Here is a 72089-nt window from a genome sequence, read left to right as displayed (position 1 = left end):
TATTTATATAATATTCGGTTCTCAAAATAATTTTGGTTTTCGCAACTACTAATTTTTTTGGGCTTAAATTAATATATATAAAAAAACTAAAGTTCACACTTAATATCCAAAAAACATTTGGAAGGTTCTAGACATAACTAGAAGCACCCTTAAGATACTTTGACTTTTCGAAAACTTTTTGCAGTCATACACACTATGCAACAGCATAAATGTAACAATCAAAGCCTCTCTAGCTAGGCTTTTATTTTACTAAGTTAATGCCTATATATATAGAAAATAACTCTCCACTATTTAGAAAAAAATAGGAGAACATCGGTAAAGGAGAGGGTAACACTTGAATTTGGTGAATATTAGAAAAGAAATTTTATACCCCCAAATTCAGGGTGTTACAAACCTAACCCACTTAACAGAATCTCACCCTCGAGATTCAAGGAAAGGCTAGCAAGGGAATGAGATTGGTTCAGTGGTTGTTCAAAGTTTAGTCATTTCAACTTTGAGTCTGTCGGTCCACTTGTGGACTAGTTGCTTTGACCTTCAGATGCTCGAGACCAACTGATGCAATTCTTGAGGATCTCCCGGACTTGTGGGTTAGGACTCACACACGCTTTCGCTGCGCCACTTTGATCTTGTTGGTTGATGTTGATCCCATTGTCTTCATTGGGGTTAGCGGCTATCCCCCTTAACAAGAGCATTGATATGCACTTGGTGAAGATGTTGTCGATTCTGATCTTGATTGATTAAGAGGAGCTGGAGGTTGACAACTGCATAGGTGCAAGAGGAAAGAATATAGGTAGAAAAGGGTAAGCATAGATGGATTAAAGAGGGGAAAAGGGAGAGCACCCATCTACCTGACTCTATGGCACTCACCTTGTAAATTGATGTCATTGCGGACAAAGGCTGTACACACCAACACTCATTTCAAAGAAGCAAATCAGTCATAACACAAAGACAACCTTCACGAGCACACATCAACAAACATGTCGTTGCTACACGTTAATGTTAACTAGATGGTGGTCTTTCCTTACAAAGGGGAAACTACTCTAAGGCCATCGAAAGGCAAGGGGAATAATAAGACATGCAGGATAGGGACATGAGCATAATAAAGAATGGAGCTAAAGCAAGGATTGTAACCAACAGGGAGAGAATGAAACCAAGGTCAAGATAGGTAAAACACCATTCTCAAATCGAGATGGGAAAGATGATATTTCAAAAGGTAGGCATAGGAATAACATCATAGAAAGATCTAGATATTAGGAAGGTAAGGGTGATATGGAGCAAAAGCTAAGACTTTCAACGCGACAAAGGAAAATGGAACGAACAAGAGCGGGATGGGTAAGACATCACTCTTGAAATGAAATGGGAGAGGCGACTTTAAAATATGGGTACATGATAAGCATCAAGGTAAAGAAAAAGGGATGACAAGGGTTAAGGTGATAATAGTCAAACACACAACCAAGGATGTATTTTAGACAAAATTTGCAAGGCGTCGAAGAAGGGGGAGCAATCAATGGTGAAGTAGGTGAGGCACTATCCACGAATAGGGATGGAAAAGAGGAGGCTTCAAAGGGTAGGTTCAAAGTAAGCAGGAAGGCAAGGGCATAGATATCACGAGGGTTTTAAAGGTTTTAACGGACAAGGATGTAGGAGAGGAGGTAAACAGGCATAAGACAAAGGATGTAAGTACCATAAAGGATGGAGTTAAGATAGGACCTACAAATGGAAAAGGAGAGGGTACGTCCAAGGGCTAGATAGGTAAATTGCCACTCTCAAATTGAGGTGGAAGAGAGGGGATTTTTTAAAGAGTAGGAATAAATATGAGTATCAAGGCAAGATCGATGGATGACAAGGTGAGTGTGATAGCAAATAAAATAAAAAACCGCAAGCACTACAAGAAATTTGTCCTTTTATGACAAAATACCTATGACAAGGTCAGTTATCGTTATATAATGTTGAAAGTCGCCTAGAGGGGGGGTGAATAGAGCAAATCTGAAATTTACAAACTTAATCACAACTACAAGTCGGGTTAGCGTTAGAAATAGAAACGAGTCCGAGAGAGAGGGCGCAAAACAAATCATGAGCGAATAAGAAGTGAGACACAAGGATTTGTTTTACTGAGGTTCGGTTCTTGCAAACCTACTCCCCGTTGAGGTGGTCACAAAGACCGAGTCTCTTTCAACCCTTTCCCTCTCTCAAACGGTCCCTCGGACCGAGTGAGCTTCTCTTCTCAATCAAACGGGAACCAAACTTCCCCGCAAGGACCACCACACAATTGGTGTCTCTTGCCTTGGTTACAATTGAGTTGAACGCAAGAACGAATGAGAAAAAGAAGCAATCCAAGCGCAAGAGCTCAAATGAACACAACAAATCACTCTCACCAATCACTAAAGCTTTGTGTGGAGTTGGGAGAGGATTTGATCTATTTGGTTGTGTCTAGAATTGAATGCTATAGCTCTTGTAAGTAGTTGGAAGGAGGAAAACTTGGATGCCAATGAATGTGGGGTGGTTGGGGTATTTATAGCCCCAACCACCACAAAGTGGCCATTGGAAGGCTGCAGTCGCATGGCGCACCGGACAGTCCGGTGCGCCACCGGACACTGTCCGGGGCGCCAGCCACGTCAGCAGACTGTTGGGTTCCGACCGTTGGAGCTCTGTCTTGTGGACCCGCCTGGCTGTCCGGTGGCGCACCGGACAGGCCTTGTAGGCTGTCCGGTGTGCCACCCGCGCGTGCTCTGCTCCTCTGCGCGCGCAGGCGCGCATTTAATGCGTTGCAGACGACCGTTGCGCGCGAAGTAGTCGTTGCTCCGCTGTCACACCGGACAGTCCGGTGTGCACCGGACACTGTCCGGTGACTCACCGGACAGTCCGGTGAATTATAGCAGAGCGGATTCCCGAAGCTGGCGAGTTCAGAGTTGCTCTTCCTTGGGGCACCAGACACTGTCCGGTGGTGCACCGGACAGTCCGGTGAATTATAGTGGAGCGCCTCTGAGAATTCCCGAAGGTGTTGAGTTCAGCTTGGAGTTCCCTGGTGCACCGGACACTGTCCGATGGCACACCGGTCAGTCCGGTGCGCCAGACCAGGGTGCACTTCGGTTGTCCCTTGCTCTCTTTGTTTGAACCCTTTTTTTGGTCGTTTTATTGGCTTATTGTGAACCTTTGGCACCTGTATAACTTATAGACTAGAGCAAACTAGTTAGTCCAATTATTTGTGTTAGGTAATTCAACCACCAAAATCAATTAGGATAATAGGTATAAGCCTAATTCCCTTTCAATCTCCCCCTTTTTGGTGATTGATGCCAACACAAACCAAAGCAAATATAGAAGTGCATAATTGAACTAGTTTGCATAATGTAAGTGCAAAGGTTACTTAGAATTGAGCCAATATAAATTCATACGATATGCATGGATTGTTTCTTTATATTTTTAACATTTTGGACCACGCTTGCACCACATGTTTTGTTTTTGCAAATCCTTTTGTAAATTCTTTTCTAAGTCCTTTTTGCAAATAGTCAAAGGTAAATGAATAAGATTTTGAGAAGCATTTTTAAGATTTGAATTTTACTCTCCCTGTTTCAAATGCTTTTCCTTTGACTAAAACAAAACTCCCCCTCAATAAATTCCTCCTCTTAGTGTTCAAGAGGGTTTTAAGATATCAATTTTTTAAGGTGCTACTTTCTCCCCCTTTTGAACACAATAAGATATCAATTTGAAAAACTCATATTTAAAATAAAAACTGATATTTAAAATAAGGTGGTGCGGTCCTTTTGCTTTGGGCTAATACTTTCTCCCCCTTTGGCATGAATCGCCAAAAACGGATACTTTGAGTGAAATATAAGCCCTTTTAACTACTTTCTCCCCTTTGGCAAATAAAACATGAGTGAAGATTATACCAAAGATGGAGAGTTGCTCAAAGCGACGGCGAAGGATGAGTTATGGAGTGGAAGCCTTTGTCTTCGCCGAAGACTCCAATTCCCTTTCAATACACCTATGACTTGGTTCGAAATATACTTGAAAACACATTAGTCATGGCATATAAAAGAGACATGATCAAAGGTATATTAATGAGCTATGTGTGCAAAGCATCAAAAGAAATTCCTAGAATCAAGAATGTTTAGCTCATGCCTAAGTTTGTTCATCTAGTGGCTTGGTAAAGATATCGGCTAATTGTTCCTTAGTGTTAATATATGCAATCTCGATATCTCCCTTTTGTTGGTGATCCCTTAAGAAATGATACTGAATGGCTATGTGTTTAGTGCGGCTATGCTCAATGGGATTATCCGCCATGCGGATTGCACTCTCATTATCACATAGAAGAGGAACTTTGGTTAGTTTGTAACCATAGTCCCTAAGGGTTTGCCTCATCCAAAGTAGTTGCGCGCAACAATGGCCTGCGGCAATGTTCTCGGCTTCGGCGGTAGAAAGAGCTATGGAATTTTGCTTCTTTGAAGCCCAAGACACCAAGGATCTTCCCAAGAACTGGCAAGTCCCCGATGTGCTCTTTCTATTAATCTTACACCCCGCCCAATCGGCATCCGAATAACCAATTAAATCAAATGTGGATCCCCGAGGATACCAAAGCCCAAACTGAGGAGTATGAACTAAATATCTCAAGATTCGTTTTACGGCCGTAAGGTGAGCTTCCTTAGGGTCGGCTTGGAATCTTGCACACATGCATACGGAAAGCATAATATCCGGTCGAGATGCACATAAGTAGAGTAAAGGGCCAATCATCGACCGATATACCTTTTGATCGACGGATTTACCTCCCGTGTCGAGGTCGAGATGCCCATTGGTTCCCATGGGTGTCTTGATGGGTTTGGCATCCTTCATCCCAAACTTGCTTAGAATGTCTTGAGTATACTTTGTTTGGCTAATGAAGGTGCCCTCTCGGAGTTGCTTCACTTGAAATCCCAAGAAGTACTTCAACTCCCCCATCATCGACATCTCGAATTTTTGTGTCATGATCCTACTAAATTCCTCACAAGTAGATTCGTTAGTAGACCCAAATATAATATCATCAACATAAATTTGGCATACGAACAAATCATTGTCAAGAGTTTTAGTAAATAAAGTAGGATCGGCTTTTCCGATTTTGAAGTCATTAGTGATAAGGAAATCTCTTAGGCATTCATACCATGCTCTTGGGGCTTGCTTGAGCCCATAAAGCGCCTTAGAGAGTTTGCATACGTGATTAGGGTACTCACTATCTTCAAAGCCGGGAGGTTGCTCAACATAGACCTCTTCCTTGATCGGTCCATTGAGGAAGGCACTTTTCATGTCCATTTGGTAAAGCTTAAAGCCATGGTAAGTAGCATAGGCAAGTAATATATGAATTGACTCAAGCCTAGCTACGGGTGCATAGGTTTCACCGAAATCCAAACCTTCGACTTTTGAATATCCCTTGGCCACAAGTCAGGATTTGTTCCTTGTCACCACACCATGCTCATCTTGCTTGTTGCGGAACACCCACTTGGTTCCTACAACATTTTGATTAGGACGTGGAACCAAATGCCATACCTCATTCCTAGTGAAGTTGTTGAGCTCCACTTGCATCGCCACCACCCAATCCGAATCTTGTAGTGCTTCCTCTACCCTGTGTGGCTCAATAGAGGAAACAAAAGAGTAATGCTCACAAAAATGTGTAACACGAGATCTAGTGGTTACCCCCTTATGAATGTCGCCGAGGATGGTGTCGACGGGGTGATCTCGTTAGATTGCTTGGTGGACTCTTGGGTGTGGCGGTCTTGGTTCTTCATCCTCCTTGTCTTGATCATTTGCATCTCCCCCTTGATCATTGCCGTCATCTTGAGGCGGCTCATCTTCTTGATCTTCTTCTTCATCAACCCGAGCCTCATCCCCATTTTGAGTTGGTGAAGATGCTTGCGTAGAGGAGGATGGTTGATCTTGTGCATTTGGAGACTCTTCGGATTCCTTAGGACACACATCCCCAATGGACATGTTCCTTAGAGCGATGCATGGAGCCTCTTCATCACCTATCTCATCAAGATCAACTTGCTCTACTTGAGAGTCGTTAGTCTCATCAAACACAACGTCACAAGAAAATTCAACTAGTCCAGACGGCTTGTTAAAGACTCTATATGCCCTTGTGTTTGAATCATATCCTAGTAAAAAGCCTTCGACAATCTTAGGAGCAAATTTAGATTTTCTACCTCTTTTAACAAGAATAAAGCATTTGCTACCAAAGACTCTAAAATATGAAATATTGGGCTTTTTACCGGTTAGGAGTTCGTATGATGTCTTCTTGAGGATTCAGTGTAGATACAACCGGTTGATGGCGTAGCAGGCGGTGTTGACCGCCTCGGCCCAAAACCAATCCGAAGTCTTGTACTCATCAAGCATGGTCCTTGCCATATCCAATAGAGTTATATTCTTCCTCTCCACTACACCATTTTGTTGTGGTGTGTAGGGAGAAGAGAACTCATGCTTGATGCCCTCCTCCTCAAGAAGGCCTTCAATTTGAGAGTTCTTGAACTCCGTCCCGTTGTCGCTTCTTATTTTCTTGATCCTTAAGGCGAACTCGTTTTGAGCTCGTCTCAAGAATCCCTTTAAGGTCTCTTGGGTATGAGATTTTTCCTGCAAAAAGAACACCAAAGTGAAGCGAGAATAATCATCCACAATAACTAGACAGTACTTACTCCCGCTGATGCTTATGTAAGCTATCGGGCCGAATAGGTCCATGTGTAGGAGCTCCAGTGGCCTGTCAGTCATCATGATGTTCTTGTGTGGATGATGAACACCAACTTGCTTTCCTGCCTGACATGCGCTACAAATCCTGTCTTTCTCAAAATGAACATTTGTTAGTCCCAAAATGTGTTCTCCCTTTAGAAGTTTGTGAAGATTCTTCATTCCAACATGTGCTAGTCGGCGATGCTAGAGCCAGCCCATGTTAGTCTTAGCAATTAAGCAAGTGTCAAGTTTAGCTCTATCAAAATCTACTAAGTATAGCTGACCCTCTAACACTCCCTTAAATGCTATTGAATCATCACTTCCTCTAAAGACAGTAACACCTACATCTGTGAAAAGACAGTTGTAGCCCATTTTACATAATTGAGAAACGGAAAGCAAATTGTAATCTAAAGAATCTACAAGAAAAACATTGGAAATGGAATGGTCAGGAGATATGGCAATTTTACCCAACCCTTTGACCAAACCTTGATTTCCATCCCTGAATGTGATAGCTCGTTGAGGATCTTAGTTTTTCTCGTAGGAGGAGAACATCTTCTTCTCCCCTGTCATGTGGTTTGTGCACCCGCTATCGATGATCCAACTTGAGCCCCCGGATGCATAAACCTACAAAACAAGTTTATTTCTTGATTTTAGGTACCCAAATGGTTTTGGGTCCTTTGACATTAGACACAAGAACTTTGGGTACCCAAACACAAGTCTTTGACCCCTTGTGCTTGCCCCCAACATATTTGGCAACTACCTTGCCGGATTTGTTAGTTAAAACATAGGATGCATCAAAAGTTTTAAATGAAATATTATGATCATTTGATGCACTAGGAGTTTTCTTCTTAGGCAATTTAGCATGGGTTGATTGCCTAGAACTAGATGTCTCACCCTTATACATAAAAGCATGATTAGGGCCAGAGTGAGACTTCCTATAGTGAATTCTCCTAATTTTGCTCTCGGGATAACCGGCAGGGTACAAAATGTAACCCTCGTTATCCTGAGGCATGGGAGCCTTGCCCTTAACAAAATTAGATAATCTTTTAGGAGGGGCATTAAGTTTGACATTGTCTCCCTTTTGGAAGCCAATGCCATCCTTGATGCCAGAGCGTCTCCCACTATAGAGCATGCTTCTAGCAAATTTAAATTTTTCGTTTTCTAAGTCATGCTCACTAATCTTAGCATTAAGTTGAGCTATGTGATCATTTTGTTTCTTAATTAAAGCTAAGTGATCATGGATAGCATCAACATTAATGTCTCTACATCTAGTACAAATGGAAGTATGTTCAACGGTATATGTAGAGAGTTTGCAAGATTTTAATTCTACAACCTTAGCATGCAATATATCATTTTTACTTCTAAGGTTGGAAATGGAAGCATTGCAAACATCTAATTCTTTAGCCTTAGCAAGCAATTTTTCATTTTCATTCCTAAGGCTAGCAAGAGAAATGTTCAATTCTTCAATCTTAGCAAGCAAATCAACATTATCATTTCTAGGATTGGGAATTGAAACATTACAAGCATTTGAATCAACCTTAGCAATAAGTTTAGCATTGTCATTTCTAAGGTTGTCAATAGTCTCATGGCAAGTGCTTAACTCACTAGATAGTTTTTCACATTTTTCTACTTCTAGAGCGTAAGCATTTTTAACCTTAACATGCTTCTTATTTTCCTTAATTAGGAAGTCCTCTTGGGAATCCAAAAGGTCATCCTTCTCATCAATAGCACTAATTAATTCATTTAATTTTTCCTTTTGTTGCATGTTGAGGTTGGCAAAGAGGGTACGCAAATTATCTTCCTCATCACTAGCATTATCATCACTAGAGGACTCATATTTAGTGGAGGATTTGGATTTAACCTTCTTCTTTTTGCCGTCTTTTGCCATGAGGCACTTGTGGCCGACGTTGGGGAAGAGGAGTCCCTTGGTGACGGCGATGTTGACGGTGTCCTCGTCGGAGGAGGAGTCGGTGGAGCTCTCGTCGGAGTCCCACTCCCGGCAAACATGGGCATCGCCGCCTTTCTTCTTGTAGTACCTCTTCTTCTCCTTTCTTCTCCCCTTCTTGTCGTCGCCCCTGTCACTATCACTAGATAATGGACATTTTGCAATAAAATGACCGGGCTTACCACATTTGTAGCACACTTTCTTGGAGCGGGATTTGTAGTCCTTCCCCCTCCTTTGCTTGAGGATTTGGCGAAAGCTCTTGATGATGAGCGCCATTTCCTCGTTGTCGAGCTTGGAGGCGTCGATGGGTGTTCTACTAGAAGTAGATTCCTCCTTCTTCTCCTCTGTCGCTTTGAATGCGATCGGTTGTGCTTCGGACGTGGAGGGGCCATCAAGCTCGTTGATCTTCTTTGAGCCTTTGATCATCAATTCAAAGCTCACAAAATTCCCGATTACTTCCTCGGGAGTCATTAGTGTATATCTAGGATTGCCACAAATTAATTGAACTTGAGTAGGGTTAAGGAAAACAAGTGATCTTAGAATAACCTTAACCATTTCGTGGTCATCCCATTTTTTGCTCCCGAGGTTGCGCACTTGGTTCACCAAGGTTTTGAGCCGGTTGTACATGTCTTGTGGCTCCTCCCCTTGACGAAGTCGGAAGCGACCGAGCTCCCCCTCGATCGTCTCCCGCTTGGTGATCTTGGTCACCTCATCTCCTTCGTGCGCAGTTTTTAGCGTGTCCCAAATCTCCTTAGCACTTTTCAACCCTTGCACCTTGTTATACTCCTCTCTACTTAAAGAGGCGAGGAGTATAGTTGTGGCTTCGGAGTTGAAGTGTTGGATTTGGGCCACTTCGTCCTCATCATAATCTTCATCCCCTACGGATGGTACCTGTACATCAAACTCAATAACATCCCATATACTTTTGTGGAGTGAGGTTAGGTGATATCGCATCAAATCACTCCACCTAGCATAATCTTCACCATCAAACGTTGGTGGTTTGCCTAATGGGACGGAAAGTAAAGGCGTATGTTTAGGAATGCGAGGATAGCGTAGGGGGATCTTACTAAACTTCTTGCGCTCATGACGCTTAGAAGTTATGGACGGCGTGTCGGAGCCGGAGGTGGATGGCGACGAGGAGTCGGTCTCGTAGTAGACCACCTTCCTCATCTTCTTCTTCTTATCACCGCTCCGACGCGACTTGTGTGAAGGGGATTCTTTTTCCTTCCCCTTCCCTTTGTTGTAGGACTCTCCCGATGGAGCCTTCCCGTGGCTTGTAGCGGGCTTCTCGCCGGTCACCATCTCCTTCTTGGCGTGATCTCCCGACATCACTTCGAGCGGTTAGGCTCTAATGAAGCACCGGGCTCTGATACCAATTGAAAGTCGCCTAGAGGGGGGTGAATAGGGCGAATCTGAAATTTACAAACTTAATCACAACTACAAGCCGGGTTAGCGTTAGAAATAGAAACGAGTCCGAGAGAGAGGGCGCAAAACAAATCATGAGTGAATAAGAAGTGAGACACAAGGATTTGTTTTACCGAGGTTTGGTTCTTGCAAACCTACTCCCCGTTGAGGTGGTCACAAAGACCGGGTCTCTTTCAACCCTTTCCCTCTCTCAAACGGTCCCTCGGACCGAGTGAGCTTCTCTTCTCAATCAAACGGGAACCAAACTTCCCCGCAAGGACCACCACACAATTGGTGTCTCTTTTCTTGGTTACAATTGAGTTGAACACAAGAACGAATGAGAAAAAGAAGCAATCCAAGCGCAAGAGCTCAAATGAACACAACAAATCACTCTCACCAATCACTAAAGCTTTGTGTGGAGTTGGGAGAGGATTTGATCTATTTGGTTGTGTCTAGAATTGAATGCTAGAGCTCTTGGAAGTAGTTCGAAGGTGGGAAACTTGGATGCCAATGAATGTGGGGTGGTTGGGGTATTTATAGCCCCGACCACCACAAAGTGGTCGTTGGAAGGCTGCAGTCGCATGGCGCACCAGACAGTCCGGTGCGCCACCAGACACTGTCCAGTGCGCCAGCCACGTCAGCAGACCGTTGGGTTCCGACCGTTGAAGCTCTGTCTTGTGGACCCGCCTGGCTGTCCGGTGGCGCACCGGACAGGCCCTGTAGGCTGTCCGGTGTGCCACCCGCGCGTGCTCTGCTCCTCTGTGCGCGCAGGCGCACATTTAATGCGTTGCAGACGACCGTTGCGCGCGAAGCAGTGGTTGCTCCGCTGTCACACCGGATATGCCGGTGTGCACCGGACACTGTCCGGTGACTCACCGGACAGTCCGGTGAGTTATAGCGGAGCGGATTCCCGAAGCTGGCGAGTTCAGAGTTGCTCTTCCTTGGGGCACCGGACAGTCCGGTGAATTATAGCGGAGCGCCTCTGAGAATTCCCGAAGGTGTTGAGTTCAGCTTGGAGTTCCCTGGTTGAAGCGTCCCAATCCTCTGGGACTCAAATGTGATACAATTACTAGTCCCAGGAGGCTAGTAAACACATTTATACATCAGATGATTCCAGATCTGCTTAAACGAGACAAACCTATAAAGGTGGCGAACAACTTTAAGAGTTGGTCCACAACTCGGGACATATCATCAGAGTGGGGCTGAAGCAGCCCGATATACGCAGTGAAGCAATTCAGCGGTCCAACAGCCACAGGCAAGGTTGGGAACAGTCGTAACTCTTACCCGATCTCCTTTTTCTGAAAAACAACAAATAAGCAAGGGTGAGTACAAACGTACTCAGCAGCCCACCTTCACCCGCGGAATGGGGAAATCAGATATAATGCATGGAATATGTGGAGCTCAGGTCATTTTGCAGAAACAACAATATTTTATGCAGAGTTGTTTTGAGAAACATTTTGTATTTTTGCAAAGCGCATCCTCTCCAAAAGGAGCAGGAAGTTTTTCAGTATTATAACAAAATCCCCTGGACTAAACCATCCAGGTATCTCAGTAGTTTCCCACTGGTTTTCCTTTTCAAAAACAGCTACTGGACTTCCCGTCCACCATAGCTCACAGCTCAACCGCCGAACCTTTTAAAAACCACTTTTCTCAAAACCATCTCTTTTTTTGGAAAACAAAACATTAATTGCCATACCATACCAGACTCGTCCATTCCTGTGGACACAGACTATTCGAATAGGTTTTCAAACTCTACGCAGAGGTGTACACTTTACCCACTAGTCCGGCTCTGCGATCTCATGATCAGTGAGATCCGAATCCGACTCTCTTTCTTTCCCCGCACGTCCTAACCTTAACGGTTATCCGGAAGGAGTCAGGCCACCACCATGTCCAAACCGGACAAAACTTTCCCCCTCCTTATCCTCCCGGTGCTCCCCAGCCTTCATAACCCTGGGGTCGGACCGCACGAGTTCAGATTGAGTGACTGCCCACACAGTCTCGAGTGGTTGTACTATTAAAGAGTACAGGTAGTGAAGATGACAAACCGGTCCTTATATGAGGGGACAATCCTTCTGCTCACGCCTAAACCAGCTGAGCCAACACCTTAGGCCCTCCCCTAAACCAGGGAGTCCCTGATTATCCCACTCACAAGGTGATAAGGGTGAAAACCCTTCATCATACACATTTTGAAAAGCATTTTCTTTTGAAAACTCACACCCTTTTCTCAAATCATTTGTAACAAATATATTAAGGATTGATTGCGGCAAGCGGCTTGGGTGGCCATAATAACTTGTCTCGAAATCATATCATGCATAAAATAACAGGCTGAGGGTTGTGGTTGAAAGACATAGGTAATTTATGCATCAAAGGGATCCAGTGAGCTTGCCGTGCTTATTCGGCGAAGGGGGAAGGGGAGCTCGCGGAACTGGCTTCTGGCTCCACCGCCTGGCGTAGACTTGCAGATCTGGCCTCCACGAGACGGCACGAACGATCCGATAACTATGCAACATGAACAAGCAAACATACAAACAAGCAAGTATACCAACAAATATTTAGTATAGTGGTCAGAATGGTGATACATGGATGGGTAGAGTCTTGAGTAGAATATGTGTCATGTGGTGTTGAGATACTACTAGTGGTGGAGCGGAGGTGCTTACCAGGAGGGTGGACTGGAGGCGAAGCGACACTATGCGTGTAGCCGGCAGAGCGGAGTAACTGAGTGGGTGGGGTGTTTGCCTTGGCTGAGGGTGTTGAGTGTGTGTGGAGAGGGAGAGGGTAGCTGGGTGTATTTATAGCTGAGTGTAGGTGGTGTAGCACAGTGAAGTTCACTGTTGGTGAGAATAGTGACGAATGAATCGACTGACTTAGTATGAACAGGAGAGTTATAGGCAGAATATGGGACAAGAGTATTTTGGGAGTTTTCTGGAATATGGACCATGCTTAAGGGATGACATGGTTGGATAGGGAATAGTTTGATAAGAATTTAGAAACGAGGATTATTGGAATATGAGTTTGGAAGCCTGGTTCGAAGGAATCTCAAAGTCAAGCGTGCTCAACTTGGGGAAACCTGGGATGGGTGACCAGATGGGAAGTTCCCACTGGAAGGAAAACCACAGTCACCGGAGTTCGTATGATTGGAACATGGGTCTGGCTGGTCTTAGGTGGACTGGACAACATGATGGATGAGTAGTTGAAATTTGGGATGACTAGATGACCGATGAATAGTAACGATGAATAGTAACAATGAATAGTGGTGATGGAAAAGAAATTATAGATATCATCGATGAATAATAACGATGATGAATAGTAACGACAAATAGTAACGATGATGAATAGTGTATGTGAATAGTAACGATGAATAGTAATGGTGAATAGTGATAGTGAATAGTTCGTATGGACGAACGATGAACGATGAATAGGAACTATGAACGAACGGACGAACGATCGAATGATCGGACGAACGAACGATCGGAATTTCGGCAGCATAACGGCATGAAAAGATTATTTGGACGAACGAACGAACGAACGATCGAATGATCGTACGAACGAACGATCGGAATTTCGGCAGCATAACGGCAGGACAAAGATTATCTGGAAGAACGATGAATAGGGACTATGAACGAACGATGAATAGGGACTGTGAACGAACGATGAACGATCGAATGATCGAACGAACGAACGAACGATCAGAATTTCGGCAGCATAACGGCAGGACAAAGATTATCTGGAAGAACGATGAATAGGGACTATGAACGAACGATGAACGATGAATAGGAACTATGAACGAACGATGAACGATCGAATGAACGAACGATCGGAATTTCGGCAGCATAACGGTAGGAAAAAGATTATTTGGACGAACGAACGGACGAACGATCGAACGATCGGACGAACGGACGAACGAACCATGAACGATCAGACGAACGATCGAACGATCGGACGAACGAACGAACAAACTAAGAACAGGGGACGAACGATCGAAGAACGATCGAACGATCCTTGTGCTAGTGTGTGCTTGTGTGGAACATGGAGTGGGTGTGTGTGGGGGGGGGGAAGAGAGTTGCCATGAAATGGCTTGGGGTGGGATGAGAGGAGGCCCTTGCCCCTCTATTTATAGCCATGGTGGGGGGATTAGGGGGAGGGATGAGAGGATTAGTGGGAGGATGAGAGGATTAGTGGGAGATTAGCATGTATTTGTCTTGTATAAGCGAGATTAGCTTGTAGAGCTCACCGTATGACACTGGAGGCATACGTATACGTATGGGCATGAGGAAAGTTATGAAGAAAATATTTGTAGGGACTTGAAAAATGATTATGAAGGTATTTCTTAGGAAGAAAATACTTGGAGATATATCGGTGGAATATTTGGGCAGTATTTCTAGAAAGAACTTGAAGGGGATCACTAGGGAAATATCTGGGCAGTATTTCTGGAAAGAATTTGAAGGGGATCACTGGGAAAATATTTGTAGGATATTTTGAGGAGGATTTTAGAGAGAATATAGACCACTATACTTTATTTGTTGATATCAACTCGCAAACAAACATTTTGAAATGAAATTTGAAATTCATTTTGAATTTAGAGCAAGTTTGAGAAAATTTCAGGATTTGAATTTTTGGGATGCTACAAATCTACCCCACTTAAAATGAATCTCGTCCTCGAGATTCGGCTTAGAAGGGTTATGGGTATAGCTTTACGTCAGCTACATATCTTCACTTTGCAGACTCTTGAGGAGATGGAACTTCAACAAAATCTGGCCTTGCAGGAGCATCCGGTTGCCGATTGCAACACTGATTCTGGCTACTCAAAGATCATCTTCAGGCTTCTAGCTTTCGCTTGGCAGCTAGCTTATTGAAGAAGCATCGATGCCAACGCGCAAACCTTTCTCTTGCGAACTTATCCATGGGTCCCTTCCTTGATTGCTCTTCTAGTGCTTCATCAACGGAACTTGGGTGACCACTTCTCATCCAGAAACTTATAAGCTTCGGTGATCTGGTCCTCCACAAGCTTGCTACAGGCCTTCTTCTTTTTCTCCATAGCAGGAACCTTACTGGAATACTACCCCACTTAAAATGAATGAGGGTACATCTCTTGAATCTTGGGGATTTGAACTCCTTGAAGTACCTCATAACAAGGGTGTTACGGGGCCTTCTTCTGTTGTTGCTGCTTGAGCAGGCTGCGGAGAAATGACTGACACCAGGTTGATCCTGGGAGAACCTTCTTCTTATCTTCTCTTCGCTTTCTTCTTTTCTATTTTCACTGACCCTTTCTTTCTCTTTGCTCTTCCCACTGGAGGATTCTATCAAAGACTATTACAATCATACAGAGGAGGAAACCAAGGACTATGAACCATGTACAACAGTCTTCAACCCAAGAATCACCAAGCATTGTGATCTTAGGGGCGAGGGAGTGGAAAATGGAGTTGCTTGGGATTTGGCAGAGGGGATTTTATCAGGTGGGTGTGTGCTTTGCTTTGAGCGTGATGGAAGTTGAGGGAGCCGGTGGGGGGTTTTATAGGCGAGTGGTATGCGAGGTGGTGCTCGGGTGTGGAGTGGCAGTGACGGAGCAGATGACACGAGGCAGCAGGTGCGATGGAGGGGGATGGTGTTTCTAGCGGTAATGGTGGTGGGTGCGCTGCAAAAAGGGGGGTGGGGGCGGTGGTAGTGCGCTGCAAAGGGGGCATGGGCGGCGGTGCTAGTGCGCATGGAGGCGGGCACGCATGCGGGGGGGCACGGGTGAGTGGTGGGGTCGATGACCCTGATGTTTGTGGTCTCTGGTTCCAAGAATCTTTGCCTCTCTGTATGGTAATAACTCCTTTTGTCCTCTTTTCCTGTTTACTTTGACTCAGGGGCAGTGCTTTGATTCTCACAGTCGGTCCTTTTGACTGAGCGGCTGGACTGGTTTCTTCCGTAGCTTGTTCCAGGCTTCAAGGGTAAGCTTCCCGGTATCTTCTTGGGTAAGGCACTTTTCTCTTGAGATGGGTTAAGATGAGAATGGAAGCATAAGGTGAGGATTAGATCTAATTTGTGATCTATGTTTTTAGAGAAAACCTTTCTTAAAAAAAAGAAAACACACAAGCTCAGCAATGATAAGCACAAACAAATCGAATGTTTTGAATAAGGGAAGGATAGAGTTTTTCCAAAGCACAGACTACTCAGATTCGGGGGCTAAGAATAACTACTATTGCTCAGCTCCTGCATTGAGAACTATGCTAAATGCAACTTATGAGCACTAACGTTAAAGCATCACATATGCACTCAAAAGGGAGGAAAACATCAAGCAAAATTCATTTTGAAATGCCCTAGGGGGCAACACAATTAGAGTTTTTCAAAACACGAGTCTACACGATTACCTCTCATACATGCAGGGCTCTAGCCAAAGTGAAGAAAAACTTCACTACCCAATGCATGCAGAGGACTGGGCATAACTAACTCAGATCTGGCAGCTTCTCTTCTGGCAAGGCTTGCACACAACTTCAATCTGAGACATCTCCTGGATGGGTCAAGAGGGAGCTGATGTTGATGACTTCTTCTGGTGGCAACTGAGATGGCAAGACGAGATCAGACTCTTCTTCAAGCGGGACTGGCTCTTGTAGCTCCTCAGAGGGCGGCGGTGCTGGCGGGGTGCTTGCAGCTTCTTCCTTGACCTCAAGGGACGGTGCTAGAATCTTCTTCGTGGTGAGGGGCTCAAACAACTCTGGCGGGGAATCTTGGGAGGACTCGAGGTGCTCTTGCTTATCCATAGCCTTAGGGGAGACTGGGATTCCTTCCAAGACTATGGCTCCTTCCTGTAGTTCCCAAGCCTTCTTCTCTCCTCTGATAGAGACCGGGCGACCTTCAAGAATCTGGGGGTCTTCAGCTCTGATGGGTTGGACAAGGTTGGATGAAGCGGGCTCTTGGATCCGCAGGGCTCTACGTTGGTTATGGGTTACCGAGTAGGCCTCCATCAACTTCTGGACGTGCTCATCCTTGGCTTGCTTTAGGGCTTCAACAGCAATGACTTCACGACTCTCCAAGGCAGTTGCACGGGCTTGAGCTGTGGTGAGATCCACATGCAGCTGACGGTTGCGCTTCTCTGCATCTTCTGCTCGGGCAATCATCTGACGGTGGTGCCGAGCCAAGAAATCATACTGTGCATCAAGGGTGAGCAGGTATGCAGTGAGGTACACGACTGTGGGGTCATCCTCAAGCAGCTGCTACTCTTCCAATGCACGCATCCTGGCCATCCAAACTGGACGGTCTCTCTGAAAGGGCGGAAAGAATCTGAGCGGGGTGTCGGCCACTTCTTCTTCATAGATCTGACACAGGGCCCTCAATGCCTTGCGAGCGACGACTTGGCAGGTGTCTTTGAATCTGTGCCCAGCAGCAGTGACACTCCATTCCACATGGTGTGGACTGGATCCAATGTATACAGTCACGACACACTTCTCTGTGCCATGCTCGACGAATTCATGACCATCATACTCTGGCTGGCTCCTGATTCCGAGGCGGACTGTGCATGCTCTCAGCAACTTGGGGGAAACCATCTTTATTCTGGCAAAAGCTGGTTTGGCAGCGAACCTCCATCTGACTTCTGAGAGAAGGAAAGGGGAAAGCATTTTTGAAATGAAGGGATGAGAGCAAGATTTTTTTTAAAAAAAATAGTTTGGACTCAAAAACTTTTGATCAGGCTAAGGGTTACGTCCTGCGGCCAACCTAACAGCTCCGATACCACCTGAAGCGTCCCAATCCTCTGGGACTCAAATGTGATACAATTACTAGTCCCAGGAGGCTAGTAAACACATTTATACATCAGATGATTCCAGATCTGCTTAAACGAGACAAACCTATAAAGGTGGCGAACAACTTTAAGAGTTGGTCCACAACTCGGGACATATCATCAGAGTGGGGCTGAAGCAGCCCGATATACGCAGTGAAGCAATTCAGCGGTCCAACAGCCACAGGCAAGGTTGGGAACAGTCGTAACTCTTACCCGATCTCCTTTTTCTGAAAAACAACAAATAAGCAAGGGTGAGTACAAACGTACTCAGCAGCCCACCTTCACCCGCGAAATGGGGAAATCAGATATAATGCATGGAATATGTGGAGCTCAGGTCATTTTGCAGAAACAGCAATATTTTATGCAGAGTTGTTTTGAGAAACATTTTGTATTTTTGCAAAGCGCATCCTCTCCAAAAGGAGCAGGAAGTTTTTCAGTATTATAACAAAATCCCCTGGACTAAACCATCCAGGTATCTCAGCAGTTTCCCACTGGTTTTCCTTTTCAAAAACAGCTACTGGACTTCCCGTCCACCATAGCTCACGGCTCAACCGCCGAACCTTTTAAAAACCACTTTTCTCAAAACCATCTCTTTTTTTTGGAAAACAAAACATTAATTGCCATACCATACCAGACTCGTCCATTCCTGTGGACACAGACTATTCGAATAGGTTTTCAAACTCTGCGCAGAGGTGTACACTTTACCCACTAGTCCGGCTCTGCGATCTCATGATCAGTGAGATCCGAATCCGACTCTCTTTCTTTCCCCGCACGTCCTAACCTTAACGGTTATCCGGAAGGAGTCAGGCCACCACCATGTCCAAACCGGACAAAACTTTCCCCCTCCTTATCCTCCCGGTGCTCCCCAGCCTTCATAACCCTGGGGTCGGACCGCACGAGTTCAGATTGAGTGACTGCCCACACAGTCTCGAGTGGTTGTACTATTAAAGAGTACAGGTAGTGAAGATGACAAACCGGTCCTTATATGAGGGGACAATCCTTCTGCTCACGCCTAAACAAGCTGAGCCAACACCTTAGGCCCTCCCCTAAACCAGGGAGTCCCTGATTATCCCACTCACAAGGTGATAAGGGTGAAAACCCTTCATCATACACATTTTGAAAAGCATTTTCTTTTGAAAACTCACACCCTTTTCTCAAATCATTTGTAACAAATATATTAAGGATTGATTGCGGCAAGCGGCTTGGGTGGCCATAATAACTTGTCTCAAAATCATATCATGCATAAAATAACAGGCTGAGGGTTGTGGTTGAAAGACATAGGTAATTTATGCATCAAAGGGATCCAGTGAGCTTGCCATGCTTATTCGGCGAAGGGGGAAGGGGAGCTCGCGGAACTGGCTTCTGGCTCCACCGCCTGGCGTAGACTTGCAGATCTGGCCTCCACGAGACGGCACGAACGCTCCGATAACTATGCAACATGAACAAGCAAACATACAAACAAGCAAGTATACCAACAAATATTTAGTATAGTGGTCAGAATGGTGATACATGGATGGGTAGAGTCTTGAGTAGAATATGTGTCATGTGGTGTTGAGATACTACTAGTGGTGGAGCGGAGGTGCTTACCAGGAGGGTGGACTGGAGGCGAAGCGACACTATGCGTGTAGCCGGCAGAGCGGAGTAACTGAGTGGGTGGGGTGTTTGCCTTGGCTGAGGGTGTTGAGTGTGTGTGGAGAGGGAGAGGGTAGCTAGGTGTATTTATAGCTGAGTGTAGGTGGTGTAGCACAGTGAAGTTCACTGTTGGTGAGAATAGTGACGAATGAATCGACTGACTTAGTATGAACAGGAGAGTTATAGGCAGAATATGGGACAAGAGTATTTTGGGAGTTTTCTGGAATATGGACCATGCTTAAGGGATGACATGGTTGGATAGGGAATAGTTTGATAAGAATTTAGAAACGAGGATTATTGGAATATGAGTTTGGAAGCCTGGTTCGAAGGAATCTCAAAGTCAAGCGTGCTCAACTTGGGGAAACCTGGGATGGGTGACCAGATGGGAAGTTCCCACTGGAAGGAAAACCACAGTCACCGGAGTTCGTATGATTGGAACATGGGTCTGGCTGGTCTTAGGTGGACTGGACAGCATGATGGATGAGTAGTTGAAATTTGGGATGACTAGATGACCGATGAATAGTAACGATGAATAGTAACAATGAATAGTGGTGATGGAAAAGAAATTATAGATATCATCGATGAATAGTAACGATGATGAATAGTGTATGTGAATAGTAACGATGACAAATAGTAACGATGATGAATAGTGTATGTGAATAGTAACGATGAATAGTAATGGTGAATAGTGATAGTGAATAGTCGTATGGACGAACGATGAATAGGAACTATGAACGAACGGACGAACGATCGAATGATCGGACGAACGAACGATCGGAATTTCGGCAGCATAACGGCATGAAAAGATTATTTGGACGAACGAACGAACGAACGATCGAATGATCGTTCGAACGAACGATCGGAATTTCGGCACATAACGGCAGGACAAAGATTATCTGGAAGAACGATGAATAGGGACTATGAACGAACGATGAATAGGGACTATGAACGAACGATGAACGATCGAATGATCGAACGAACGAACGAACGATCAGAATTTCGGCAGCATAACGGCAGGACAAAGATTATCTGGAAGAACGATGAATAGGGACTATGAACGAACGATGAACGATGAATAGGAACTATGAACGAACGATGAACGATCGAATGAACGAACGATCGGAATTTCGGCAGCATAACGGTAGGAAAAAGATTATTTGGACGAACGAACGGACGAACGATCGAACGATCGGACGAACGGACGAACGAACCATGAACGATCAGACGAACGATCGAACGATCGGACGAACGAACGAACAAACTAAGAACAGGGGACGAACGATCGAAGAACGATCGAACGATCCTTGTGCTAGTGTGTGCTTGTGTGGAACATGGAGTGGGTGTGTGTGGGGGGGGGGGGAAGAGAGTTGCCATGAAATGGCTTGGGGTGGGATGAGAGGAGGCCCTTGCCCCTCTATTTATAGCCATGGTGGGGGGATTAGGGGGAGGGATGAGAGGATTAGTGGGAGGATGAGAGGATTAGTGGGAGATTGGCATGTATTTGTCTTGTATAAGCGAGATTAGCTTGTAGAGCTCACCGTATGACACTGGAGGCATACGTATACGTATGGGCATGAGGAAAGTTATGAAGAAAATATTTGTAGGGACTTGAAAAATGATTATGAAGGTATTTCTTAGGAAGAAAATACTTGGAGATATATCGGTGGAATATTTGGGCAGTATTTCTAGAAAGAACTTGAAGGGGATCACTAGGGAAATATCTGGGCAGTATTTCTGGAAAGAATTTGAAGGGGATCACTGGGAAAATATTTGTAGGATATTTTGAGGAGGATTTTAGAGAGAATATAGACCACTATACTTTATTTGTTGATATCAACTCGCAAACAAACATTTTGAAATGAAATTTGAAATTCATTTTGAATTTAGAGCAAGTTTGAGAAAATTTCAGGATTTGAATTTTTGGGATGCTACACTGGTGCACCGGACACTGTCCGGTGGCACACCGGTCAGTCCGGTGCGCCAGACCAGGGTGCACTTCGGTTGTCCCTTGCTCTCTTTGTTTGAACCCTTTTCTTGGTCTTTTTATTGGCTTATTGTGAGCCTTTGACACCTGTATAACTTATAGACTAGAGCAAACTAGTTAGTCCAATTATTTGTGTTGGGCAATTCAACCACCAAAATCAATTAGGATAATTGGTGTAAGCCTAATTCCCTTTCAAATGTCACATAATATGATGGAATTTTTTGAGTCATCATAATTTCATGAGGCCATGAAGATTTTATGACGATAGTGTTTTTGTTGTCACATAAGGGTACGAAGATTCGTCATATATTGTCAGGCGCCAGGAGCCGGTAGACGGTTTTACTTTTATGACGCTTAGATGTGCCTTTATGTGATGATTTGGCGGCGTCACTTTATGTTTTTTTCCAAAAAGGATCGTACCCCTTTCTGTTGACCGCATTCACTTTCCCATCTCCCCCACACCACCGAAGACGGAAGCGAGCGGAGGGCGGCTGTGACACCCCAGGTGTCAGTTTCGTGTTACGTCGCGAGATTTATCCTAATCTCGGATGCTCAGTAAAAATTTCTATTTCTCGCTCGCGTATGTCTCTGATTATCCAGGTTATTCATCCACATTTCACCGAATTCATAGTTATTCAGTCTCACATAAGGCCGAATTTGGAGCCTGTTAAAATTTTTGTTTCTCGGCACGAATGCGAACTCGATAATCATTCTCAATTTATCAAACTCGTCGAAAGCTCATTTAATCAAACGCTCGACAGTTGCTAGTCGAGCTGTGTCCGAATCCAATTCCTCGAACCTCGACCGATGTCCGACTATTTTATCCGAGTCCGTACTCTCAAACGGAATACTCAATATGTTGTCCTCTAATCAATTTTATCCGACTCGGCCAAATAGCTTATGTCTGAACCGAATTGAAACCCCACTTTGGCCGCGATTGTAAAATGTCACGATTCACCTTCTCCGACTAAGAATCCAAAGCCGATCAAATCTCAGGACGATTTATTTTCGAATCACGCGTAGGGAATTATTTCCGAGCAAATTCAAATCAAACTCTCGGTTGAATTAATCGCTCAATCGTCCGTTCGCCGAAACTCTAATTCGCTCTGTTCTCTGTAGAAACTAATTTCGCGGGAGCATTTTTATTCGGAAAAATAATTTAGCGCAACCCGAGTACGTGTTTTGGGCCAAGCCCATTCTAGCCCGGCCCATTTGGCCCACTAAGTAAACCCTAACCCTAGGGCTCATCTATAAATACGGACCCCTTGCCTTGCTTTTGGTCATTTTCCACTCCCACCCCTATTCTTTTTCAGCCGCCACTTCCTTTCTCTCTTCTCCCAGCCGTCTCTTTCATGGAGTCTTCTTCCCCAGCGCGCAGGGAACTCCCATGACGCCATTCATCCCTGCTCCCCGTCCATGGAGGCTCGACTCCACCTTCCTCGGCGCTCCCTTCCTGCTCCCAGCCGCTGGTCTAGGCACAAGGGGCTTCCCCCTCGGCAGCCCCACCTGGCCGCCATTTTCTCCAAGTGCAGGCGCCCAGGACAAGCTGCGAGCCCCTCTGCTCCTACTCGTCCATGGCGCCTCCCACGGCGCGGGCGCTCCTCTGGTCCAGCGCGCGCGAGGAGTCCCCCACGGCCGGCGCGCACCCCTACGGTGTTTCTCCCGGCGAGTTCTCTGCTCGGCCAGCAGCCATGGCCGGACTTATGCCCCTTGTGCTCGGCACCCCAATGGTTGGAATCCGACCCCCCTGTTTCCCCTCAAATCCGAACTCTCCTGGTGTTTTGTTTTGTCCTGCAGAAACTCCCGTGGGCGCCGGAGATGCCCAGCTCACGCCTGAGCTCTGGGCCGCACCTCCGTCTCCATGGCCGTCGCAGCCACCACACACCCTTGCTACCCCTTGACTGCGCGCGAGTGCTCTCACATGTCGAGCCCCCTCCATCTGGTTTCGGGCTGCAGTAGCCGCCTCGTCATCGTCGCTCAGCGAGCTCCACCGCCAATCTACGCAGTCCCGACGCGATGTTGTCAAACTCCGGTAAAACCCCATCGCCCTCGCTGCAACTTGTTCTTTTTAGCGCTCCATGAAATGACCAAAACCATGCACTGTCATATTCTTGCAGCCCCTTGTCTTCGTCACGCCTCGCGCATCGCTCGTCGGCAAAGAGCCCAAACTAATGGCATGCATGCGCGACACGAGTCGGCCAGGTTGTTCGCCTTGAGTGATTCACGATTTGTTTTATTTACATATTTGGTCGATGATGTGCATGTGGTTCTTTGTATGTGAAAGTATAATTGTATGAATGGACGCGTGTAGGGAAGAAAATGAAATAGAAAAGAACTCGGGTATTTTTATTTTGATAGGAAAATATGCGATGCGTTGTTTGATGCGAAAACTAAGTTACAAAATGTGGATTTTGTTTTGGGCTTAAGTAGAGTGGTGTTGGCGAGGGATATTTGATTGAGGTGTGCGGGTATATACCGCATTATGGTTATACTCGCGGCGAGGAAAGATGTATGTATTGTGTAACACGACGTTTAGGTCGCTATTATATAATCGTGTGAAGGATGCTTGTGATGATTGTGTGATTAAGGAGTGATGTAGTGGCAAGCGAGAAGTAAGTTTAATTTTTCAAACGATTAGTGGATAGTATCTATCGGTGTTGTCATGATTTTTGTTGTATGGCAATGTGATGCTTCGCTTTGTCAATCATCACATTCCATGCCCCTTTGGATAAATAAATGTCTTGTTGATCGGTTAGAGGTCTTATACGAGTGTTATCGCAGTCCAATAATTATTGGAGGCAAGTAGTGTTCATGAGTCAGTCCTTGTTAAAATTGAAGAACAATCCGATAACATATGCACATAAGTGCTTTAGGTCCTTCAGTAGCCAGTGTAAGTCTTATGGAGTTTATGCCATGTTTTCATGTCTCTATGTTAGACCCCAAAGATGTGCTATTTTAGGTGACTTGTGTGTTAACTAGTTTAAGTTGAGAAAAGGTTAAGAAACATTAAGTAACCTGCTCCCACCCATGTTTTGAGTTGCAATGTCTAAATGGTTTGCTAAGTCTTATGTTGTGATTAGCCAACTCATGTTAAGTAGGAGTCAATTGCGTTAAGTGCTTGTTATATACATGATTGTGTCTCGGATTTCGATAATAATAGGCTAGTCGACAAGTATGTTGTATAGCGGCCCAGGTTGTTGATTTGGTTAACCAATTTGTTAGATGGCTTTAGTTAAGCTCATAGTCCCGATGAATTGCTTGTTGTAGTCTAGATGCGCATGGTTATGATCGCGAGTAAAAATCTGTAGTGCTCATGTGGTGTCTAAACTAAAATGCGAACTAGTGGGTGAAAAGCGCTTTGATATACATATATGCCGAAATTGATGATTGTGGTGAATGCGTTGATTAAATGTGTATGTTAGTTCTAGCGCGCGAAATAACTTGGATGAAAATTAGTGAGTCTACTTGTTAGTCCTCATTTGATTATTTTAACTCTAACAAATGGTAAAGTGTTAGAATAATTCAAGTCTCTAGAGCAAGGCAATTTTTGAATTGTATAGGAGCTGAAATTTATTAATTGCTGTTTTGGGCTGCACGCACTGTTTTAGTTGTGTTGTTTGTTTGATGAACTAAATCATGTTTTCTGTAGAAAAGTCATATAGAAGAGTTGTAGATAACCTTATTATCTTGCTTGTACTAAAATTTGACAGCCATAAACCTGATCGTTTAGGAGTTGTTCTTTTCACAAGCCCAGCACCTGAATCTGTCGAAATTCAGAGCAGATTTCAGAAACTGTATTGTTTGCTTAAGTTAATGTTAGAATCAGTCATTGTCGATTATAATAAAGTTGTAGATGCTTTTCTTATCTTGCTTGTGTTAAAATTTCATAACCATAGGCCTGACAGTTTAGGAGTTATGAATTTTACAAACTGGTTGTTGTATTCTGTCCACTGACAGAACAGATTTCAAAAACTGAATTGTTTGATTCAGTTCAACCTAGAATCAATTCTTGGTGATTATAAAAATTATATAGTACTTTTGCCAAGCTTTCCAAAAGTCTTGGATCACTCTCTTTGGTGATCTGAAGATTAAGTTATGGATGTTTAAAGTCGGAAGACTGAATCTGTCCAATTCTGGACAGCAAAGCCTTCAAATGACTTTTATCCTAAATTGCATATTAAATCACCTTGGAATGTTTATAAATGATTTGTAGACAATTTCATTACCGTTCCAGAAAGTCTAAGATCACTTTGTTTGGATGTCGGAATCTTTAGTTATGAATTTTTAAAGTCACAAGTCTGAATCTGTCCAAATCTGGACAGATCTGTTGTGTTAGCACTTTTAACCTTGCTAAGTGTTGAATCTTGTTGAGGTGAAAATACCAAAGTTGTAGTTCACGTTTTAAGCTTTCCAGAAAGTCCTAGTTTGCTATTTTTGGATTAATAATTGAAGAGATATGGTTAAAACAAGTAACTGCTGTATTGCTGTCCAAAAATCTGCAAGTGTCCATTTGATGGTTTAGTTCACCCAGTTTGCTAAAAATGTTTGGTTAACACTTAAGTAATGTAGACTTGCCATGACTAAGCTTAATAATGCACGTGTGTCATATTTTGTATGTTTCTTGCTCTAGTTGATTGTGATATAGGAGTTCCGTAGTTAGTGATGCCTATGTCGTATTCAAGCTTACGTTGTCTTGGTTGGACTTGTGTGGTCGGTGATGCTTTTGCGCGATCAATAGGAGAACTAATGAAAAGCCGTATCCAAATAAATAAAGTCCGCGTACTTGTGATGTCGTAGTTGTGCCGCGTAAATAAATGAAATGTTGTTGTGTTTTCAATGGTGTTAATGTTGAAAGCCTGATGAAGTATAGATAGCTAATACTAGCATGTGGTTGTTTACGGTGTCTTATAATTTAGTGCTTATTTCGCTACCGTGTATTTGTATATCTTGTGATATTTTTCATTATATTCATACATATGCACCTTGCATCTCATTTAGGACCGAGAGATGACGATTGTGCAAGTGCTGTGGTGCCACCCACAAGATGCAGTCGGTGGACGACCCAAGGAAGGATGGACATAACCAGTGGATGCTCGCCAAGCGAGTACCTCCCCAAGCAAACACTATCTAAGTGTCAAATTAAAGGCAAGCCCCGGTTTTATGCATAACCGTATATTTATGCTATTTTACTACACTTAATGTTTGTAGGCTTGTAATGTGCACTTAAGTGTAGGAGTTGACTGAAACTCTAGTTGCATGAACTCAGGATTCCTTTTTGAGATGGATACTAGTATGCTAGGTCGAGTAGCTACTTTACTAATTAGGGATCTCGGTAGAAGTCGAGTGATTTTTCTAGCACTCGCGCGAGGTCCAGAATAGGTTGTATCCATTTTGATATCGTAATGATGATAGTCTGTGGACAACGGTCCATGGGGATGCGTTGTCTACAAGACGGAAATTGGAATAAGGATTAAGGTGTGGTACCGTGAGTCAAGCGTTTGAACGTACTAAACATATGCCGAGAAATATGGTAAATCGGTAAGCCTAGTACCTGAGTGAACCTGGCAGTGGACATATCCCCTCACGCGACCTGAGACGTGGTCTCCCATTCCGGTTATGGTGGGTACAAGTGCGGTCACTGCACGACGACAGTCGGAGTCAGTGAGGCATTGTACGCCAAGGCGGTGAGCCCTGATCTGCTGACGGGGAATCGATGGGGACGGTTGATGTGTGTGGGGACGGAGTGCCTCGCCACGTCGTATGTTTAGGTTTACCTTGCAAGGTTTAAAAACTCGATTCGAATCGTCTGCTTCTCGCAGCTAATGAGACTGCTTGATCCATGCTGCTACATTGAGTAATAAGTGGAAATGAGGTGACTGACAAAAGATGTCGATTGGTAAAAATGTTTGATACCATGTATGATTAGCTAGGTACACATCTAGTCTAAAGGATTCTACTAAAACTTGAAAAGCTAAAACTTGTTTTGAGACTCAGCTAGTGCTTTTGGCAAACCAAACCCCTCAGCCAAACAGCTGCATGTCTAGAGGTAGAGGAGTAGACTCCTGACACCGGGTAAGTCTAGCTGAGTATTAGTATACTCAGCCTTGCTTGTGGCACAATTTTTGCAGCTACTCCTTAGGATGATTGGTTGCTGGTGTGACTTGGCCTTCATCCCTGCCAGCGGGATAGATGGTCGAGAGGGTTATTGCTTCCGTAGGAGAGGACCAGGAGGAGTAGCGTGGCCAGGCTTCGCCATGTTACACGGTTTTCTCCGTTAGTTATTTTCGCTGCATTAAAATTTATGGTTATTATTTCTGAAACTCCGATAATGTAATTACTAATGATACTTATTAAATTTGTGGTATTATGTTTTATTGTATTTCTCTGTGCCTCACCTTCGTGTGAGCTAGTGGTATTTGATCCTGGTAAGTGGCTTTATCGGACTAGATCCGAGGGACTGACGGGTTATTCTTGTTTAAGTGTGTTGCTGCCCTTAAGGGTGCGATTTGGGCACTTAAGCTGGAATAATTCGGGCGGTTCCGCCACAGCGGCCTCTAGCAGTGCGGAGGACGGCGAGCGGTGGGCGAGCGTCGTGCGGTTGGTGGCATCTGGGCTGTGCACGGCCGGCGTTGGGCAGGCTCCGGGCATAGCTGGCTCCCCATCTCCCTAGGTGACGGCGCGGTAGCCTAGGCGGAGGCAACGTGAGCTCCGCTGCCAGGCCGCCCGGAGGAGCGCGGATCTCCAGTGACCGCCGTGACTAAATCAGGTTGGTAGGTGGTGTGCTCCTACTCCCCACTTGCTCGTGGTGGGCACTGGTGCCGTCAATCCCCTCCTTGTCCCCTTGGATTTGGTTGGCAGCGGCGCCCCCATCCCCTCCCTGTTCATCTTTCAATTGGAATCACAGTTGCTAATCATTACCATGTGCATCAATCAGGGGTCATGTCGCAGACCTGGTCATCAATTGCGCGCTCTCGGTGGCGAAGCACAACTAGGGATGTCGTAGAACCCAGACCCCTTGCTGTTGTTGCTGCAGGAACTCGCCCATTGGCGTCGATCTGGAGGCGCCGATCGATGATGTGACTGGGTTGCCATTGATAATGTGCCCAGATTGCAAGGATGTGAGGGTGTTTGCTGCTAATACCACGTACTCCAATAACATTGGAAAGAGATTTTTCAAGTGTCCTAGGAAGAATCGTAGAAATGTCAGTGAAGTGGTTGAATAATTTGCATTGCCCAAATTTCATTCTTGTTTGCAGTGGTTGACTTTGCTGAAATTTGGATGCAGGGGACATGTGATAGGTTTTGGTTCGAGGAAGAATATTTGGTGGTCCTTCAGGATAATGGATATCTACCGTCAGCATCCTCCACCATTGCAGCAGGTTCGACAACCAAGGTTCCTGAGCTCGTGGGAAAAATTGACAGCTTAGAGCAAAATCTGAACAAGGTGACGGAAATGGTTAGCAAGAACAGAGATGGCATGGGAAGCTTGATTTGTCTCGTGTGTGGATGTGTGAATGTAACAGTACTCCTGGTGTTTGCCATCTTCTTGGTTGTAGCTTTTGTGTTGAAGTAGGCAATGTTGATGAAGTATTGGCTTTTGTGTTGAAGTTGTAGTACTATTGAAGAACAAGTTGTATTGAACCTGTTGCGGTGGATGTATGTGTACTTCGTAGGAAATATGGGCCTTCGTGCTCTTGGACATCTCTTGTGTAATCTGTGTCTTTGTGATGTATGCTGGAAATAAAGATATCTATTGCTTATGATGATTTACTTGTGTGCGATGAAATTTTTGTGGCCTGCATGTTTCTTCCAGCCTATACATTTTGTGACAGATTCTATACATTCCATGACAGAAGCTGGGCATTCCATGACGATGAAATTTTGGACTATATGTATATACAACATCATGTGAATCAATTCTAGGAACCGTAACTTGCATCATACATCTAGTATGCACTGAAAACAGAGTCATTGCATATAAGGTCTTACAAATTCAGAATTCAGATACAAATGTAGTAGCATAATTGAAATACACAACAGAATCACTAATAGAAAAAGTTCATCGTTCACAAGTCTCTACAAATGCAAAGGTTAGTCATCATCACCGTCTTCTCCTGAAGTATTGCCTTCTTCTGGACTATGGTACTGAAGGTAGGTGTCATCTTCATATTCTTCATCGCCGTGTGTGTTATCACCTTGAGTTGTATGTTTCTGTCGACAGATCTTTTCGACGAGGTTTCTACTAATAGGGCTGCCTGGTTCATTATCCATGTGTAACAAATCCAAATCAGGATGAATGTCTCCCACTGCACCATCTCTCAATGAAGTATGCTCCTCTTGGTATGCCTCCTGACATCTCATATGTACTTGTTCATGGATCGGTTCGTTTGTGTCGGTCTCTTCAACAACAAATATATGTCGGTGGCCAAATTCTTGTACCACTTGCCAACATGCACCTAACTTTGTATCTTCCAAGAAAAATACTTGTGAAGCATCTGTGGCTATAATGAAAGGATCATTTTTATACCATCGACCTTGGTTGTTTATGCTCTTGAAATAACCATCATCTTTCATTTGGTATGTCCTTCTCTCTAGATTGTACCATTCACACCGTAATAAGATAACAGTTCTACGCCCTTTGTTGTTCTTACTGTAACTCAACTCAATAATGTCTGTGATTGTCCCATAGAAGTCAATTGTGTCATCACCGTGAGTACCAGCACTTTTGATGGTGGAGTTTTGTGTATTCCTGTGTTCGTCACGAGCCAGAGTGTGGAACCGTACCCCATTGATTATACAGGCTGTGTATGAACGCACTCTCCGATCCGGCCAGCATGCTAGTGAGTACAAGTCTTCATCAACATGTGTTGTGCCTTCATATTTCAATCTAGTAATCTGCAGGATGAAAACATATAGAATTAATTAGTTTCAGAATGTAGTGTATCATAAATTATTTAGTCATGTTGTAGAAGTTGCACACACATGATTCTCGAACCATGCAGCGAATTGTGTTGACATCATTTTTTCAACATCATTGACCTCTTGTCGTTCTAATTGTGCCCTGTACATGCTATAAAGGATGAAGATAATTAGGTTTTTGTGACACAAGTATTGGATAAAGTTGGCTGCAATTGCATTAGAGCAATTACTTACTCTTTGTATTCATCAACCTCTTCACAGTTATGTAGTACAAACCAAACCATAGAGTCATAGTCTTTATCTTTTTGAAGCACCCAAGAGGTTAATACCATGACCAAAAATAGAGTAACCATTGGGTGAGATGTCTCCATCCAAGTTTCTTTCTGGCCTAGTGAACCTATTAATGATGTCACTGAAGTATGTTGAGCACTAGGTCATACACTCATTGGCAGTGTATGCCTCTGAAATAGATCCTTCAGGTCTTGCTTTATTGCGGATGAAACGCTTAAAGGTGCCCAATCTTCTCTCAACGGGATACATCCATCCATACTGCACCTGTTCTCTAAGGAGTGCCTCATCAGGTAAGTGTAATGCTAGGTGAACCATAACATCGAAGAATGCAGGAGGATAAATTTTCTCTAGCTTGCAAAGGATAAGCACAATATCTTCCTTCATCTGTTATAGTGCATCAACCTTTAGAGTTTTTGAGCAAAGTTGTCTAAAAAACCTACCCAATTCAGCAATTACTTCATATACATCTTTTCTCACCAAACCACGAAGGCCAGCTGGTAAAATACGTTGCAGTAGTATATGACAATCATGTGTTTTTAGCCCATGCATTGATCCTCCTCCCTCCATATTAACACATCTTGATATATTGGAGGCATAGCCATCTGGAAACTTAACATTGCTCACAAATTGCAAGAACTTCTTCTTTGCTTCTGGTATTAGAACGTAACAAGCTTTCGGCTTTGAGGATGCATTACCACTGTCATCTAGCAAATGAAGCTCTTTTCTTATACCTCTTTCTTCCAAATCTACTCTAGCAGCAATTGTGTCATTTGTCTTGTTTGGAATATTGAGTAGAGTTGACAAAATATTTTCACATATGTTTTTCTCTATATGCATAACATCAAGGTTGTATTGTAGCTTCAATTTTGACCAATATGGCAAATCATACAAGCTAACCTTCAGATGCCATACTGGTTCTCCATCTTGGCGTCGTTTTCTTGATCTCGGCTTATCTGGATTCTTGCCAGGAACATAGCAAACTTCATCCAATATTGCCATAACCTCATCTGCACTAAATTTCCTTGGTGGTTCTCTATTTTCATGGTGGCCATTGAAAGATCAATTTTTCCTCCAAGCATGGTCGCTTGGGAGGAACCGTCTATGTCCTATGAATCCAATTTTGTTTGTCAGACATTCAGAGCATGGATTCTCATCACAGTGCACACATGCGAAGTAACCCTTAGTGGTTCTGCCTGACATGATACCTAATGCAGGATAGTCATTGATTCCGATTGTACACTTTTATATGCAGTAGTTTAATAATGAAACTTAGCCTAGACTCCTCGGTGCAACCTGGATAAAGTTCACGCTTTGCCTCTTCCATGATTTGCTGATATAAGTTGCCACTGACACCATGGCTTGCTACGGTGTACAGATCTTGAATCAAACCTTGAACTCCCCGTTCACTATCATCTAAAATGACATCTTTAGCTTGTCCTTCATCATCAAGTGGAGCCTGGTCATTTCCATCCCATGACATATATTCATAACCAACAACGAGTGTGCCATCATAATCTTCTTGAACATCAATATCTCCCTCTCCATGGTAAACCCACCTTGTATAGCACCTAGAAATACCATTGATTTTGATATCCTCCTATACCTCATCTTGACTTTTTTCTATATGGTTCAGGCATTTTCTACATGGACACTTGATTTTCTCATGTGCACTAAATCTACTTTTGACATGTCCTATGAATTGTTCAACACCAAGCATATATGGTTCACTAAATGGCACACTGTTGTATACCCAGCTTCTATCCATCTCATCTTGGAGAAACATACGTGACAAAATTTAAGAAATCGAGATGGATAGAAATTGACAAAACACTTTTGACAGCTTGCTTACCTAAAACAATGGCCACGCCGAGGCTTCAGCTCCGACCACCGGTAGTTGTCGAGGGAGCAGATCCTGCTGGCAGCTAATCTTGCTAGCTAGGCTATAGCTGGGGTACTTGTCGAGGGAGCAGATGGCTGGAGGTGGCGTGCATGGCAAGGCTGCAGGTGGAGGAGGGGGAGGGCGGCTACGGACAAAGCAAACCGAGGGAGCACGACAGGTGGAGGAGGGGGAGGGCGGCTACGGACAAAGCTGTGGTCGGCGACAAGGGAGCGCGACGGGTACCCGGTGAGGCAGTAGCTGCGGGGCCGGCGTCGTTGCTTCTGCAGGGCCGGCGTCGTTGCTTCTGCAGGGGCGGGTACCCGGTGAGGCAGTAGCTGGGTGGCCGGTGTCTTTCAATCAACATTTCCCTTTTATTAATTCATGTCAAAATATTGTAACTAGTTTTTCTCCCACAGACTTTCTCCAAATGTGATGATTTTTTTTTCTAAAATTTTCTAAAATCCTAATATATCCATGTATTGCATTTATATTCGTTGTATTCCATTGTAAATAAAAATTGAACAAGTCAAAGTGGAATTTTTAAAAAAATTGTAACTTTGAAGCACATTTGGAACCTCAAAATGGGTTCAACCAAAAAAGTCATGAATATAAAGTTTGTACAAATAATCAAGATCTACATTCTTTATATAGATCAGTTTTTCATCCGATGAAGTGATGGTAACTTTGTTCTCAAATCTTACTCCTCTCACTCATAGTTTCATATACTATTAGTGAGATGAGTAAGATTTGAGAACAAAGTTACCATCACTTCATCGGATCAAAAAATGACCTAAATAAGAAATGTAGATACTAGTAAGTGCAACAACTTCTGTGTTTTTGATTTTTTCATTTGAACTTACTAAGTACCCCAAATTTGTGCCTGAAGTTCGAATATTTTTAAATTCAAAAATCAAACTCTCGAAACAAAGTCAATTGAGAAAATGAGCAAAACCAAAATGGTATATCTTGATGAGTGTAAAAACTTCTATTCTTAGTGTTTTTTCATTTGAAATCATGTAGTACCCCAAAAATATGTTTCAATTCCAAATAGTACTAATTCTATCACTGACATACGGCCCCTCCTGTCAGGACCCAAGATGGCCAGCTCTGGTTTCTCCCACCGACACATCTTGCCCACCGAGCCAGACGAAAATAGGACACTTCGGCCTCAACACGACTCCGACCCAAGATGACCGAAATTCCCCTCCTACCTTATCCTCTCAGTTGTTCACCACCGCAGACAAGTCTAGTCCTCTCCCTCCCCTCAACCTAGCGCCACCGCTTGCGCCCACCACGCCGCTGCACCGCCGCTGGTGAACGGATTCGTCCATCCCATACATCGGCCTTGGCCTCCTCCTCCCTCCCCTCAACCTAGCTCCACCACTCGCGCCCACCACGCCGCCGCACTGCCGCTGGTGAACGGATCCGTCCATCCCATACACCAGCCATGTCCTCCTCCTCACTCCCCTCAACCTAGCTCCGCCACTCGCACCCACCACGCTGGCACACCCCGCCGCCGGAGAACAATCCAGCCACTGGAGTCGAAGATCCACGGGCTGGACATCAACGACCTGGCATCCCGGACCTCCACGGATACGCCTCCGCACAGGGAGTCCTGCTTAGCTTCGCAGATCCGTGCAGGCCGCGACAAAGGCTGCCTCACCGGCCACCACCAAGGCTGCCTCGCCAATAGACGCAGGCCCGTAGCTTCCGACCTCTTCTACTAGCATCAGGAATCTGGTATTGTACCATGTGGTTTACTGGTAGTGCATCTCGTTCTAGCATTTATATATGTGTTCTTCCTAGTGTGTTTATAGTTTTGTCTTCTTTCTACCATTAACCAAAATACTGATGCGTTAGTTGTTTCTTCAACTCATGTACAGAAACTGGATTCAGTTTCTGCTCTTTCTACGTTTCTCTGTAATAAGTAATAGAAGAAATGGAAAAAACCAAGTATGAGGTGGCAAGGGACGAGACTGTAAAGCATGTTCAGCAAGTTTTTAATACTTTGGGCATTCATGTCTTAGCACAGACTATTAGAGATGTTATTTCACCAAAAAAGAAAGAGGGAAGAGGGAAGGCTATAGATTCTTACAATGATTACGATCCATGCTCTGACATTGAAAACCAATCTGACACTGATGATGACTATGATGATGACCTCAATAATGAGGTCAATACTGAGGTGAGATGCATTGCTAACCAAATTCACATGGTCATGGCCTGCCTATTTCATACATATACTCCATTGTACCTAATAAAACATATACTTCTTTCATAATTACTCACCTACATTTTTCCTCTTGATAGGCGACACAGATGGTTCCAGGAACTCGCCCTCACCAAAAGAAGCAAAAGGCAGGAACAATGCCGGCTGCCAACCACCAGCCACCACGCACACCAGTCAGATTGACAAGGCAAAGTGCAGCCATGCCTTTGCCTGGAGGCCGCCCGCCACCTAAGCCAAGACATCCCTTGCCTCCTAAGACCACTTCGAAAGCCACCCCTAAAAGAAATGCCATTTCCAGTAGTACCCAACAACAGGTCCAGGCCAGTACAACCACTACTGAGACCACTGAAACTACAAACCCAGTGTCTTTTCCTCCAAAAATGACCAGGTCGACTCAAGCAATGTCTTCACAAGTTCCAAACACAATGCCTAGACCTACTAGATACACAAGGACTAGTGGAACCATATCTACGCCTGGTGGACACACCATGCATAGTCCTCCTAGATTCACTAGGGCTAGTGCAGCCATGTCTTCTCCTGGTGCAAACCCTCACCATAGTCCTCCTAGATTCACTAGGGCTAGTGCAGCCATGTCTTCTCCTAGTGCAAACCCTCACCATAGTACTCCTGCAGCCACTGCTATCGTATCTCAGCAACCTACTCCCACAACTAGTGTTAACAAAACAGTTCCTACAGACAACTCACCAGGTGAGCACAACTCTAGGCAAAGCAATGCCATCAATGAGTCAGCTGAGCAATTTGATGCTGCTACTTCAGAGGGTAATCCGAATGAAGGAGAACCAGTTGGTGACTTAGTTCCAGGTAAACAATAAATGTTCCAAGCATTGGTTTGTTCATTTAATATCTACATTTGTTACTGCTATAATAACACAATTTTATTATTATTTGCCAATGTCGCGCCCAAAAAGAATGTCCGCAAGAAAACCATGGGTCATGGCTTAGAGAAGATGCTTAATAGGGGAAACCGGTTGGCTATCCACGTGGCTGAACGGAAGAAAAGACCAGAGGTCCCACTTCAAGCAGCGAAGCTGGCATCAGAAACTGGTGTTGCCCTTAGAGACAACCTACTTATCTACAAATCTTGGAAGCTTTATGACAATGCCGTGGGGCAGTCAGAAGTAGGAAAAGTGCTTGACAAAGTCGCTGTGAGACAACTATTTAACTCCTCATAATAATTTTTAGCATTAATCTACTCCCATGTGATATAATTTCTAGCGATGAGTTACTTGGAGCATATCCCAAGTCCGAAGATAATGCACTATCTGCGGTCTTCGGGAGCCAAAAGAAGAAAAGATTAAACAGGGTTTTTGATGCTATTGGATTTGTGTACCCTGACTATCGCTACCCGCCACGGGGGCAGAAGAGAAAGGGTGCGACCTCTGGAAAGGTTGCCGCTTCGGCTGCTCCAAGTGAGCCTACGCTGAAGAGTAAAAAGTTGAAAGTCCTCACCCACCGGCCCCGCTATATTGAACCGGCCACAGTGCCCGAGTTTAGCGGGGAAACTTCTTCAGCGAAAGGATCTGCTCCTCCCACGCAGAAAATTGAAGAGCCGGCTGCAATGCCGAAGGCACCCTCAACCATGCAAACTGAGGCAAAGACTGGTAAAGATAAGGCCGAAGAGCTGAAGACTGAAGGAACAAAAATGTTAGAAGTTTTAAGCCCTTCGGCGGAAATAACAGTGCCAAAGATACAAAAAGGTCTTGTGGCGACTCCTAAAAGAAAAAGGATGGCAAGTTTATTAGATGTGCTAGAGTCAGTAAAGGCTTCAAGTTCTATTCCTTCAGGGAAAATTGCTGAGGCTTCGAAAATACAAATCGAAGCTGAAACAAGAACGACCGAAGTTAAAGGTGCAGTAAGCCAGGCTAGTGCCGAAGTTGGGCCTTCAGAGCCTACTGATAAACAACCCTCGGAAATTGAAGAAAAGGCAGCAGAGGAAGATGCTACAGGGCAGAGTTTGCCTGAGAAAACTGTCACTCCTACTCCTAAAGTTTTAAAGGAAAATATTGAATATATCATTCGTTATGCTTCGGGAAAAAGACTCTCTAAAGAAGAAGAGCGAAAAGCTCAACACTATGCCCAGAAACTGAAATATCCGAAGGGGGCATTAGTGTTCAACGACAGCGAGGAAGAGGATTTTTTGTACTGTCTCCCGGATAGCAAAGAGATATCTGTCTACCGGGAGATGAGCAGAAGCTTCGGATTCCCAACATTAGAAGATGGGCTTTCAGTACTGTCAAAGGATAAATTGGCCGACAGTTTGGCATATAATAGTATAAAGGTGTGAAAATCAATTTTTGTACTTAAGGAGCGCTCCCAAGAGAGCGCCTGTCTCGTCCTCGTCCCCGCGCGGCCAACCCTCTCTAAGAGGGCCCTGGTCCTTCCTTTTATAGGCGTAAGGAGAGGACCCAGGTGTACAATGGGGGTGTAGCAGTGTGCTACGCGCCTAGCGGGGGAGAGCTAGCGCCCTTAGTACATGCCGATGTGGCAGCCGGAGAGATTTTGGCACCCAGCTGTTGTGATGTCGTGGCCGTCGGAGGAGCGACAGAGTGTGACGGAGGGACAGCTGTCGGAGCGGTTGGGTCCTTGCTGACGTCCTCTTGCTTTCATAAGGGGGCTGAGAGCCGCCGTCGTCACAGAGTATGCGGGGCGCCATCATTGCCTATCTTGCGGAGCTAGCCAGATGGGACACCGGTCTTGTTCCCTGTGGCCCGAGTCAGCTCGGGGTAGGGTGATGATGGCGCCTCCTGTTGACGTGGCTGGCCTGCGCCCTAGGTCGGGCGATGCGGAGGCTCCTCCGAAGCCGAGGTCGAGTCTGTCTTCCATGGCCGAGGCTGAGTCCGGGCCCCTGGGTCGGGCGAGGCGGAGGTCGTCGGCAGAGGCCAGGGTGGAGTCCGAGCCCTGGGGTCGGGCGAAGCGGAGTTCGTCGTCTTCTGGGGCTGAGCCCGAGTCCGAGCCCTGGGTCGGGCGGAGCGGAGTTCGTCGTCTTCTGGGGCTGAGCCCGAGTCCGAGCCCTAGGTCGGGCGGAGTGGAGTTCGCCGTCTTCCGGGGCTGAGCCTAAGTCCGAGCCCTGGGTCGGGCGGAGCGGAGTTCGCCGTCTTCTGGGACTGTGCCCGAGTCCGAGCCCTGGGTCAGGCGGAGCGGAGCTACCTATGGTGCCTTTGGCAGGGCCTGACTGCTTGTCAGTCTCACTCTGCCAAGTGACACTGCAGTCGGAGTGGCGCAGGCGGCGCTGTCCTTCTGTCAGGCCGGTTGGTGGAGCGGCGAAGTGACGGCGGTCACTTCGGCTCTGCCGGGGGGCGTGCGTCAGGATAAAGGTGTCAGGCCACCTTTGTGTTAAATGCTCCTGCGATTTGGTCGGTCGGTGCGGTGATTTAGTCAGGGTTGCTTCTTAGCGAAGGCAGGGCCTCGGGCGAGCCGGAAATACGTTTGCCGTCGGAGGGGGGCCTCGGGCGAGACGGAAATCCTCCGGGGTCGGCTGCCCTTGTCCGAGGCTAGGCTCGGGCGAGGCATGATCGAGTCACTCGAATGGACCGATCCCTGACTTAATCGCACCCATCAGGCCTTTGCAGCTTTATGCTGATGGGGGTTACCAGCTGAGAATTAGGAGTCTTGAGGGTACCCCTAATTATGGTCCCCGACAGTAGCCCCCGAGCCTCGAAGGGAGTGTTAGCACTCGCTTGGAGGCTTTCGTCGCACTTTTTTGCAAGGGGACCAGCCTTTCTCGGTTGCATTTTGTTCCGGTGGGTGCGCGCGAGCGCACCCGCCGGGTGTAGCCCCCGAGGCCTCGGAGGAGTGGTTTCACTCCTTCGAGGTCTTAATGCCTCGCGTAATGCTTCGGCTGGTCTAGTTGTTCCCTCATGCGACCTGTCCGTAGCCCGGGTGTACGGTCGGGGCCCAAGTTCTCGGGATGGTATGTTGACGCTGTCAACGGTTCGGCCGGAGCCGGGTTTGCGAGAGCAGCCCCCGAGCCTCTGCACAGGGCGAGAGGGCGATCAGGGACACACTCGGCTTTTTTTACATACGCCCCTGCGTCGCCTTCCCGCAAGGAGGAGGGGGGGAAAGCGCCATGTTGCCCTCGATGGGCGTCGAACATGGTGTCTCCAGTGAGCTGCAAGCGGGTAATCCGAGTGGACGTCCGTGCCCCGTTCGTTAGGGGTCGGCTAGGGGCCCAGAGGCACGCCCAAAAGTACATGCGGGTGATCTGCCGGACCCGGTCCCCTGGCGACGGGGTCCGAGGGCTTGATGCCTCCCTCTGATGGGATTCTGTTACAAGATCGCTCCCGCTGGTCTCGGAAATGTCCTAGGGTACCTCGGGAGCGCAGCTCGAGCCTTGGTTATGTATCGAACGTACCCCTGGTCATCCCTCGCTCGGCGTCTGAGGTGGCTGTGAACCCTTCGGGGGCCAGCCTTCGAACCCTTGATCAGTAATGGGCGCAGAGCCCGAGTAGCCTGAGGCAGCCGTGGAACCCTTCGGGGGGCCGGCCTTCGAACCTCTGACCAGTAGTGGGTGTAGGGCCCACGCGATCTGAGGTGGCTGTTGAACCCTTCGGGGGGGCCAGCCTTCGAACCCTTGGAGCATGGTTCCTTCACGGGGAAGGATCCTTTTCGGGGTATCCCCCTTTCCCGGTCCCTGTTGCAAGAGATAGAGAAAGAGGAAAAAAGGAAAAGGATACGAAATCGAACGACGCGGCGTACCTTTTTTGGCGCGGTTATTACGGCGAAGGCGAAGCGTCGCCCGCTGCTCCTGCCAGAAACGCCGCCTGTCCCGCCGCGGAGTTAATGCGACGGGGCGAGTGGTTGGCGGGGCGGCCGTTGCGCGTGCGCGAGCCGTTCGAGGAACGGATCACGAGTGCGTTGTTTTCACGCCGTGAGAGGGGGTTCTCTTGCTGCCCCCGGATGGGACGTGAGCTTGGCTGACGACGTGACCGCTGCTCCCGCCCGCCTGCCACCGTCATTACTGCCGGCCCACTTTTGGCCGCATTGACCGCCGCGCCAGGCTGGCGCTGCTGGGTCGTGCGCTGGGTCGCCTCGAGTCGCGGTATTGGTTCCGCAATCGAGGAGGCGCGGTGGTGGCGCAAGTGGCGGTGCAGTTGCCTGCATGAAGCATCCGGCGCGCCGGTTGCGTGACGCGTGGGCCTGGGCCTCCATGCTGGGCGTGTCGGGAGTCGGAGAAGCGCGTCCACTTGGCGCGGTTGCATGCCGCCTGCATGGCTGCCCGCCTCTTTCGCCCGTTGGTCTGGGCAAAAGTGGAGGGTCACTTGTAACCGCTGGGCGGTCGTGTGCACCACGCGCGGCGGTTTGGCTTCTTCTCCTCCGAGCCGGCTTGCATGACATGCGGGACCCAGCCCCCGCGCCGCAGGGGAGGGCCTTGGAGCGTGTTGGAGAAGACTCAGCCCGTGACAGTTGGGAGCGCAAGTAGGGAGAGTTGCCTTTAAAAGGAGGGTGACCCCCTTTGGAAGGCGACCATGTCTTCGCGCTCCCTTATGCATCGTGTCTTTCCACCTTCCAAGCCCCCGGATGGGGGATACCCGCCGTCTTTTTGCCTCATCGTTGGAGGAACGCAACTCCGTGGGAGTTGGTACCTTTCAGCCATCGTTCGGCTTCAAGGATTTTCATCACACAGCCCGGTTGCTCCCCTCCACTGGTGGTCACCCAGGACGGTGACCTCCAGCTCCTGGATGGGGAGAGGCAAGCTGGGCTGTGATCCCGATCCCGCCCTCAGCGTCGAGGGTGTTCATCATCCTCGCTGGGGCGGGGAGCGAGGCGAGCCGGGGCTCTACCTCCAGCGCTGGTCGGCGGGCCACCTCTTCTTCCAGCTTCTGGTGGTGGCAATCGCCCTCCAGCCCTGCGGCGGAGACGTCCTCCAGCCATGCCGGGGAAGGCGAACTGTTGCTGCCCAGCTAGGATGCAACATTCCGCCCCCTCCCTCGCATTCGCGGCTAGGACGGCAGCGAGGACCTGCCGGTGCGCTTGGGAGCAGCCCGCTCTTTGGCTTTAATAGCTGGTTCGTGTCCCTTGAGCGGGAACGCGAACGAGAGCCCTCCGGTGGCCGCGTCCACCCGGGACCATGGCTGCTGCTGCAAAGGCGCTGGCAGGTCTCCCGACGTTCGTCGCCCCGCAGGGTCGAGGTTGCTCATACCCGCGGGGACGGAACCAGAGTTCCGTTTGTAATGGCACTTTGAATGCCAGTGTTTTTGTTCATTATGGCTGTCGAGGCCTGAACATGTATGTAATTTTGGCACGGAGCCGTGTTTTTTCCTCATTTTCGAGCACTAAGACTCGCCTGTTGATTATCTGAACCGCTTCACCAAGCATGAGTCGCCCCGTGTCAAGGCGACGAGTGAGGTATACGTATCCCGGAGGCGTAGGAGTCCCTCGGCTCGGTCGGCCTTGTTGTCTGAGGCTCCTCTAGCTTAGTTAAAGAGACCCCTTGGCCGCTCTTTGACGAGCCGAGGCCAGGGGTAGCGATATCAGCATGAACAGAGCCGAGGCTAGCAGGTGCGTGTAGCCCCCGGGCGCCTTCTGCAAGGGGCCGACGAGGTCCAGACCCCACACGGCAAAGGGCCAGGTGATGGGTATCGTCTACAGAGCCTGAGCGGGCAGGTGGGTCTGCTTCGCATAGAATTGACACCCTTCGCAGGTGCGGACAATTCTAGTGGCGTCAGCCACCGCCGTTGGCCAGTAGAAGCCTTGTCGGAAAGCATTCCCGACAAGGGCTCGAGGCGCTGCGTGATGGCCGCAAGCCCCCGAGTGTATCTCCCGCAGGAGTTCCTAACCTTCGGCGACGGAGATGCATCGCTGAAGGATGCCTGAGGGGCTGCGGTGGTAGAGCTCCTTCTCATCGCCCAGCAAGACGAACGACTTGGCGCGTCGCGCTACCCGCCGAGCCTCGGCTCGGTCGAGGCGTAGCTCTCCTTGGCGGAGATATTGCAGGTACGGGGTCTGCCAATTTCGATCAAGCGTGGCCCCGCTCCGCTCCTCCTCGATGCGCAGTGCCTCACCCTCGGAGGCCGAGGGTACCTCGGGCTGAACCGAGGGCGCCTCGGGCCAAGCTGAGGGTGCCTCGGGCTGTGCCGAGGGTACCTCGGGCTGGACCGAGGGCGCCTCAGGCTCGGGCGTGTCGTCGATCTTGACGGAGGGTTGATGCAGATCCCGGGAGAAGACGTCCGGGGGAACCGTTGTTCGCCCCGAGGCTATTTTAGCCAGCTCGTCCGCAGTCTCGTTGTAGCGCCGAGCGATGTGGTTAAGCTCGAGCCCGTAGAACTTGTCTTCCAGGCGCCGAACCTCATCGCAGTAGGCCTCCATCTTCGGGTCGCGGTAGTGGGAGTTCTTCATGACTTGGTCGATGACGAGCTGCGAGTCACCGCGGGCGTCGAGGCGCCGGACCCCTAGCTCGATGGCGATCCGCAACCCGTTGACCAGAGCCTCATACTCAGCCACATTGTTGGACGCTGGGAAATGGAGGCGTAACACATAGCGTAGGTGCTTCCCGAGGGGCGAGATGAAGAGTAGGCCCGCGCCGGCTCCCGTCTTCATCAGCGACCCGTCGAAAAACATGGTCCAGAGCTCCGGTTGGATCGGAGCCGTTGGTAGCTGGGTGTCGACCCATTCGGCCACGAAGTCCGCCAAGACCTGGGACTTGATGGCCTTCCGAGGGGCGAACGAGATTGTCTCACCCATGATTTCCACCGCCCACTTCGCGATCCTGCCCGAGGCCTCTCGGCACTGGATGATCTCCCCCAGGGGGAAGGATGACACCACAGTTACCGGATGAGACTCGAAGTAGTGTCGCAACTTTCGTCGTGTCAGAATCACCGCATACAACAGCTTCTGAACTTGTGGGTAGCAGATCTTGGTTTCGGACAGTACTTCGCTGACGAAGTAAACCGGCCTCTGAACGGGCAATGCATGCCCCTCTTCTTGCCTCTCGACCACAATCGCGGCGCTAACCACCTGAGTGGTCGCGGCGACGTAGACCAAGAGGGCTTCTCCGGCAGCTGGGGGCACCAAGATAGGCGCCTTTGTGAGGAGCGCCTTCAGGTTCCCGAGAGCTTCCTCGGCCTCAGGGGTCCAAGTGAAGCACTCGGCCTTCCTTAAGAGGCGGTACAGAGGCAGACCTCTTTCGCCGAGGCGTGAGATGAAGCGGCTCAGAGCCGCGAGACATCCCATGACCCTCTGTACGCCTTTTAAGTCCTTGATGGGCCCCATGCTGGTGATGGCTGCGATCTTCTCCGGGTTGGCTTCGATGCCCCGTTCGGAGACGATGAACCCCAAGAGCATGCCTCGGGGCACCCCGAAGACACACTTCTCGGGATTGAGCTTGACGCCTTTCTCCTTGAGACATCGGTATGTCACTTCAAGGTCGGAAAGGAGGTCGGAAGCTTTCCTCGTCTTGATTACGATGTCATCGACGTAGGCCTCGACCGTGCGACCGATGTGTTCGCTGAACACATGGTTCATGCACCGCTGATACGTCGCGCCCGCATTCCTCAAGCCGAACGGCATGGTGACATAGCAGTACATGCCGAAGGGCGTGATGAAAGAAGTCGCGAGCTGGTCGGACTCTTTCATCCTGATTTGATGATACCCTGAGTAGGCATCGAGGAAGGACAGGGTTTCGCACCCAGCAGTGGAATCCACGATTTGATCGATGCGAGGCAGAGGGTAGGGAACCTTCGGACATGCTTTGTTGAGACCAGTGTAGTCTACACACATCCACCATTTCCCCCCTTTCTTTCTCACAAGCACGGGGTTGGCAAGCCATTCAGGATGGAATACCTCTTTGATGAACCCGGCTGCCGTTAGCTTGTGGATCTCCTCACCTATCACTCCGCGCTTCTCCTCGTCGAATCGGCGCAGAGGCTGTCTGACGGGTCGGGCTCTGGCCCGAATATCCAGCGAGTGCTCGGCGACATCCCTCGGTATGACGGGCATGTCCGAGGGGCTCCACGCGAAGACGTCGGCGTTCGCACGGAGAAAGTCAACGAGCACTGCTTCCTATTTGGGGTCGAGCCCGGAACCGATCCGGATCTGCTTGGAGGCGTCGCCACTGGGGTCGAGGGGGACGGCCTTAACCGTCTCCACTGGCTCGAAGTTGCCGGCATGACGCTTCACGTCTGGCACCTCTTTGGAGAGGCTTTCCAGGTCGGCGATGAGGGCCTCGGACTCGGCGAGGGCCTCGGCGTACTCCACGCACTCCACGTCGCATTCGAACGCGTGCTTGTACGTGGGGCCGACGGTGATGACCCTGTTGGGGCCCGGCATCTTGAGCTTCAGGTAAGTGTAGTTGGGGACGGACATGAACTTCGCGTAGCATGGCCTTCCCAGTACCACGTGGTAGGTTCCTCGGAACCCGACCACCTCGAACGTCAGGGTCTCCCTTCGGAAGTTGGAGGGCGTTCCGAAGCAGACGGGAAGGTCGAGTCGTCCGAGGGGCTGGACGCGCTTCCCGGGAATGATCTCGTGGAAGGGCGCAGCGCCTGCTCGGACGGAGGACAGATCGACGCGCAGGAGCCCGAGGGTCTCAGCGTAGATGATATTGAGGCTGCTGCCCCCGTCCATAAGGGCCTTGGTGAGCCTGACGTCGCCGACGACGGGGTCGACGACGAGCGGGTATTTCCCCGGGCTCGACACGTGGTCGGGGTGGTCAGCTTGGTCGAAGGTGATGGGCTTGTCGGACCAGTCTAGGTAGACTGGCGCCGCCACCTTCACCGAGCAGACCTCCCGGCGCTCTTGCTTGCGATGCCGAGACGAGGCATTCGCCGCATGCCCACCGTAGATCATGAAGCAGTCGCGGACCTCGGGGAACTCTCCTGCTTGGTGATCTTCCTTCTTGTCGTCGTCGCGGGCCCTGCCACCCTCCGCGGGTGGCCCGGCCCTGTGGAAGTGGCGCCGAAGCATGACGCACTCCTCAAGGGTGTGCTTGACGGGCCCCTGGTGATAGGGGCACGGCTCCTTGAGCATCTTGTCGAAGAGGTTGGCACCTCCGGGGGGCTTCCGAGGGTTCTTGTACTCGGCGACGGCGACAAGGTCCGCGTCGGCGGCGGCGCGTTTCGCTTGCGACTTCTTCTTGCCTTTCTTCTTGGCGCCGCGCTGAGTAGACGCCTCGGGAGCATCTTCCGATGGGCGGCCCTGGGGCTGCTTGTCCTTTCGGAAGATAGCCTCGACCGCCTCCTGGCCAGAGGCGAACTTGGTGGCGATGTCCATCAGCTCGCTCGCCCTGGTGGGGGTCTTGCGACCCAACTTACTCACCAGGTCGCGGCAGGTGGTGCCGGCAAGGAACGCGCCGATGACATCCGAGTCGGTGATGTTGGGCAGCTCGATGCGCTGCTTCGAGAATCGTCGGATGTAGTCCCGGAGAGACTCTCCCGGCTGCTGCCGGCAGCTTCGGAGGTCCCAGGAATTCCCGGGGCGCACGTATGTGCCCTGGAAATTGCCGGCGAAGGCTTGGACGAGGTCATCCCAGTTGGAGATCTGCCCCGGAGGCAGGTGCTCCAACCAGGCGCGAGAGGTGTCGGAGAGGAACAGGGGGAGGTTGCGGATGATGAGGTTGTCGTCGTCCGTTCCACCCAGCTGGCAGGCCAGGCGGTAGTCCGCGAGCCACAGTTCCGGTCTCGTCTCCCCCGAGTACTTTGTGATAGTAGTCGGGGGTCGGAACCGGGTCGGGAACGGTGCCCGTCGGATGGCCCGGCTGAAGGCCTGCGGACCGGGTGGTTCGGGCGAGGGACTCCGATCCTCCCCACTGTCGTAGCGTCCCCCACGCCTAGGGTGATAGCCTCAGCGCACCCTCTCGTCGAGGTGGGCCCGACGGTCGCGATGATGGTGCTCGTTGCCGAGGCGGCCCGGGGCCGCAGGCGCGGTGTTGCGCGTGCGCCCGGTGTAGACCGAGGCTTCCCGCATGAATCGGGAAGTCGCGGCATGAGGTTCCGAGGGGTATCCTTGCCTTCTGGAGGCAGAGCTCTCGGCCCGTCGGACCGTAGCGCCTTCCAGGAGATTCTTGAGCTCCCCTTGGATTCGCCGACCCTCGGTGGTTGATGGCTCCGGCATCGCGCGGAGAAGCATCGCTGCTGTAGCCAGGTTCTGGCCGACGCCACTGGATGCGGGTGGCGGCCTGACCCTGACGTCATCGGCGACGCGGTGCTGCAAACCCTGGGGCAGGTGGCGTATTACTCCGGCCGGGGGTTGGCCCGCCCATGCCTGCCCGACGTCCCGGCGGATTGGCTCAAGCGCTCCTGCTCCCTCGTCGAACCTGGCCTGTGCCCCGCGGACTTGCTCGAGCTGTGGGTCGTGACCCCCCCGCCAGAACGGGGACCACAGCTAGCTCCCGCGGGATGTCAGCGCGAGGCACCGGCCTATGGAGATCACCGTCCTCCGACATGCCAACATGATTGCCTTCGGAGGGACCCCCTAGATCGACGTGGAAACATTCGCGGCTTGGGCCGCAGTCCTCGTCGTCGAGGCTGCGGCTACCGTCGGAACAGTCGGAGAGGCAGTAGTCACATGCGGTCATGAAGTCCCGCATGGCACTGGGGTTGCCTAGTCCAGAGAAATCCCAACAGATGTTGGGCTCGTCATCTTCCTTGGACCCGGAGGGCCCGTAGGTCGAGACGTCCGTCAGCCGGTCCCAAGGCGACCGCATGCGAAACCCCAGAGGGTTTGAACTCGCCTCTACGAGAGCGCCCGCCAAAGCTAGTTCGCTAGGCGGGTTGAGGCTGAATCCAAATAACGTAGGATGGGAATCGGTCGGTACCTTTTGGTCGACGAGCGGCGACGAAGTCACGTCGGGGACTGACTGCACCATCGTCTCAGGTACGAGGGTGACGCCCAACAAGCTTTCTGCGAGCGCGCTGGCGTCGTCCGCTTGCTCGGGATTGGCGTGTCGCGGGGAGACGGCGCTCGCCTTCGTCTCAAACGCGGGGTCGATGCCCGACGCGCCCCCCGTTGGGGCGCTGGGGCCGTCGACTCGCTCGTCAGCCGACGAGGCGTGGCCTCCCGCTTGGCCATGGTTGCCCCGCCTCCTCCTCCGTTGGCGGGGGAGAGGACGGGGCGAGCTCGAATGTTGTTCTTCCACCACGCGGGGAAGACGTCGTCGATTCCGCCGCCAGCGGGCGGGCTGTCGGCCGCCATTGTCGTTGTCGCGCGGCGGTGGAAGGAGTATCATGTCGTAGCTGCCGTCGAAGGACATGAACTCAAGACTCCCGAAACGGAGCACCGTCCTGGGTCGGAGAGGTTGCTAGAGACTGCCCATCTGGAGCTTGACGGGAAGCTGTTCGTCAACATGCAGGAGGCCCCTACCTGGCGCGCCAACTGTCGGCGTTTCGAGACCGGGGGGTCCCTCGGGCCGACGAGTGAGTGTCGCCGCGTGCCCCAGCCCAGATGGGTCGAGCGCGAGGGCGAGCGCGAAGGGGGGAAGGAGCGAGGCGGCCGGAGACCGGCGTGAGAGAGGTGGGAATCCCGCGGCCTTCGTGTTCGTCACGCGCCCAGGTCGGGTGCGCTTGCAGTAGGGGGTTACAAGCGTCCACGCGGGAGAGGGAAGCGAGCGGCCCCAAGAGAGCGCCTGTCTCGTCCTCGTCCCCGCGCGGCCAACCCTCTCTAAGAGGGCCCTGGTCCTTCCTTTTATAGGCGTAAGGAGAGGACCCAGGTGTACAATGGGGGTGTAGCAGTGTGCTACGCGCCTAGCGGGGGAGAGCTAGCGCCCTTAGTACATGCCGATGTGCCAGCCGGAGATATTTTGGCACCCAGCTGTTGTGATGTCGTGGCCGTCGGAGGAGCGACGGAGTCTGGCGGAGGGACAGCTGTCGGAGCGGTTGGGTCCTTGCTGATGTCATCTTGCTTCCGTAAGGGGGCTGAGAGCCGCCGTCGTCACAGAGTATGCGGGGCGCCATCATTGCCTATCTAGCGGAGCTAGCCAGATGGGACATCGGTCTTGTTCCCTGCGGCCCGAGTCAGCTCGGGGTAGGGTGATGATGGCGCCTCCTGTTGACGTGGCTGGCCTGCGCCCTAGGTCGGGCGATGCGGAGGCTCCTCCGAAGCCGAGGTCGAGTCTGTCTTCCATGGCCGAGGCTGAGTCCGGGCCCCTGGGTCGGGCGAGGCGGAGGTCGTCGGCAGAGGCCAGGGCAGAGTCCGAGCCCTGGGGTCAGGCGAAGCGGAGTTTGTCGTCTTCTGGGGCTGAGCCCGAGTCCGAGCCCTGGGTCGGGTGGAGCGGAGTTCGTCGTCTTCTGGGGCTGAGCCCGAGTCCGAGCCCTGGGTCGGGCGGAGCGGAGTTCGCCGTCTTCCGGGGCTGAGCCCAAGTCCGAGCCCTGGGTCGGGCGGAGCGGAGTTTGCCGTCTTCCCGGACTGTGCCCGAGTCCGAGCCCTGGGTCGGGCAGAGCGGAGCTTCCTATGGTGCCTTTGGCAGGGCCTGACTGCCTATCAGTCTCACTCTGCCAAGTGACACTGCAGTCAGAGTGGCGCAGGCGGCGCTATCCTTCTGTCAGGCCGGTTGGTGGAGCGGCAAAGTGACGGCGGTCACTTCGGCTCTGCCGGGGGGTGTGCGTCAGGATAAAGGTGTAAGGCCACCTTTGCGTTAAATGCTCCTGCGATTTGGTCAGTCGGTGCGGCGATTTAGTCAGGGTTGCTTCTTAGCGAAGGCAGGGCCTCGGGCGAGCCGGAAATACGTTCGTCGTTGGAGGGGGGCCTCAGGCGAGACGGAAATCCTCCGGGGTCGGCTGCCCTTGTCCGAGGCTAGGCTCGGGCGAGGCATGATCGAGTCACTCGAATGGACCGATCCCTGACTTAATCGCACCCATCAGGCCTTTGCAGCTTTATGCTGATGGGGGTTACCAGCTGAGAATTAGGAGTCTTGAGGGTACCCCTAATTATGGTCCCCGACAGTACTCAAGCGAAGACAACTTCATACGGGGCGACCCTGAGGGCGTAATCGAGTGGATCAGCGGTGAAGCCGAAGCTTTTGAAGAGATTTTGAGTGACCGCGGGGACGTCTGTGCATTCCCTGGTGCGAGGGGAGTTGCAGCCATTCTAGAGAAGGCAGGTTGCGAACATGTTAAAACCTTGGCCCAGGCCGAAGCTGCCTTCTCTATCGATGATACGAAGGACCCCTCGGCCGAAGCAAGCTCGATAGGTGGAAAAATTTTCACTGATGTCTAGGAAAATGGCGGCCGAGGGATGGCCCATGAATTAATGAAGAAGAGCGAAAAAGATATTCATGACGCTCGAGAAGCAACAAAAGCGGCTAAAAAAGCTGTAGAACTCGAAAGACGGATAGGTATTACTTAATGGCTTTTAACTCTGTTGTTTATTTTTGTGACTTCGAACTAATTTATGTCTTCTACCGCAGCTGAACTATCTCCTCCCCCAGAGCCATTCGACCCACTGGCCGACCCAGAGACAAAGAAAACAATAGAAATTATTAATATGGCCGAAGCTATTGTAGATGAAGTTGTTACCAAGCTGCTAACCGAAGCTGCAGAAAAAGTTCTAAAGGAAGAAGAGTAGCTATTGTAAAAACATTTTCTAGAATATTGATGTAACATTTGCTGAACTATGTTTGTAATATTCAGTGCTTATAGATTTGAATGTAATATATGAGTGGTTTGTAATTCAGTTCTTTGCGATGCATGAAACTTTTTGTACATACCGTTTTTGAGCCTGCGGCGAAAAAACACCTTCCCTTCTTTTCATGCTTCGTAAAGAAGAGCTTTTATGCTTCGTAAAAATCATCCATACTTTGCAAAACATCAATGCTTCGTAAACAATAGATCCCTTTTTCTGCATCAGAACTGATGAAGTTGTGATTCTCAGCTTACTTTGTGCCTTGGCATCTTTTCATTTTTTGTAAAGCATTTCCCAAAGATCGGCCTCATTTTCAATTGATGTCATTGATGTGATATGATGTATGATGTGATGTTATGCGATATGATGCAACGATATGTTGCAAAGAATGATGCTAATGTATCGTGCAAATGAATGCCCAAACACACACACATCTGAAGCTTCATCCACAACCTTCATTCCCTAAGGAATGACTGAAATCTCTTTGCCGTTTATTTTTCAGTAGCACCGTTTATGTTTCGGTGTAAGTTCTGCATTCCCTAAGGAACGTCTTTTGAACTTCTTCGCCTTCTATTTCAGCGGTATTCGCGTTGAATTTTCGTGCTTCGCCTTATATTTCGGCGGTATCTGGCTCTGCATTCCCTAAAGAATGACTTTTGAGCAGAAAACTTACACTGCACTCCCTTGGGAATGACTTTTTGAAGCTTCAGCAAACTTACGCTGCGCTCTTTAAGAACAACTTTTTGTGGTGAAACTTTCACTGCAATTTTTAGCTTTGCATTCCTGAAGGAATATCCCTTTATAGCTTCGACATTCTCGTAAGTCTGTTACGAAGGTACATTTCATTTTGACATAAACGAAGCTAGTACAGGAAATTAAAAATGACAAGAAAAGTAAGTTTACATTGATTGTTCCTTATTAAAAGAAAATGACAATGAATGTAAAACTTTGCCAAAGGTAGGATATCTCTCAATATATGTGTTTTGATTCTGGCACAGTACTGTTAACTGTGCGAGCTTCGGACCCCTCCTTGAAATCTCGCTGCTGATGGGTCTGTTGGCTCCCTTCTGGCTGCTGACCTCGTGAGTAGGCAGGTTGTAGTGGCGGCGGAGGTGGAAGCTGTGGCCAAGAAACTTGCGGCTGACTAGCCGAAGCAACAGAAGCTGCGGGATGATTACCCACATATTCTGGTATATAGGGTGAATGACACAAAGCAGTGTGCAGAACCTGCTTCGGTTGACTTTTTCGGGCTTCGGCTTCTGCAATTTATTTTTGCTTTTGGATGGTGATTTGGCACGTTCTTGTATTGTGGCCCTTATATTCACCACAAAATAGGTAGTAGATCTTCCTGGTTGATCCCCATATCTTCCTTTGAAGCCCCTGGCGCCTCTGCCTCTTGGAGCTGGAGGCCGAAAAGAGCTTTGTTGCTGCCCCGAAGCTTGTGAAGAATACTGCGGCCTCTGCTGTTGACTTCGTCTGTCATCACTCTAGGTGGACTTGTGAATTGACCTAACGTGCCTCGGGTGGATTTTTCCTCCGAAGCCCCTAGTCATTTCAGAGAACATGTATGCTTCCTTCCTTCTTTGGCGGAAGTCATTGTCAGCCCGGATCTATTCATCCATCTTCTGAAGCAGCTTCTCCAGAGTCCGTGGGGGCTTTCTAGCGAAATACTGGGTGGTAGGTCCTGGACGAAGCCCCTTAATCATGGCCTCAATGATAATTTCATTGGGCACTGTAGGCGCTTGTGCTCTAAAACGCAAGAACCTTCGGACATATGCCTGAAGGTATTCCTCATGATCTTGCGTGCATTGAAACAAGGCCTGAGCTATGACTGGCTTCGTCTGGAAGCCTTGGAAACTTGTCACCAGCATATCCTTGAGCTTCTGCCACGAAGTAATGGTCCCTGGCCGAAGAGAAGAATACCATGTTTGGGCCACATTCCGAACTGCCATGACGAAGGACTTGGCCATGACAGCTGCATTGCCTCCATATGAAGATATAGTTGCTTCATAACTGATTAAAAACTGTTTCGGGTCTGAATGCCCATCATACATGGGAAGCTGAGGTGGCTTGTATGATGGGGGCCATGGGATAGCCTGCAGTTCTGCTGCCAAGGGAGAAGCATCATCAAAAGTAAAGGTATCATGATTAAAATCACCATACCATCCATCGTCATTGAACAAGCCTTCTTGATGAAGCTCCCTATGTTGGGGCCTTCGATCTTGTTCATCTTGAACAAGATGGCGTACTTCTCCAGTGGCTTCGTCGATCTGCCGTTGAAGATCAGCCAGTCAGGCCATCTTCTCCTTCTTCCTTTGCACTTGTTGATGGATTATCTCCATGTTTCTGATTTCTTGGTCCAACTCCTCCTCCTGGAGTGTTGGACTAGCGGCCTTCCTCTTCTGGCTTCGGGCCTCTCGAAGAGAAAGGGTCTCCTGGTTTGGGTCCAGTGGCTGCAGTGCGGCAGTCCCTGGCGCTGAAGCTTTCTTCGGTGGCATGACGAAGGTCAGTGCTTGCCGAAGTTGGTCGAAAAAGGGTTCACCGGAGGTGGGCGCCAATGTTGGGAACTTGTTCTCAGATGCTATGAATCAAGAACAAGGCAACACAAAGTATTAAATGTTAAAGTCCTTCGTCCTTCGAAGCATTATTCCCCTTAGGATATAATGATCTTCAGACGAAGGTCACGAAGGACATACCTTCATGATTGCAGTATATATTAATAAATGAAGAAGCATATGGAATATGAGAGACAACATAAACAATCGCATGACGTTGTTAATTCATTCTTATTATATTATCATGGAAAGACAGAAACAATATTGAATTACAAAAGTACCTTCGGCTTGACAGAAGGCAAGAAGTACAAGCGTGACGCAAAAGCAAGTACCAGTCAGCGTGAACAGTATGGGGGTACTGTTCATCTATTTATAGACACGGGATACAGGCCGTGTAAAATTACATCCAGACCCTTTACATTTGCTAATAACTTTAAGGTAATCCACCGAGGTCTAAATAGCCTTTTCCCTTTTAAGTCGGTTCCCTTTTCTGTCGTCATGCCGAAGCTCCCTTGCACGTAGCTTCGGCGCTGCGTCAACCTTCGTATTATTTGTGCTTTTCACACTGTGTGATTCTGACCCGAGACTGAAGGCACATGTTCACATATTACACTCGGAAAACATTGTTAAATTACGTTTTTGAGGACCTTCGGAAGACGAAGGCCCCTGTTGGGGACTTGTTCTCAAATGCTATGAATTAAGAACAAGGCAACATAAAACGTTAAATATTAATGCCCTTCGTCCGCCGAAGCATTATCTCCACAAGGATTTAATGAACTTTGGACGAAGGTCACGAGCATAATATTACGAAGGTTTCACCTTCGTAATTAAACTTATAAAGATAATACAAAGTAATGTAAAACGTGAAACATTAAAGATAAATATATTGAAAATAAATGACATCATTCACATCTCTTATTATATGAATCTAAGATGTTTGAATATAGCGTTTAGGTACATTTATACCTTTGCCTTGACAAACAATAATTCCCGAGTGATGCGTTTGCAATTACAGGAATCCGTGAACAGTAAAGGAATATTGTTCACTATTTATAGGCACAGGACACAGCCTGTGAGGAATTACAATCATGCCCCTCATAAAAGTTTACAACAATGACTCAGACCTTTATGGACTAAAAGGTCATTCTATCTTTAAGTCGGTTCGACCCTTCATCTTCGGATATGCTGTAATACCGAAGCTTCATGAATGGTGCCTTCGGCGTCACGTATGAGCAGCTTCAGCCGAAGCTGTTTCTTTCTGCAGGACCTTCGGCGACGAAGCATGGTCCCAACAGTAGCCCCTTCACAATGCTAGATCGTTTTTCGTAACGAGCTTGATCCGTGAAAAAAGTCTCTTAGGCTTCAGGAAGCCGAAGGTCCGAAAAACACCTTCCCTGAGCTCGTTGTCGAGAAACGATATAGTTTTCGAGCGCGTAGCGGTCCCACCATGCAGGTTCACTATTTTGGTTTTTGTGGCCCACCATGCAGCGGGTGCGAGCAACTGTTTGCCTGGTGTAAAAATCATGACGATTCACCTTCTTACCTGCAGCACTATATAAACAGACAGGTAGGTGTGAAGTTACCACAACATTCATTGCTATTGCACTGTTCTGCTGCCAAAAATTTAACCATAGCCGAAGCTTGACTTTCGCATTCAAACGAAGCTCCAGTTTGGTGTCTGCTTCGTCAGAAGAAGAGCTTCGGAAAAAAGGTTATTAATTTCCAAGAAATTTTTCAAGAAATTCAAAATCAAATGGCCAGAGTGCGCTCTACTGCTAGAGTTGAGCGCGAAGGAGACGAAGCCGAAGCTATGGAAACTGTTCCTATCACGGAAGCAATGAAGCGATCTGGGTTGATGACATCGGAAGACATCCCTGCTGCTGAAGCAGAACAAGCAGATATTGAAGAGACTGATTCTGAAGGTGATCACAGTATCGCAGTACCGAGGAAGCCCAGCCACCTGGACTTCGGAAAGTCAACCATCTCCAAGGCTGATTTTCCTAAGATGGTGAAGTCGGGCTACTTTAGCGAAGAAGAGAAAAAGCTGATTCGCTTCGGTGGAGAAGAAACTACCCCGAAGCCACAGAAAGATGAAATAGTGATTTTCAAGAGTTTCCTCAAAGCTGGTTTGAGATTTCCTTTGAATAGGATGATTGCTGATGTGCTAAAGAAATTTGGGATCTACCTTCATCAACTAACTTCTAACGCTATTGTTAGGCTTAGTATTTATATTTGGGCTCTCCGAAGCCAGGGGGTGGAACCGTTTGCCGAAGGTTTCTGCCGAGTGCACGAGCTACATTACCAAACCAAGGCCAGAAAGGATGGGTTACATGAAAATTTTGGTTGTTATAATTTTGCTTATCGAAGAAGTACAAAATTTCCTGTGATCAGCTACCGAAGCAAGTGGCCGGCAGGCTGGAAATCGGAATGGTTCTACGTCAAAGTTGTCGATGACAAGGAGAAGCTGGTACAGAGTCCGCTTGAACTGATCTTCAGAGAGACCAGACCCCAATGCAGTATGACACCAGAAGGTCCAACCCAAACGGCGTTGGCCGAATTCAGGATTATTGCAGAGCACATTGGCACTAGAGATCTAGTGCAGGAATTTCTGGCGTTCAAAATATTTCCAACTATGAAGGAATGGGCTATGCCGAAGCTCGAAAGAGAGAAGAAGGAGGGGGATCTTGTCCGCCTGCCCTACCACTATAAGTTCAAGAAATATTTTAAAGTACCCTGCCAAGAATGGCTCGAAACAATCGAAATAATGAGTACTGAAATTCTTGGGAATTATTCTAAAAAAGAGGATCAATTGATGACAGCAGCCTTCGGCACCCGGCCGAAACGAAGGCTAAACAGAGTGCTTGATGCTATAGGCTTTGAATACCCTGACTACGAGCGGCTAGACAAGGGTGCCGAAGGACAGAAAAGGAAAAGAGTAGCTAGCACTTTGATTAAAGACGACGAAGATCAACCAAAAAAGAAGAAAGAAAAGTTTGAATCGAAGGTAGTTGCTCCAAGAAAAAGAAAAGCTGCATCTCCAAAACCTGTATCTCCAGAACCAAAGAGATTGGTCCGAGATGAGGAAATTCCTGCGACACCTTCTGCTGCCGAAGTAGAAGAAATTCTGAAGGTAATGACTGAATCTTAGCCTGTCAAGCTAAGTCCGCTGGCGCCGGAACTGACGAAGTTTTTTCAGAAGGACAAAGAAGCTTCGGCAGCATAAAGCCCTACGAAGCCGAAAAAACGGAGAATCATTCAAGTGACATATGTGATTCATCAGACGCCGCCACCGGTATCGGCGTCAAAAATTTCTATTGTTGAGACCGCCGAAGCCGCCGCAGCCGAAGCTACCGGGGCCGAAACTACTGAAATTGCAATTGCCGGAGCCGAAGCCACCGGAGCCGAAGCTGCCGAAGCCGAAGCTACCAGAGCCGAAGCCGAGATCACCGAAGATTCGAACCTGGAAACCACACTTGAAGTTATTGACAATATACTTCTGAAAATGGCTAAAGAAGAAGCTGCTGTGGCTGCGGTGAACACGGCTACTGAAAATGGCTGAAGACATTTTGGAGGAAGGAAATTTTAACTTTCAAGATTTACTTGGTCAAGAATTAACATGTGCTGAAAAAGAAGAGCTGAAAAAATATGCTATATCCTGTGGATATAAACCAGGGTCTATGCTATTTGGTGGGGTCAACGAAGGGAAGCTAAGATGCCTTCGGAATCGCACCGAGGCCAAAGTTGTTAGGACCTTCTCCAAAAGCGTTGGCCTGCCGAATATAGAAGCGGACCTTTGCAGGTACCAGCGACAACATATCGTCGGTGGCTTGCTTTATGCTAATTTTAAGGTAAAAAATATTATTATTATTTTATTATTATTATTATTATTTTTATGTCGTTTTCTGACGAAGGTTGTTTTGGCAGAGTATATTATTAAGTAAAGTGCTAAAAATGCAACAAGATCTTGAAGAGGAGAAGAACAAAGCTATCATCAAAGATTTAGAAGAAAAAGTTGAAAATTACGAAGTTCTTCTGAAGAAGAAGGACTTCGCCATTCAAGACCTTGAAATCATGGCTAAAGAACACGAAGGTGCCTTAGAAAAGAAAGACTTTATTATTCAGTCTATGGAAGGCTCCTTGGCTGAAGTCCAAACCGAAAATGAAAGTTTAAAGAATGAATTATTCAAAAAATTAGAAAAATCTGAGCAAGAAAAGAAGAACCTTGAAACAAGTCTCAAGACTGAGATCGAGAAAAATTCAAATTTGCAAAAATCATTGAAGGAACTTCAAGAGAAATGCCTAAATTTCGGCAGCCGATGCGTGCAGCGGCTGAAGGATGTGTTTCACTCTATCGGAGCCAGTTCTGAAAAATTTTCACCTTCAGCTGAGAACCTGCCCAACACCTTGGAATATATTGAAGGCGAGGTTGATGCTCTTGACGAAGTTATTGGTGGGCATGCTGACTTCTGCGCCCTGGTAGCTTCTCGGGGCACAGCTACCGCTTTTCTAAAGGCTGGCTGTACGCACGGAAAAATTGTAAATAGGCCAAACTTCAGCTTGTCAGCAGCAGATTTGGTTGATATCCCGAGCCTAGCCCGAAGCATCGGAAATAGATTTATGACCCAGATTTGGGTAAATGGCGGGCGAAAGATGGATGGTGACGAAGCTCGAAGCCACCTTAAACCGGTGAGAAACTTATATTTGTTACTTTTACCTTCTCCTTGAAATTTGCACCTTTCTTATTCTGCTTCTTAATATGTGCAGGATGACGAAGCTGAAGTATGACGGGCTGAAGCTTAATAGTTGCTATAATAGACTTTTCTGCAAAAAATTCTGGAGAGATTTTTGTAATATAATTGTGGAAAAAACTTATGTAAATTTGTACATACCTTGCAATGTATCTTGTCTCCTTTATCCGTGTACAATCTGCTTTGCTGTGGACGAAACTTCTCTTTTGAGCCGAAGGCGAAAAACACCTTCCCTTCTTTTCGTACACAACGAAGCATGAAAATTTCCTCTTTCTTCAAAGTTTTTCCTCATTGCCGAAGCATCTGTCTTTTTTGTGTGGTATGATGATGATTCTATATATGTCTAAATGAATGTTTATGAATGCAGATGACATGATGTAATGTATCGTGCAAATGAATATCGGAACACATATTCATAAACCATAATCAAAACCCTTCATCCCCTTGAGAACGATTCAAATCTTTTTGCCGTTTACTTTTCGGCTTCACAGTTTACTTTTCGGTGTATCAGCGTTGACTTTTCGCTGTAAGCCTCCATTAGGAGCTTCTTCGGCTTTTACTTTTACCGGAATCAGCGTTTATTTTTCGTTGTAAGCCTCCCTTAGGAGCTTCTTCGCCTTTTACTTTCAGCGGAATCAGCGTTTATTTTTCGCTGTAAGCTCTGCATTCCCTTAGGAACGACTTTTGAGCTTCTCCCTGTTTTCTTTTCTTTTTCCTTTGCATTTACATTTACATTTTTTGGGGGATATCACTCTTACAGAATTGAAATAAGGAAAAGAAAAATTACATGTTGTGGCCCCATTAAAAACCTTTCTCCCCCTTTGGAAAGGAAAAGGGTGCCACAAAAAAGAATAGAAAAAATTACATCAAGCTAAACATAATATCGCCGAAGCTCATCCGCATTCCATGATCTAGGAATGTCGTCCATATCCTTCAATCTGTAGGAACCGGGTCTTGACGAAGATACTACCAAAAAAGGTCCTTCCCACTTCAGCTGTAATTTGCCCACTGTCTCAGGGTTGGCTACGCTTCGAAGCACCAAGTGTCCTGGTTCAGTGTTCTTCAACCTAACCTTTCTGTCACGCCATTTTATTGTTTTAGCTCGATATTTGTTGATGTTTTCCACAGCTTGAATCATGATCCCTTCTATAGCATCTTTTTCCACAGAATAATCAGCTTCATCTTCGCCTTCTGCCGAAGCTACTGTTCTTATTGATCCCTTTTTGGCTTCTTCTGGGGTTATTGCTTCGTCACCAAACAATAGTTTAAATGGCGTAAAGCCTGTTGATCTTGACACTGTTGTGTTATGGCTCCACACCACTTTGATTAATTCGTCTGGCCACTTTCCCCTGGGCTGATTGAAGATTAACTTCATTATTCCTGTCATTATGATCCCATTAGCTCTTTCAACAAGTCCATTTGACTCCGGATTAGAACTGATGCGAAATGGATCTTCGTGCCAATTTGATCGCAAAATTCTCTGAAAGCTTAAGAATCAAACTGTGTCCCATTATCCACGGTAATGACCTTCGGCACTCCGAAGCGACAAACAATATTTTGCCAGAAAAACTTTTGAATAGTAACCGAAGATATTGTGGCTAAAGGCTTTGCCTCAATCTACTTAGAAAAATATTCCACTGCCACTACAATATATCTTAAGTTCCCCTATGCTGGTGGTAATGGACCTAGCAAATCAAGGCCCCACCTTTGCAACGACCAAGTGGGTTGTATTAATTGAGTTAAAGACGAAGGTTGTTTTTGATCTCTTGCGCATTTCTGACAACCTTCGCACTTTTGAACTAAATCCGCTGCATCCGAAGCTGCTTTTGGCCAATAAAATCCTTAACGAAAAACATTTCCGAGCAAAGGCCTAGATCCAATGTGAGATCCACACAGGCCTGCGTGTATTTCCTTCATCAGTTCTATGCCTTTGGCTCTGGATAAACACTTGAGTAACGGGGAACAAACCCCTCGCTTGTATAATTCCCCTTCTATTATGACATATGGTCGAGCTCTTGCTTCTATCCTCCTGTTATAAGCTTCGTCATCTGAAAGAAAATTACCCTGAAGGAAAGAGATGATCTCAGTTCTCCAATCTTCACTATAGACAGGGGATATGTTGAGGACTGCTCTTTCAAGAAGCGCGACCGAAGGTGCTTTTTTTGTTTCGAAAAATACTTCCGAAGGTAAGGGCAGCCCCTGTGCTGCTGACTTGGCTAATAGATCAGCATATTCATTTTCTCCACGAGGAATATTTTTAACAGAGAATCCTTCGAAGGAAGCCTCAATCCTTCGGACTGTATCTAAATATTTTTCAAGCTTCGGATCTCTTGCTTTGTAGCTCTTGTCAATATGACCAGAAATAACTTGGGAATCAGTTTTAAGAATGGCCCTTCTGATTCCCATTGCCTTTAACTTCCGAAGACCCAAGAGCAGAGCTTCGTACTCAGCAATATTGTTTGTGCAACTGAAATCAAGTCTTGTCGCATAACAAGTTTTAACTTTGGAAGGTGAAACCAACACAGCAGCTGCTCCTGCTCCGAAGGTTCCCCAAGACCCATCGCAAAACACTGTCCATACTTCGGCATCTTTATTCGTTTCTTCCTCTTGAGCCCCTGGCGTCCAGTCAGCAATGAAGTCTGCCAACGCTTGGGATTGAATCGAAGACCTATGCACATAATCAATACAAAATTCATTGAGCTCTGCAGCCCATTTTCCAATCCTTCCAGTATCTTCTCGATTTCTCATAATATCCTTCAACGGTTGTGAAGAAGGAACAATTATATTGTAAGCTTGAAAATAATGCCGAAGCTTCCTGGAGGCCATCAAAACAGCATACAGTACCTTCTCCAATTCTGTATAATTTTTCTTTGATAAACTAAGAACTTTGGATACAAAGTATATTGGGGCCTGCTTTTTGATTTGGCCTTCAAGCTTCTCCTGGACAAGTGCTGCACTTACCGCTGAGTGCGAAGCTGCCCCATATAACAACAAAGGAGCCCCTGGCGTTGGTGGAGTTAGTGTTGTTAGATCTATCAAACATTGCTTCAGCTCTTCGAAGGCTCTCTGCTGGACTGGTCCCCATTGAAAAACTTCGGCTGACTTCAGCACTTCGAAAAATGGTAAATTTCTCTCTACTGATCTAGATATGAATCTGTTGAGAGATGCCAGTCTTCTTGTCAATCTTTGAGCCCCCTTCTTTGTACTTGGTGGTTCCATTCAAAGGATAGCTTCGATTTTGTTTGGATTAGCCTCAATTCCTTTTGTTGACACTAGACAGCCAAGAAATTTCCCTTTCTTCACTCCGAAGACACATTTTTCTGGGTTCAACTTTAAACCAGCCTGTCTAAAATTAGCGAAGGTCTCCTGCAGATCAGCAATGTGATTATCTTGCATCGTGCTTTTTACAATGATATCATCAACATAAGTTAGCACATTTCTGCCTATCTGGGAATGGAGAACCTTCGCTGTCATTCTGCTGAAGCTTCCTCCAGCATTCTTAAGCCCCTCAGGCATCCGAAGGTAACAATATGTTCCACTAGGGGTTATGAAGCTGGTTTTCGGTTCATCCTCCTTCTTCATCCAAATTTGGTGATAGCCTGAATAACAATCCAGCAGACTCATAAGCTCTGATGAAGCTGCTGCATCAACTAGGGAATCTATCCTTGGCAATGGAAACTCGTCCTTCGGACAGGCCTTATTGAGATCAGTAAAATCAATACACATCTTCCATTTACCATTGGCCTTCTTTACCATAACAGTGTTAGCCAGCCATTCTGGGTATTTTACCTCTCTGATAACTCCGGCACTGAGGAGTCTTTTCACTTCATTCCGAGCACCTTCGGCCTTGTCATCAGACATCTTCCGAAGCCTCTGCTTTCTGGGTCTGAAGGATGGATCAACATTGAGCGAGTGCTCAATAACATCCCTGTTAACTCCGCAAAGATCATTAGCTGACCAAGCAAAAACATCTTTATTGTTGAACAAAAACCTTATCAAGGTTTTCTCATGTTCTTCGGACAGTTGAGATCGCAACAGCACCTTCTGCTCTGCTATGTCCTCACACAAGAGCATGGGCTTCGGCTGATCAGCCGAAGCAGCTTTTTCCCTTCTGAACTTGTATTGCTCACAAGCTTCAGCTCCATCTATATTATGGATTGCTTTTGAGTCTGTCCAATTTCCTTCGGCCCTTCTGGCAGCTTCCTGACTTCCATGAATAGCAATGGGCCCTTGGTCCGAAGGTATCTTCATGCAAAGATAAGCTGGATGAAGAATTGCTTCGAAGGCATTGAGAGTACCACGACCAATGATTGCATTGTAAGGGTATTCCATGTCAACAATATCAAATACAACTTGTTCAGTCCTTGTGTTGTTAATGAATCCGAAGGTTACTGGCATTGTGATTTTTCCAAGTGCTACGATCTGCCTTCCTCCGAAGCCACAAAGGGGATGTGTGGCATCAAGGATTTTGTCCTCGGGCTCTTGCATCTGTCTGAAGGCCTTAGCAAATATGATATCAGCTGCGCTGCCTGTATCAACCAAAACATTATGGACCAGAAATCCTTTGATCACACAAGAGATAACCATAGCATCGTTGTGTGGGTAATCCTTGAGTTGAAGATCCTCTTGAGAGAAGGTAATTGGAATGTGAGACCATCTTGACTTGATGAAGGGTCCTTGCACCCCGACATGTTGTACCCTTCTCTGTGCCTCCTTCTACTTCTTGTTGGCTGGCTCTGAGCATGAACCGCCTGTTATCGGGAGTACCAGCTTCGGAGCCGAAGCATCTCCAACTTGATTGTTGAACGAAGCCATCAGCTCAAAAAAGTGGAAGTGAGTTCACCGGTGGTGGGCGCCAATGTTGGGGACTTGTTCTCAAATGCTATGAATTAAGAACAAGGCAACATAAAACGTTAAATATTAATGTCCTTCGTCCGCCGAAGCATTATCTCCACAAGGATTTAATGAACTTCGGACGAAGGTCACGAGCATAATATTACGAAGGTTTCACCTTCGTAATTAAACTTATAAAGATAATACAAAGTAATGTAAAACGTGAAACATTAAAGATAAATATATTGGAAATAAATGACATCATTCACATCTCTTATTATATGAATCTAAGATGTTTGAATATAGCGTTTAGGTACATTTATACCTTTGCCTTGACAAACAATAATTCCCGAGTGATGCGTTTGCAATTACAGAATCCGTGAACAGTAAAGGAATACTGTTCACTATTTATAGGCACAGGACACAGCCTGTGACGAATTACAATCATGCCCCTCATAAAAGTTTACAACAATGACTCAGACCCTTATGGACTAAAAGGTCATTCTATCTTTAAGTCAGTTTGACCCTTCATCTTCGGATATGTTGTAATACCGAAGCTTCATGAATGGTGCCTTCGGCGTCACGTATGAGCAGCTTCAGCCAAAGCTGTTTCTTTCTGCAGGACCTTCGGCGACGAAGCATGGTCCCAACAGCCCCCAACAGCAGTACACCTCCCGAAGGTGGGTGACTAACAAAACCAAATCAAATGAACCTCTGCACCTCCTTGGCAGAGCGAGCACTACGCCCCGGCTTCATTGACGGCCCTCCGGCAAAGCCAACTATACCCCCAGGTTCATCTAATTAATCAGCTAAGGGCGTCCCATTCTGCCCTCATGGTTGCACTGTTATCCCGGGTGGTCACTCCACGAACAGGTCCTTACGGAGAGGTACTCAGGAAAAAGGCTTGAGCCCCCTAGAGTACCACAAGATCATCAACTTAATCAGGATAACAGTATCGTATCATAAATGATCATATCATGTTCATTGATTAAGTTAAAGCAATAGCATGAAGCTAACCATAATAACCCAAAAGGTAGTCAAGGACAAGGTAAATAGAAAGCTAGTCAATCCTTAGGTTTTAATTAAGTAATGCGGGACAGTGAATTATAAGTGAATGGGACATAATGGGTCAGAGGACACTTGCCTTCACCAAACAGATGCTCAGGGTCTTCAACTCTGTAGAACTCGAAGAACCTGACCACTTGGTCGCCAAAGCTTGATCGTCAATTCCTTGAAGCTCGGAATGGATCGCAATCTATTCGCGACGCAAAGCGAATACAAATAGGCACAAATAAACAAACAAACATATATATGCATAAGAACATTACACCATTCAAATAAAAACATAATAAAATATGCAAAATGAAATAGAGCGCGTTACTACGGTTACGCGAGGAAAAAGAAACACGACAGGCGGAGCTAGGGTCGAGAAGTTATCATGTCTACACTAAACGAGTATTAATCATAACATTTAGTTTGATCTGCTTATATTAATCGATATTTATTAAAATAAAAATAGAGCTATCACACAGTTTTAATTATCTGACCACACTAACAATTCTTTGTTAGATAAGTAATTTAAATAACATCAGCAAGTCTAAGCGGGACGAATTAGCGGAGCGAGACGAAATACGTAACGCGTGAAATAGCACAACTGCAGGCAACCTACCGCGCACACGTGTGACAACGTGTGTGAACGGCATGAGCGACACACGCAAAACAACGCGCACGAGTCAACGCGACTATGCGAGCGAACAGCACGATGACGCGAAACGATGTCGCGCGCGAACAACAAACAAATAATTAATGAAAAGTAGTTCAGTTGGTATTAATCACGTTAATTAACATTTATCTTTGTAAAAGAACGAGTTAAAACTATAGACTCGTTCTAAATAAATTGTTATTTTTATAACCCTCGAATAAACCAATAATTAATTATTCAACTAGACCCGACGACAACCAGCGCCACACGTGAGAACAGTGTGCGCGTCACGTGCAAAGGAGCACACGGAAAAGCGCGCACGACCACGTACGACCATGAGCAAATGACGCGTGACGATGCGCGCGAACAGCACGCAACAACGCGCGTGCCAGACACGCGGCGCGAACGCGCGAACGAACAACGGCGACGTGTGATAATCGCTAACAGATAACGCGATTATAATAAACAAGTGTTGACTGAAAAGCGTTTAAGTTGGTGTTCATCGAGTTAATATTTATTTATAAAAGTGTGAGTTAAAAACTATAAACTAGTTTTAATTAGAAGGTCATTTTATTTAATAAGTGTCGAATGAACAACTAATTAAACAATTAGAACTTGCGACATGATAAAATACGTTACTAATATGAAATCGGTGTTGCTACAGAGTTGACGCGACTGAAACGAATCCAGACATATTTATGGCGCATTATATATTGAATAGCTAATAATTCGTGGCTAATAAACAATTTTATTAAGGTGCACGAATTGCGACTCGAGCGAATGACGACATGTGAATAGCATGCGCGATCGTCGTGCGAATAGAACACACGATACGCGTAGAATAGGGCACGCGACACACGCAGAATGGGCGGTGACAACGTACACGAACAGTACAGGCGGATAGCGAGCGGACAACGCGCGACGTGCGTGCGACGCGCGAAGCAGCACACGAGAATCACTAACTAAATGTTGATTTTTTACCAAACACTAAATAGATATTAAATACAATATCAAAGTGGTTAAAAATCACATTGTCGCGTATTTACAATCGCATAATTAAAATTATAAGCTAGATTCGATTGAACTATCATATTTTTTAACAACCGATAACACCACACCATTAACTAATTATTTAACCTAAACGATACGACAAAATGAATTTGTTAAAGCGCGTATTTTGCGATTTGCGTGTTGTCGTGCGAAGCTCATGTAAATTGCGTGCAAGGGGTAGGCGAGGCTTACCTCGCGACGACGGCGAGACGAGGCGAGATACGACGACATGTTGCGTGCACGACGCAGCGCACGAGCGACGACGAGGACACGGGCATGACGACGGCGAGGATGGCGGGTTGCGCCGCCGCAATGGCAGGCTGATCACGCCGGGCCACAGGCTAGCCACTAGGCCACGCAGACGAGGGTCAGGCCGGCCGCTATCGCGCGCATGGGCCTTATCCTGCCTTGACACGCCTGTGGGTGGTCTGGCCGGAGCACGGCAGGGCAGGGGCGGACAACGGCTGCTCGCGCATGGCTGGAGGCTGCGCGACTTAGACAAAGCTGGAGCAGGGAGGGAGCTCAAACTAGGGAGGGACTTGGCAATGTTTGGACGAACTGAAGGCGCGAGCAGGGGGCTCGGCCAGCCATAGCAGCAGTTCGACCGCAATCGCCATTCCGGATCTAGGGGAGGGGAAGAAAACTGAGGCGCGTCGTGGGCGAGATTAGTTCTTGGGTGGTTCGAGAGTAGATGAACAGTGGCTAGGAGGACTGGGCACGCGCGCTGCGTGATCCGAGCAAGAAAAACGTGAGCTGCGGCTGACAGTTTTAGGAGGAAGCGACAAGCTGACGTGTGGGCCCTTGGCTTGCTCCCTGCGCGGGTGCGCCTGGGCGCAGACGAGCCACACGGGAGCGCTGCTGGCATAGGACCACCCATGCACACAGAGCAAAGGGGCTAGGCCGCAATGGGCCAGCGGGAGAGGGCACCAGGCGCGAAGTGGGTCAGCGCAGTGGGCCGAGGATGTCGTGCTCGCGTGAGGAGAATATCCCGGTCATGCTCATCGCCAGGGAAGTAGAGCACGACTGCTCCATGGGCGGCAGTTGCCATGGCTAGCGCTACTACATAGAGGGAAGAGAGGTCGTGTGGGCTGTACGAGACTGCATAGGATACAAACTTTCTTGTATGGATGTGGCAGTTCGTGGGCGAGGTGGACAAGAGCGGACGCGAGGTGATTAGGAAAGTGGGGCTAGTCAAGGTGGTTGTTGTTTTTCCATGGGTTCAAACCCAACAAGCTGAGTGGAACGGGAGAGGTAATTGAAGAAGAATATCCCTGACGCACGTGGTACTGGAATGACTGAGAGGAACTAGTGAGGAAGAAAAGTGGTTGCACGTACAACACGTGAGGCACTACGTGACGAGGCGAGGCAATGTGGTAGGCGGGGGTAGACGAGGTAGACCCGAGTAGCACAACGTTCGCGAGGAGAAGAGCGGTTTGACGATCTCGCAAAAAGGGCAAGACCCAGAAAGGGCAAGACCCGAGTAGCACAACTTTTTGCAGTCATACACACTATGCAACAGCATGAATGTGACAATCAAAGCCTCTCTAGCTAGGCTTTTATTTTACTAAGTTAATGCCTATATATATATAGAAAATAACTCTCCACTATTTAGAAAAAATAGGAGAACATCGGTAAAGGAGAGGGTAACACTTGAATTTTGTGAATATTAGAAAAGAAATTTTATACCCCCAAATTCAGGGTGTTACATTGGCTGAGATGGGTATACAGATGGGTGATAATACTCTGCGTCGGACTGTCTGGTCAGATACGGGACTATCTGACTGAGTGCGCGGACTGTCCGGCCATGTTGTTGGACCGTCCATTGATGTTTTTGGACGATCTGGCACTGTGTGCGGACGGTCCGAATTGGTCGAATAGGGTTCATGCGGAATGTGGTGGCTCTGCTACCGATTTCGGTAATTTGATTTGGAAAACGGGGCCAACCACTGCTAATCCGGACTGTCTGCCCCCATACATGGATGGTCCGATCGTGCACAGATCGGTGAATTTTACCCCGATGTGCACAGGAGGTTGTGGTTTTCTAGGATATGTGTCCATCAGCATCACATAAAGTGGCTAGGATTGGTCGTGCCAATTTGCAGCCAATGAATCATGCATATTCTCCTTTGTTTCAACCTCGTGCGTAGGAAAGTTACCAACAACAGATTTATCAAATGCACGCGCTAGCCTTTTGTAACCATCTTGTTTACCCCCTATGATTTGTTGCATTTGTTCTCGTTGATCATCTATGTAAGCTCAAAAAGATTGGATTTCATTTTTCATGCTTATCTTGGGGGTAGCTGCAGCAGGTCGGAGCGAGGCCAGATCAGTTGCCCATTGTCGGACGACCTTGTGAGTCCTATCCACATTGAAGTTGGCCAGGAATTTCGCCTACGCTTCCTTGATCAGCTGCTCCTTGTGATTCCTATCAGCCGACATAGTCCCCATAGTCGGCTTGATGCTGTCACTGGGCGAGACATCAGAGTTATCCCCACGCCTAGCTTCACTAGCGGAGTCACCAAAAAGTGTGTTGGCGCAAATCTAGGCGCCAATCACTGCGAGGTGTACTAACAGCAGTGCTCTTTGTGGTAGCGCGAACGGTCCGTGGCCTAGGGCCGGACGATCCGTGACCCGCGATAGGAATTGAGTCTTCTCTGCACTGAGCTAGATAGTCCGTGCCTGGTGGCCAGACAACTCCTGTGTGCGCAGAGGCGGTGGCGTTTGCCAACATCACATTGATTCGACCTCCCAGGAGGGACCCCGTGAGGGAGGAGAGGTCTTAGGTTTTGTATCGGAATCGGTAGGCCACCCAAAACACCTCCAAGCGACATAAAGTTGAAGAGAGGTCGAAAACTAAATTACAATCTACTCCTATGGCAAAAGTAAAGGACCGAAAAATATATTGATTTTGGTTCGATTATTGGTGCTTCAGTCGGCCGTACCCCTTCAAATATATAAGGGGGTTTGGACTTGTTCCTAGGCGTCCTTCAACAACTCCTATGAGTTTAGATGGATAAACTCGCGTGTAGATAAAGGTTAATCTGCTTGCTCTGATCCAATCGTGGACTATCAGCTTCTAAGGGCAGACCGTCCGCAGGTCGGATCGTCCGGGCCTCAAGATCGGACCGTCGAACCGCGCATGTTGGTCACTTATTCTCAAATGCTGCGAATTAAGAACAAGGCAACACAATTGTTATAGATTAAGGACCTTCGTCCTTCAAAGCATTATTTCCTTTCGGATATAACGATCTTCAGACGAAGGTCATGAAGGACACACCTTCATCATCTATGACGATGAAATTTCATAGAGACAATATATGTTATTCATTTATTCATCTATATATTTATTTTATTATATACAGATGAACATTAACAAAATTTACATTACATTGATACATTCGGCTTGATTGAAGGTGTTGACGTGAGAGCGATTACAATCCAGCGTGAATAATACGGGGGTACTGTTCACCTATTATAGGCACGGGACACAACCCAAGTAAAAATACATTTATGATCTTAACATGTACTCATAATCGTAACATAAATCATCAGGGATTAACTAGTCTTTTCCTCTTCGGCTTGACATCATGCTTGATCTTCGTCACCACCTTAAGCCGAAGATGTCATCCTTCAGCTGTAGCTTTGACATTCATCATTATCACTTTCAGACAATGTCTTCATCTCGAGGACCTTCGGCGGGGAAGAAGATCCTCAACATCACTTTACAAACGATATCTTTGTCTTGAGGATCTTCGACAGAGAAGAAGACCCCCAATGCCACAAACAGTGCTCAATATATATATATAATACTCCTAATTAATATTCAAACACTTGATGTGATACGAACTACAGTTTAGTCTAGGGAACTAAACATTTCCTAAGGCTCGTTTGGGACTGCTCCAGCTAAGGATGGTAATGAATCATGATTCAAATATTTCTTCACAATTTGTTTGAGTCCTTAATTAATTTTAGATTAAAATGAATAGAAATAGAACCTGGATCTAGATCCCGTTCTTAAATTTTATAGTGTAAAATTTAAAGTCCATTACCACACTTAGCTCCGACTCCATAAAATTTGGTGAAGTTACATCATGTTTGACATGTCTCTATTCCACACTATAGTAACTCTACTCTAAAACTCTGGGTGGAGCAACTCTGCTTCAAAGTTTAGACTGCTTTCTCATGACCAGTGTCAGCGGCGGGTAAATAACTGTGGCAGAACCTCCCAAATTATTGGGCCCACATGCACCTATCCTTGTCACAAAAACCTCAGACGACTATGCATGTGCACAAAACTTAACAGGATCTATCCGAGTGTCGCAAGGACCTCGGATAAACCACTTACAACCAGGATCGCAAGATTAGGTAACACAAATCACACATCAACACTATTGCAGTGGAAATCTTATTACCAAATCTTACAAGTTACATAATTTTTACCTTATATTTATCGAAGTGATTACAAAAGTATAAGTTTGAAATATATGCTAGCTCAAGTGACCATCCTCAATAAGAAGTATAGAAGAGTTACTTAGACTTATAAGAAGGTCGAGCCCACCGGCACTTAACACCATCATCAGCAGCAGAAAACTATAACCTGAAAAATAACAGGGAATAAAACCCTGAGTACGGAATTACTCAGCAAGACTTACCCGACTAAAGAAAAGACTCTCAAGGGTATGCTGGCTAGAGGGATTCAAGGTATGTCTCATCAAGAATCAAAGACTCTGTTTTGCAGAAAAGCTTACTATGAGTGGATCCTTAAAAATCCATTTTTACTTGTCAGGTTAAGTAAAGTTACCTACATCTAGAGTTCTTTCTACCCTAGTTCAAGCACTTGGCCTATACTAGCTGTCTTTTTATCATTCCATCAGTTCATTGGATTGCTACGTGTAGGGCAGTGACCAAGTCTTCATGTCCATGAAGTTACAGTGATCCGAATCGATTATACTCAGCTGAGGATCTCCAATCACACACATATGTAGCACTTAACTTTTGCATATGTCAACTCGCCACCGGGGTTCTTAAGACCAGATCAGGTTCACGCCAACCGAGAGCACAGATACACCACCGTCCAGCCTCTTGCCACGGAGGGTACACGCTACTCTCACCATCTCTCCACTCCCATTGCGTGTTATCTTATTCTGGTATTAGTCTGCCCGAGGCAAAGCTTACCCATGATGAGGCATGTGACCAGTTAAAGGGTACTCGATCAGCAAGCCTACATCGACAAGGTCCTTAATCGACTCAGACGGAGACACTACACCGAGACTCCTTTCTCGTGCAAGTCAACCGCCCAGTCTCAGCTTTATTAATTTCAACCAAAGTCTGGTACCTGGCAGAGGTACATCTTTTCTGATGTTGAACCCATCAAGGCCTTTGACAGATCCACCATCAAGTTTTATTTTTGAAAACATTCCCACCATTGAAGCATCACCTTTGTTTTAAAACAAAACATTTTTGTTTGCTAAAGCAAGGCTAAGCATCATAAAATTCTTTTTCAAAAAGGGTATCAAGGAAGGGTAATCAATTTTCCAAGGAAGGAAATGCATCAACAGTTTAGCACACAACTCTTATCACCTAATGCGTTAAACAAGGTGATAAAGATTTTAAAACAACAAGGAGGTGGGCGAATGCACCGGGGCTTGCGTGAATAACACTATGTTAGTGTTTGTTAGGCGATGTCCACTTGACAACCATCCTTGTCCAAGCACTTGATCTGACAGGTTCGTCTATCAGCATCACCATGCGGATTAGCCCACGCTTGGGGTCGACTTGGCTCATCTTCCGCATCGCGCAATTAATTAACGTACCTGAATGAAATACATTATGCATATGAATGCATATAGACAGGAATATCATAAACCTAAATAGTGCTACACCGACAAGAATTAAACACTAAGTGACGAAGCGTCGTACTATTTTATACGAAAACACTAGCTATCGACATGCGACTACGCCCAATTATCACATTTTTTTAGCGTAATCACGTCTACTTCAAACATCAAGCAATAATAAGCTAAGCACAAGCCTTTTGGCAAACACCCAATATCACATTACTCGTCACATTTTTATTCACTATTTTTGAATACCGACCATTTAGAGTAAGGGAGCATATTAACTAATTGTCTAAATTGTGTTTCTCAATTATCTTGAATTCCACGCTAATTAGATAGATCGATGCCATTCACCGTTAATTACACAGGTAATTTGCACATCTCTCATGACATCGAACTAACTACCAAACCTAGAATAAACTAACTAATTAAGCAGGGCATTGACTATATCAATTAATCAAATTGACATAACGACACTAGAAAATTCTATTAACTAGCTGATAGGACTACTAAGCTTATTTCTTTCGTCATCAGCTTGCCCGAATATTACCTAAATTAATCTATCTTTCGCATTACTAACTCCATCGCACTTCACATATATTTAATCCTACCGCGACGCGATTGCTTCAAAATCATGAAAATAAGCACATCACATTCATCGAACTACTTCAATAATTAAGCTAATGGAAATTTTGACTCGGCTTACCATTCTAAATCTGACGTGCTATCTGCGAACACGGCAAGGATTCTGGTTCAGCTCTTGTGTCGAGCACTTGGGGAATATCACGCTGCTAGCTTCGTCTTCATCCGATTCTTGGGATTCCTTGATGACGCACGAAATGACGACGACCTTCGATTGAAGTCTTCGACCGAGCACTTGATAAACGATGCACACGAACCTCGCTTATTTTTGCCTAACATCCGGGATTCGGGGTTCGACGAGATCGAGCAGGGAAGAACGAGGTTCGACTGGCTCGACGATGATACATGAGGGTGACGTATATAGAGCTACACACGCGACGCAACGACGAACGATGATAACCGATGAAATCGATGACGCGATGGGAATTAAGGCCAAGCGAGCCAAGAGGACGCGCTGGCGAGCAGGAAACCGCACGAGCACTGGACAGGGAAAACGACGATACTGTTGCACACAGTGCGAAGACGAACAACGTGTCGACGAGTACCTAGGATGTGCGACATACGACACGCAGTCAGCCTGTCGCACGACCGAGCGATGACGACGAACAGCCGAGTGTGGTATGGAGCTGGAGAACGATGACAGGCCAAGCAGAGGAGCTCGCGCGTGCACAGGGAAGAACTCACGGTCACTAGAACGAGATGTGATATTCGGACTTGGCGACAACAACGAGCTGGAGCGTTGGCGAGCTTGAAAGTTTAATGGCGGAATCGGCGGCAGCCGACGCTAGAGCGCACGGCGAGGGAACTTCGACGGCGTAAACAGCAAGCAAGCAATTTGACAGCGAACAGAGAGCTTCGCACGTGGCCAACAGATAGCTTGCGCGCAGGGACTTCACGGCGCTCGGCTGGGGAAGCAGGGAGAAGCTTGCAGCCAAGCGCGTGGGAGCTCCAGCGGCGAGCGCAAGGACACGGCGCAGCGGCCATGGCCGAGCTGGAGCAGTCGCTGGGCGTCGAGCACTGCAGAAAGACAAACAGGACGCGGCTACTAGCGCGCGCAGGGGTTGGTGTAGGTCCGGCGACCAGACTTGGGTAGGGGTACCAGGGAGAGCGCGCTGAGGGAGTTTGCGAAGGGGAGCAGTGCCACACGACGAAAAAGAGCAGGCAGCATCATACGTGGGAGATCCGCCATGGAGGGAGCCTGGGCGAGCTGCTCGGCAGAGGAGATGGGCATGGGCGCGGCCGACGAGCAGAGGGGAGAGGGAGGGACGCGCAGCACGGGGAACAGGGCCGCACGCGTGGAGGGAGCAAGGCGCGACCATGGTTGGTGAGATGGGAGCCGAGCGTGCAGGGTGGAGAAGGAGGGGCACGGCACCAGAGAGCTGCGCGGAAAGAAGAGAGCAAGGGAGCTTGAGCGCCATAGCGGGAGT

The 72089-nt window shown here is 47.4% G+C and overlaps 2 protein-coding genes across 2 annotated transcripts; one reads left to right on the top strand and one right to left on the bottom strand.

The window, feature by feature from the left end:
- The first annotated feature begins 28340 nt into the window (after positions 1-28340).
- LOC109945247 (uncharacterized) lies at positions 28341-29137 on the top strand. The gene is made up of 2 exons (XM_020551094.1): positions 28341-28607; positions 28691-29137. Exons 1-2 carry the CDS (start codon positions 28503-28505, stop codon positions 28976-28978), a joined length of 393 nt encoding a protein of 130 aa, XP_020406683.1. The 5' UTR covers positions 28341-28502; the 3' UTR covers positions 28979-29137.
- Positions 29138-29358: 221 nt separating this feature from the next.
- Positions 29359-64779, bottom strand: LOC100382964 (uncharacterized). Its single transcript, NM_001175648.1, has 3 exons — positions 64376-64779; positions 62576-62686; positions 29359-30300 (listed from the first exon to the last, which is right to left on the bottom strand). The coding sequence occupies exons 1-3, from the start codon at positions 64412-64414 to the stop codon at positions 29497-29499; spliced, it is 954 nt and encodes a 317-aa protein (NP_001169119.1). The 5' UTR covers positions 64415-64779; the 3' UTR covers positions 29359-29496.
- Positions 64780-72089: the final 7310 nt, after the last annotated feature.

This window comes from Zea mays, chromosome 3, assembly GCF_902167145.1.
Source record: "Zea mays cultivar B73 chromosome 3, Zm-B73-REFERENCE-NAM-5.0, whole genome shotgun sequence".
Lineage (NCBI taxonomy): Eukaryota > Viridiplantae > Streptophyta > Magnoliopsida > Poales > Poaceae > Zea > Zea mays.
The sequence above is the reverse complement of the archived record's forward strand: the minus strand, read 5'-3'. Positions and strand labels throughout refer to the sequence as shown.

Coding starts and splice junctions, on each gene's coding strand:
- LOC109945247 (XM_020551094.1), top strand. CDS start 28,503: ATGTGCCCAGATTGCAAGGATGTGAGGGTGTTTGCTGCTAATACCACG. Junction 28,608..28,690: donor CTAGGAAGAATCGTAGAAAT/GTCAGTGAAGTG, acceptor ATTTGGATGCAG/GGGACATGTGATAGGTTTTG.
- LOC100382964 (NM_001175648.1), bottom strand. CDS start 64,414: ATGTCGTCGTATCTCGCCTCGTCTCGCCGTCGTCGCGAG. Junction 62,687..64,375: donor CGTCTCGCCGTCGTCGCGAG/GTAAGCCTCGCC, acceptor CGTCGCGAATAG/ATTGCGATCCATTCCGAGCT. Junction 30,301..62,575: donor TGAGCATCTGTTTGGTGAAG/GCAAGTGTCCTC, acceptor TTCATCCTGCAG/ATTACTAGATTGAAATATGA.